Raw genomic sequence first — 72,089 nt, forward strand, 5'->3', positions numbered from 1 at the left:
AAATCTTTTGTCTTTATAATACATGTTGCCATATCTCTAATTCTAGTACACATTACTGCATTCTTTTGGTTTATTAGTTGCATCTGGACTATTTCCTCATCTTGGTTTTTTTGCAAGTCCTGTCACATTCAGGGATAAGTCTAACAAGGGGAGTTCTTTTCTCTATTCAAAGAGAAATATAATTTTATACAAAGATGCTGACTGTTCTTTGCTACAAAATGATTGCCTTAAAGTAGTATTATTAGGGGCTCAATAGTACATTGACTTTGCTCCAAGTTTAATCTATTATTTCCATATATATAATCACCATTAGGAATCTGGAACTGGAAGTCAAGCTCATTCTATGCGTATTTCCTAATAAAACAAAACCAAAGTGTGACAGCCGTAATTTATCTGTCTAATGAATGGATTAATGCAGGAAACTGATGATCAGAACTTGCTTTAACTAAGATAATATACAATTTTGTCGTTACTTGTGATGATGTGGCCGAGATTAGGTACTCTTTATTAACATCAAATAATTTTGGGTTGCGCTACTACTTGGCTATTTATGGGGTAGCTCAAATTATATAAATGTGTCTATCTGTAGGATTAGAATCAGTTACCTTTTTTTCCCCTGATTAGCAGAGTACGCTAGGCTATGTTCTTGATATCCTGGAGTTTATATTTATTCCTGTTACTAATCTCATAGGTTCTTGATGAGTTTAACGATGAAGTCCTTCCTTCTGTTGCACTATATTGTTCCTGATTACCACTTCCTTATGTGAACATTACTGTAGTGCTCGATCCGTGCCCATCTATTGATTTTGCACCTAAAGAATTTTTCTTGGTTATACAATTGTACACTCATCTGAGCAGAATTTTGGCTTCTGTACACATACACACAACATAAAAATGCTCCCTTTTTTATGTGTGTCATGCTACAACCCTCCTCTTGGAGCTGCCAATATAACTTGACCAACAAATTATACATCTTATGACATCGCATTGAGAGAATACAGCAGCACGCTTGAATCAACTTAAGGCTTCTATTTTTTCAGTTGTACATTTTTCAACTAGCTTTATTATATGGATGACTTACTCATTCACTGTAATGCATCTCCGAGTCATCATTATGTGCTGAGAAACTGATCCTATAGCTGGGTGTTGATCTGTTTTGATGTCATCAGCACATGGAGAATGCTTACCCGGGCTCCAATATTCTGGTGGTAACCTTGACAAATGGTGAGTCGAAACGAGTGGAATCTCAATCCGATCAAGAAACATTAAGAGAAGCAATGCAAGTGCTAAGAAACATGTTTGGGCCTGACATTCCCGATGCCACCGACATTTTAGTCCCACGTTGGTGGAATAATCGGTTTCAGCGTGGCAGCTACAGTAATTACCCCATATATGTAAATCATCAACTCGTCCATGATATTAAGGTTAGCGATCTTCTTCTTTTCTCAGTTTGCAACAGTAATTTACAGTGTCCAATCTAAATATATATACATAGTTGGAGTAAATGACATTTGTGTCATAGAGAAATTGTCTCATTGTGAGATTTTTGTTAAGATTACTTACAAAAGCACTGTCCTCACCAGTCTAGCCATTATTATTCAGAGACTACTACCACGTACAAAGACGACCAATTCTAATATGCAGAGAGTACTACGTAGAAAAGACAGCCAACTCGCCAGTGTTATGGGAAAAACTAAAGTTTGATAAACCACTTCTTTTATGCTGGTGTTTCAATGACATTCTTTCTGTTGTCAGGAACCAGTGGGGCGGATATTTTTCACAGGCGAGCACACAAGTGAAAAATTTAGTGGCTATGTTCATGGAGGTTACCTTTCAGGTTTAGTTCAACTCTAAAAAAATCATTTGGCAATGAACTATTGGACAAAAACATGGCTTCTTACCTATCTTGTCGTGACTAATTTGAGCAGGTATAGACACTACAAATGCATTACTTGAAGAAATGAGAAAGGATGATGGAAGGAAGAATGAGAGTCAAGCTTTTCTGTTAGAACCATTGCTAGCATTAACCGGATCTTTGACATTGACACAAGCTGAGACCGTCTCAAGCCTCCACAAATGTGATATTCCGCGACAACTCTTCCTTAGTAACAGCAAATTGGGACTTCCAGAGGCTATCTTATGACTAAATGAACCTCTGGATAAAACTTACTCTGACAGATCTTGCTATCCAAGCTCCGATAAACTCAGTTTGCTGGACTCGGGCAACAAAACAGTACATGGCCTTTCCATTAACAATGTGATGGAGAGAAAGCATTAAAGGAGCAAAGGAACTTGCCAAGTTTGCACATATGCAATTCCTCTCCTTAAAAAGGATATTAGATAGTCTCCAGGAAATTCATTGCAGATACATACATTTGTTATTAGAAGTAAAATCATAGAAAGGTATCATGGGTGACAAATGCAGTTCTAATGATATTCAATACAAAAGATAACTATGTTCAGTTGATTTTCAATCGCGTTTCTTCAGTTCATCGATTATTTCTTATTTGGAACTTAGTTTTATCAGTATATATATAACTTTTGATATTGTAGATTGAGATGCTGAAAGTTGTGATTTCATTCTTACTATAACATGATCCTGATTCACATAATTCTAGTTTCAACTTTCAGCTGCTCTTCTATATTTAGCACTTCAATTACTTACTCTGATCGCAACTTTTCTTCAAGAGTATAGTAACATGTTGCAGTTACTTCTTGTATATAGTAACATGTTGCAGTTACTTCAAGAGTTTCTGACTCCTACAATTGTATTTTTTCCTCTAAGAGAAATATTTTACTCAAATGGGGAAAATACAAATGTCATTTTCAATACAAGTCAATTTCCTCTCGAAGTATCTGAATTTATTTTTAAGGAGGCTTGCTTCAATTAACAGGCAAATAGTGTATTTATAACTTTTAGTGTCTCTTATGCCTCACCTTCTAGTATTACTATATATATGGCATATTTTATTGCTGATTTTTTAACAAGCAATATTTGAAAAAATATCTTACGTTATTGGGAGAACTGATTAGACAGAACATGGTATGTCTCTAGCTTACCGAGGATATGACCCTAAATAGGAAAATATGAAGGTCGAAGATTAGAGTAGAGGATTAGTAGGTCATCGAGTTTAGGACTCCGTATCTGCTACATTTATTTCGGTTATTTGTTTTTTGTTTTCCGTACCAATACTAGTATTATCGTTTCAGTATTTTCTTATTCTTGGTGTCCAGTAACATCTGTTGTTCCCCTTGATTGGTTTTATTAATACTTTGTTATTTTATTGTTAATGTTCTTATCTTTAGTATTTCCGATATGACCAGAAAATTATTTTTCTTGAGCAAAAGGTCTTTCGGAAACAGCCTCTTAGTCCATCCTGATCTCATAACGTGGGATTACACTGGTTATATTGTTGTTGTTATTTAATAACTCCATTGAAGGGTCATGTTGAGTCTTCCTACGCCTGTTAGATAAACTAGGATGGCCAATGGCTTCCACGATAGATCTATCAACTTTACAAATACTAAAGAAAGTGCTATCTTAGTATCTTTTCTTTAGATACAAGTGTAGGGGTCCAAAATTACCTTTGATATGATCAAACCATGTTAATATTAAAGAGGCATTCACGAACTGTCACGTGTCGTCTGTGCGACTTCGGTAAAGACCAAAGGACTGTCACGTGCCGATGAAGCTATTGAAGACCAAGGTCGAAGAGTCGGCAAGATCAAGATCGAAGATTAGGGTCGAGTTCGAACACTCACCGTAAATAGAGTGAATAATATCTAGTTTTAGGATAAGACATTAGAGAAGAATATTCTAGTGGATATTCTCTGTACCTGTACTATTAGGGTATTCTAGGTATATGTTTCCTATAAATAGAAAGAGACACAAGGGTACGAGTGAGAAAATATTCACTTGTAAGAAAACACATGGACTTTATAGAGAGAATCTGGCTTTATTGCAAGCACACGAGACATACCTTGTCACGACCCAAAATCCAATTAAAGGCCGTGATGGCGTCGGACACCACTGTCAGGCAAGCCAACCATAATCAATTAACTTAATTACCCATTTTAGTATTTTTGAAATAAAAATTTCTTCAATGAACTTGTAAAGATAAAACTCATAGAGTAAATGATAAATATTTTTAGCAATTAATTTCTAAACAATTCACAACCATTCCCAAAATCCGGTGTCACAAGTACATGAGCATTTACTAGGGAATTAAAAATAAAATACAACATCTCTCCAGAATACAAATTAGACAGAAAAATATAATAACTCTGAAGGAGACTCTGTTAGCTGCGGATTGTAATATATAATCCAACTCACCTATGTCCCCATAATTATTAACGACACCTCTGCGCCCACAAGGCCGCTATACATATATGTACCTGCACAATAAAACGTGCAGCAAGTGCAGTATGAGTACGAAAATAACGTGTACCCAGTAAGTATCAAACCTAATCTCGAAGTGGTAGAGACGAGATAGCCGACTTTGACACTCACTATGGGTCAATAATAATAATTGGAATAAATTGTAATTATTCAAATCAGCATGGTTCACAGAGTTAAAAATAATTTTATTCAATTAGCAGAAATAATAAAAATCCTTCAAATGCAACAATTTCCCAATTTATTTATTTAAATCATGCAATTTCAATAAAACTTCCAATTTATCAAATAGCTTTACAAGCTGCAATTTAATTTCAATAAAATTTTAATTTATCAATTAAATATCATTTACAGGAATAACAATTAATTCCTTAACAAGCAAGAATAATAATTCATTAAATTCTAGGGACTTTTCAATTTATCAATTAGCTTCGCAAGCTGAAATAAATTATTAAAGTATCATGTAATTATTAATATTAAGCATGATTTCTGCCGAGGACGTACGACCCGATCCAGAGTGTCGTGTACACTGCCGAGGGACGTGCGGCGCGATCCATAGATGCATCTATCCTGACGAGGCGTTCGGCCCGCTCCACAAGAAAGGAGGACATTTTCTTATGTACCTCCGGAAGGAGAGTATATTTATTATGAGATAAATTCGGGAGGAGAACAATTTTTTTAACAATTAATTGATTTCAACAAAAAATCAAGCTTATGAGATTTTCATCCTTTAATATCTTTATCTAACAATTCACAATATATTCATATATATCAATTAATATTAATTAATCAAGGAATACAATTTACACAAGTAATTCATGCTTTGAGTCCTAAACTACCGGGACTTTAGCATTAATACTAGCTATGCACAGACTCTCTTCACCTCGTGCGTACGTAGCCCCCGCAATTAGCAACAATTATTCAATTTAATCCCTATGGAGTAATTTTTCCCTCACAAGATTAGACAAGAGACTTACCTCGTCTCAAAGTCCACTTTTCAATTATTGCGTCACGTAAAATTCTCGATTCGATGCCGAAAAATCCGAAACTATCCAAAAGTTATATAAAATAATTAATATATGTTCAATAAATTCGAAATTCATCTATTAAATAAATTACCCTATCCAAAATGGTAAAATTTCTAAAATTCACCCCGGGCCCACGTACTCGGATTCTCAAAATTTTTGAATGAAAACGTTACCCATAATCTCAAGAACTTGAATATACAATTTCTACCCAATTCCATAACTATTTTCATGGTCAAAATCTCATTTTTATAAAAATCTAGGTTTTTCATCTAACTCTTTGATTTCTATGATTTACTAGTTATAATCTAATTATAATCTATGTATTTAACTCAAAGGGTGTAGAATTAACTTACCTCCAAGTTAATAGTTGAAACTCCTCACAAGGAGCTCTGAAATCGCCCAACAATGAATGAAAAATAGAAAGAAATGGACTGAGTTTTCGTCCGTTTTAAGGTTCTGCCAAGACAGATTTTTCGCACCTGCGGAAGGAGCACCGCACAGGCGGCTTTCGCACCTGTGGAAATTCCTCGCAGGTGCGCATTTTCCTTCTTTTCCTGGTTCCGCACCTGCGGAAGAAATGCTCACTTCTGCGCAAGCGCAGGTGCGCCCATCCCTTCGCACATTCACATTATTCCGCTTCTGCGCACAAGGCCATCGTACCTGCGCGTTCGCAGGTGCGCCAAATGCTTCGCATCTACGATGGCTGGGCAGGTTTCTCTCGTTCGCACCAGCGAGCTCGCACCTACGGTTGTCCAAGCGCATGTGCGATTATGACAGTAGCTGGGAGCTTCAGTCCTTGCTCAATTTTCCAAAATTGGTCCGAGCCTCGTCCGGTTAACACTCGGGACCCCATGGGGCCCCTCCCGAACATACCAACAGGTTTGAAATCATAAAACGGACTTGCTAGAACTCTCGGAACGCGTAAAACAACATCAAATCTAAGAATTATACCCTAAACCAAATTGATTTAAACTTAAGAATTTCAAGTTCTTCAATTTACTTTCAACGCGCCGAAATGTACTTAAACTACTCGGAATGACACGAGAATTTGCGTGCAAGTCTTAAATCAATATACGGAACTATTCCCAAACTCGGAATTCCAAACGGACTTCAATTACTCAAAATCCTACTCCAAACCAAATTTAAAGAATTATAAACCTTCAAATAGTTAATTTTCACTATTAAGCGCCAAAATGCTTCCGGGTTATCCAAAACCCGATTCAAACATACGCCCAAGTCCGAAATCATCATACGAACCTATTGGAACCGTCAAATCCCGATTCTGAGGTCGTTTTCTCAAAATGTTGACCGAAGTCAAACTTGTCCATTTAAAGTTAACTTAAGGAACCAAGTATTCCGATTTCAACCCAAACACTTTTAAATCCCAAACCAACCATCCCCGCGAGTCATAAATTAATAAAAGCATGTTCAGGGAGTTTTATTTTAGGGAACGGGTTTCTAAAAGTCGAAACGATCAGTTGTGTCATTACATTCTCTCCCACTTAAATATACGTTCGTCCTCGAACATGCTAAGGAGTGTTCGAGAGTTATCCAAAATTATTGTTTAACACCTCGCGCACCTACCCGTGCTACCACACCCAGTTGAGCATATTAACTCGAGCCAATCTGAAAATCCTCCCCTTTATTTAGTCAAATAAGCCTTAGAGCCCAATTCTAACATCCAGAATTCTCCACCATGCCTGTTTCCAACCTATGAATGTCGTATCAATCATTACACGATGCACCAATACAGGATTGCACACCTTTGTTGAATTTAGACCATGCATCGCATCATTCACATGACTATAATAACATTCTTCGATAACAATATCCAAAATTCCACGAATCTGATGTTCACAACACACCTCATGATATATATATGTCCTGTTCCAACTCTTGAACTGCTTCCACGATGGAAGAAATGTATAGAAATTCATAACCAACTGCTGAGTCAACAAATTATTGAGTTTCTCCTTCTGGCAAGAACCGTTGCCATATTATGGACCAAATAATGGTATTTGCTATTTATTATACTTCATATAATCCGATGATACTGATCCCGGATCCAATAACCTCGTCTTACTTAGTATAAGCTGCTCAGGCAATAAGTCACCTCAGACATGACAAAAAGTCTCATATGACGCCACAATGAGCTAATAAGCTACGGACTCGATTGCGATACATAAGGAAAACAGACTATGGAAAGGATTACTCAATCCACGTGACTAATTAAACAACTGAAAAGGTGTCATGAACCTTCCTCAGAAAAATGGGACACAAAAACACACAAAAAAGAATATAGGGAACTGTACTCAATATCACACTGTTGCAGCGTGCAACCCGATCCGCAAAAAAGAATCTATATAAAAAAAATACTTACCGAGCTAGGATGCTCATTACTTACAAAATATACGAACATCGGACACAAGCACGCTAAGTGCATAATACCATCTTTGGAAGGACCGACAACGCCATACGCTACAAAACTTAAGCACAACTAAGGTGCGATATATGATCTGAATCTCGAGAGCCATCCTGCTCACATAACACTATCGCTATGCGGAACCTCAACACATAAGAATTTTATCAAGTCGCTTCATAACTCACACGACACAATATAGTATTACATGAAATAACCAACGACGAAACGACATCCAACGTCCGAATACTCCTCCATAGGGAGCTTTTATGCTGAAATGAACACATCCGGCCTGATATAGAGCCCGTATTCATATTTAAATCTATCCACAGACCTCAAGTTGATTCTGATCGCACTGTACTAGGCTAATAACCTTTCAAGGATCCATAATAAACCTTTTTCCCATAACACACAAGAATAGCCATCATAATGGGAACAAACTTCCACAGTCCACAGCCAAATGAACCGAGCGCCCTCTATGCATAAATTCTCGAATCAGCGATATTACCACAATCTTCATACTTGGTTTCAATCTTTACTCAATCAAGTGACTACATATCACTCTTACACAATCTTTCCATGAAACACACTCCCACGACCTTCCGCACCAGGTAACAAGTCTGCACATCCATGCTACCAGTTACACTAATGATGTAAAGCATATCAAGAATCCACAAATTAATACACAAGGTCTCTTACGCCTGACATCGACTTTAGATGATGCCAAAAACAATACCATCTTACTTTAAACATCTAAATCCCTTTCCTGCTCATCCGAGCTCATGACATCCTTGTCAACATCGGACCGAAATCTTAAATCCTCAACTTTCGAATCCTATGCTACTTAGTACCCTTAACCACACCAATGCGCAGGAGTACAAGAATTTCATCATAACTCCCGAACCACTAATAGGGTAAACACTTCATCATATAGAAACCATCTTCTTAACTCATTTCAAGAGAATCATTGCAACACGTGACTGAATTCCCATATCCGTAGAAAATACCTGCCTCAAGTAGTGGTCTAAACCACTATAACTCTTCTGGGATCCCTCTACACATAACATGTCATAATACTTAAATTTCTCCAAATAAAATCAATTACGATGGCCGTCAAGCCTCGCACGTACCGTCAGAAATCACATGTATAGTTCAATGTGCTGAAGGAACTGATCATTGCCACCATCATGCCGATTCAACCATTGTTAGTCGACCCGTCTTTTCTCAATTTATTCTCAACTTGCCTTAGAAATAATAATAGCTCCATTCATTACATCATGAACTCAAATCCGTACTCATCCCGAGTGACCTTATTTCACGAGACCACGCTATTTCAAAACTCACTAATCATCTCATATCCCTCCTTGTGCGCACTTTCACATCTTCAATTGGTATACCCATTCTGATACTTATTTTATGAATCCGAAGTTATTTTCTTCCGTTTCTCTATTGCTACACCACAACCTGAAGATAACGCAGAGTACTCCAAGCCCCATTTCATAATTTGTTGCAAAAGCTCGATACTCAACCATACTATAGACTCGAGATCCTTAGACACCACACTTTAAATTTTTGAATCCACTAGGACCATTATTGAGAGTCACTTGCTCTGACTTGTTCCCAAACATGATCAATTCCAAGGCCCTGCTAGCTCATGGACACTTTATCAAGGAAATATCCGACTATTTCACTTTCCTGTGCATTATATATACACGAAGCATAAACTCTGAGTCTTCCAAAAAAAACTAAATATGAATTAATAAGGCCAAATATGGCACACATTCCCTAAATACTTTGCTCAAATTACCATTGATGTTTTCTTTCCTTTAGTTGCAATGACCCACCAATACACCGATAACCAGAAACAGCACAAGTTGACACTACGCAATCCAATCATAGACGGTGGGGCTCTCCCACTTAGCTTGAAGCTACAATTACAATTTTTTTTTTGGGAATCCATCGAGATTCTTTCTTTATTGTTAACATGATCCTGCACACGCAACTCGCCAAATTTTTCTCAAAATCCTTCTATTAACCTTTAATAAATACTCCGAACTACTAGCCACATTTACATATTAAATCTCTTACCGGGTAGCCAGTAGAATTCTTCACAGAAGCTTCGTCAACACCACACGACCGCTAACCTGCTCACAGGAGATAGCCCACTTGTGAAAATTACATGCTGATATATTCCAATGTCGATGCACTGAGTGCAATTACTACGAAATCAATAGATCATCCTGAGTCCGAGCTCATTCACTAGCTGCACCAGTCCGTTCACTCCTCATGGACGTCAACTAGAGGTGCGACAATACCTTCCAATCCAAAGTCATGTTGTATCCTTCTTCATATCAAGCAACTCCCTCCTGTTGTATCCAATCTTCCTCAATATAGCAGCTAATATTACAACTTAAGTCCGTAGACCTAGTCATTATCCATTCTACATCCCAAATCACTCCAAACGTTCCTCAAGACGTGTAATCATCCTACCACGTAACCCATGTGCTACCTTGGCACTCCCCCACTTTGGTCAACCATCTCCTTTAAGCAACTACTCTGCTTCTATTTTCTTACACTTGGCCTTTTCAGAACCTAACCACCCCAGGGCACCTACTATATGTCCTTCCTCATCCTTCGCTGCCCAGTTGTTGTTTTAACTCAAAATCCGTCTCTATAGCACTTGAACCAATAGCTCGTTACCAGCTTTAAACCTTTCTGACGATCATCCTTCTTGAGACATCAACACTAAAAACGCTGCTTCGATCCTGAATCACTGCACACCACGATCTCTAACGATTGTTTCCCCTATACAAATTCCTAACATCCCGTCGTGAAGGCGAGTTGAAGAAAACCATAACACCGGTGAACTTTAACGCATTTTACAAGGCGATGACACCATATCAAAATTGAGAATTCTACCACACTCGAAAATATCAAGCTTCGTTACTCCATCAACCTCAAACCCGAACATTCATAGTTCGGTTGCCTTTTCTCTGCTGGAATTAAAACATGGAACCTATGAATTATGCACTGAGAAAAACCATCTTTCAAGTCGTTTACTGCCCTGACACATAGATAGGCATTCTACCATTACATAAACACTATGCGATAACAACGCATGAATCGTCATAACAATCAATGCCAAATCTCAGAACCTTAGGTACTGTTGATACTGAACTGAAACGATAGAGCGGCCTTTCGCAAGGCGACGGCAATAGCCCAATTAATTACACAGGGAGAATCATCCTGTACTACATCTATAGTACCATTAAAAATTTCCTCGATCCCCCAATTTATAACAAGCACTTCACGTCGCATAAGATTGAATAGGAAGGAAATGTAGGCACAAGCCTCAAAGGAATCGAATCGCACGATGAGGAATCAAAAAGGAAAGTATTCCTAACAACCCTGTAGCCTCTCGAAGATAAGCACAGACGTCTCCATACCGATCCGCAAGACTCTACTAGACTCGCTCATGACTCGTGAGACCTACGTGAACCTAATGCTCTGATACCATGTTGTCACGACCCAAAATCTAATTAAAGGCCATGATGGCACCGGACACCACTGTCAGGCAAGCCAACCATAATCAATTAACTTAATTACCCATTTTAGTATTTTTGAAATAAAAGTTTCTTCAATGAACTTGTAAAGATAAAACTCATAGAGTAAATGATAAATATTTTTAGCAACTAATTTCTAAACAATTCACAACCATTCCCAAAACCCGGTATCACAAGTGCATGAGCATTTACTAGAAAATTAAAAATAAAATACAACATCTCTCCAGAATATAAATTAGACAGGAAAATATAATAACTCTGAAGGAGACTCTGTTAGCTGCGGATTGTAATATATAATCCAACTCACCTATGTCCCCATAATTATTAACCACACCTCTGCGCCCACAAGGCCGCTATACATATATGTACCTGCACAATAAAATATGCAGCAAGTACAGTATGAGTACGAAAATAACGTGTACCCAGTAAGTATCAAGCCTAATCTCGAAGTGGTAGAGACGAGATAGCCGACTTTGACACTCACTATGGGTCAATAATAATAATTAGAATAAATTATAATTATTCAAATCAGCATGCTCACAGAGTTAACAATAATTTTATTCAATTAGCAGAAATAATAAAAATCCTTTAAATGCAACAATTTTCCAATTTATTTATTTAAATCATGCAATTTCAATAAAACTTTCAATTTATCAAATAGCTTTACAAGCTGCAATTTAATTTCAATAACTTTTTAATTTATCAATTAAATCTCATTTACAGGAATAACAATTAATTCCTTAACAAGCAAGAATAATAATTCATTAAATTCCAAGGATTTTCCAATTTATCAATTAGCTTCGCAATCTGAAATAAATTATTAAAGTATCGTGTAATTATTATTATTAAGCACGATTTCTGCCGAGGACATACGACCCGATCCAGAGTGTCGTGTACACTGCCGAGGGACGTGCGACGCGATCCATAGATGCATCTATCCTGCCGAGGCGTTCGGCCCGCTCCACAAGAAAAGATGACATTTTCTTATGTACCTCCGGAAAGAGAGTATATTTATTATGAGATAAATTCGAGAGGAGAACAATTTCTTTTAACAATTAATTGATTTAAAATCAAGCATATGAGATTTCCATCCTTTAATATCTTTATCTAACAATTCACAATATATTCATATATATCAATTAATATTAATTAATCAAGGAATACAATTTACACAAGTAATTCATATTTTGAGTCCTAAACTACCCGGACTTTAGCATTAATAGTAGCTACGCACGGACTCTCGTCACCTCGTGCGTACGTAGCCCCCACAATTCGCAACAATTATTCAATTTAATCCCTATGAGGTAATTTTCCCCTCACAAGATTAGACAAGAGACTTACCTCGTCTCAAACTCCAATTTCCAATTATCGCGTCACGTAAAATTCTCGATTCGATGCCGAAAAATCCGAAACTATCCAAAAGTTATATATAATAATTAATATACGCTCAATAAATTCAAAATTCATCTATTAAATAAATTACCCTATCCAAAATGGTAAAATTCCTAAAATTCACCCCAGGCCACGTGCTCGGATTCTGAAAATTTTCGGATGAAAATGTTACTCATAATCTCAAGAACTTGAATATACAATTTCTACCTAATTCCATAACTATTTTCGTGGTCAAAATCTCATTTTTATAAAAATCTAGGTTTTTCATCTAACTCTTTGATTTCTAAGATTTACTAGTTATAATCTACTTATAATCTATGTATTTAACTCAAAGGGTGTAGAATTAACTTATCTCCAAGTTGATAGTTGAAACTCCTCACAAAGAGCTCTGAAATCACCCAACAATGGATGAAAAATAGAAAGAAATGGACTGAGTTTTCGTCCGTTTTAAGGTTCTGCCCATACAGGTTTTTCGCACCTGCGGAAGGAGTACTGCACATGCGGCTTTCGCACCTGCGGAAATTTCTCGCAGGTGCGCATTTTCCTTCTTTTCCTGGTTCCACACCTGCGGAAGAAATGCTCGCTTCTGCGCAAGCGCAGATGCGCCCATCCCTTCGCACCTGCACATTATTCCGCTTCTGCACACAAGGCCATCGCACCTGTGCGTTCGCAGGTGCGCCAAATGCTTCGCATCTGCGATGGCTGGGCAGGTTTCTCTTGTTCGCACCTGCGAGCTCGCACCTGCGGCTGTCCAAGCGCATGTGCGATTATGACAGTAGCTGGGAGCTTCAGTCCTTGCTCAATTTCCCAAAATTGGTCTGAGCCTCGTCCGGTTAACACTCAGGACCCCCGGGGCCCCGCCCGAACATACCAACAGGTTTGAAATCATAAAACGGACTCGTTAGAACTCTCGTAACACGTAAAACAATATCAAATCTAAGAATTATACCCTAAACCAAATTGATTCAAACTTAAGAATTTTAAGTTCTTCAATTTACTTCCAATGCACCGAAATATACTTAAACTATTCGAAATAACACGAGAATTTGCGTGCAAATCTTAAATCAATATACAGAACTATTCCCAAACTCGAAATTCCAAACGGATTTCAATTACTCAAAATTCTACTCCAAACCAAATTTAAAGAATTTTAAACCTTCAAATAGTTAATTTTCACTATTAAGCGCCAAAATGCTCTCGGGTTATCCAAAACCCGATTCGAACATACGCCCAAGTCCGAATTCATCATAAGAACCTATTGGAACCGTCAAATCCCGATTCCGATGTTGTTTTCTTAAAATGTTAACCGAAGTCAAACTTATCTATTTAAAGTTAACTTAAGGAACTAAGTATTCCGATTTCAACCCAAACACTTCCAAATCCCCAACCAACTATCCCCGCGAGTCATAAATTAATAAAAGCATGTTTGGGGAGTTTTATTTTAGGGAACAGGTTTCTAAAAGTCGAAATGACCGGTTGGGTCGTTACATACCTTTTTACTAAGATTCTTGCATAACTTTTCCACTTGATCCAAGAACTACTTGAATATTCGAAAGCTCATCAATCATTCATCACTGTCAGAAGGAATATCCACAAATCTCATCCCTTTTCAGGTGACTCGCATGTTCTTATTTACTTAAATATCATTCATTGCTGTTTATTATTATTTAATGTTATCTTTCACCTTTTGGGCCGTTGAATATTGTTAGAGTTGTCCACATTTATTGCTATTCGGTCAAATATACACATTATCTACTACAAAATCGGTTATCCTGTCTTTTGGATATTAATATTAGCTAAGATTGACTTTACTTTATTTAAACCTAATTGGTTGAACCCGAATCTAAATTTTGGATCAAACAACAAGCATATTAAGAAATAGCAAGATCATCCATTTAGTATAATGAATCACATAGTCACCTAAAATTCAAATAGAGGTTCTTTTCTTGAAAATTATTGTTTTATTTTTAAATTTCTTAAGTTAGAGACTCTATTTCCATCAAGCGATATCATGTATTAAATGAATCCTTCACAAAATTTTATAATCGCCATAACTACCTAGAACTCGCTTATCTCGTTACTTCAAAAGAAGTTGTCTTACAATTAGGTGATTTTCTCAATTACGCAGAGTAGGTGAGATTAATTTGTTTAGTATTTAAACAGCTTGGTCAATTTCTTCACCCAATCAAGACTGCTGAGACTGTTCAAATTATATATTCGACCTTGAATCACTTAGAATTTGTGGAAGGTTCATAATTTAAGTACTATGCTAAATTGTTATTTACCACTCCAACTAAAAACACCTATCTCATGTTTCATTTAAATTGTTCCTTAATTACATTCACTAACTTAAAAGGAAAATATTTTCTGCACCCTTCGATAGTTTGGTTTATTCTATTATAAAATGAGTATTTGGAGACCTACTTTTATACATAAACAAATTATCTCTACTTTTAATATCATTTTCATTTTATAATAAAATTTTAATTCTTATAGTATGTTGCAATATTGTATAAATTCGCCAATGATTGATACGAGCTAACAACAAGAAAACAAACCAAGGCTGTGAATCTCACGGGCCTTTTCAAGCGCGTGTAGCATTGAATTCTGAATATGAAATGTTAACAAACAAAACTGTCGGCGATTAAAGAGAGACTCAGTGTGTGTTTCTGTACGAATTCCCTGTTGACTGATTGAGTGAAGCTGTGATTCAAGTTCAAGAGCCCCTTCTACTGCCAAAGGTGAGACTCACAGTCTCAGATCAGAATATACTTTTTAATTTTATCCATATAAAGTATAGCATTTACATCAGTTCAAGTTGAAAGTAGTAATCTGTGTAAATCTTGTAAATTTTCTTCTTATTTGATTTGAAGAAGAGGGTGTTGCATCAATGAGTTTTAAAGCTAATACCCATTTCAGAAATTAGTTTAGATTTTGTAATATTGATTCAATTATGGTTAATCAAGATCATTCATCTCCTAAACCCTCAAAACCCCATTTCTTGAAACACAAAGCTGCACATTATTCTGAGACTAAAAATCTTGACTTTTCCACATGGGTATCTGAGAACTCTGTTAAACTCATTGTTATTTCACTATTGACTCTTAGTGTGGCAGCCCTTTTTTATTTTCGTACTTCCAGTGTACCCTCCTCACTCCTATGCTTCCAGAATTCTCACCAAAGCCAAATTAAAAAACCAGAGTTACCAAAACTTGATCTTGATTCAGTAAAGCCAATTTTAGATAAGTCCTCTCCGTTTTCGTCGTTTCGCTCAGAGCAATGGATTGTTGTAGCTGTATCAAATTACCCCTCCAGTTCACTCCAAAGTCTTGTTAGGTTAAAGGGTTGGCAAGTTCTTGCAATAGGCAATTCAAGAACCCCGAAAGATTGGAGCTTGAAAGGTGCAATTTTTCTTTCTCTGGAGCAACAAGCGAGTTTGGGGTTTAGAGTGGTGGATTTCCTTCCTTATGATTCGTATGTGAGAAAGAGCGTCGGGTATCTTTTTGCAATCCAACATGGTGCAAAGAGAATATTTGATGCTGATGATCGCGGGGAAGTGATTGGTGGGGATCTGGGGAAACATTTTGATTTGGAGTTGGATGACGCCACTGTTAAGAAGCAAACAATTTTGCAGTACAGTCTTGAGATTGAGAATAAGACTGTTGTCAATCCTTATATACATTTTGGGCAAAGGTCAGTTTGGCCTAGAGGATTGCCACTGGAAAGTGTTGGTTTTGTAAATCATGAAGAGTTCTATACTGAAGTGTCGGGAGGAAGGCAATTCATACAACAAGGAATATCAAATGGGCTACCTGATGTTGATTCAGTTTTTTATTCTACAAGAAAGACTGGGTCAGAAGCATTTGATATTATATTTGATGAACATGCCCCGAAAGTGGCATTGCCTCAAGGTCTAATGGTGCCAATCAATTCATTCAACACATTGTTTCACTATAATGCGTTTTGGTCGTTGATGCTCCCAGTGTCAGTCAGCACCATGGCTTCTGATGTCTTAAGAGGTTATTGGGCACAAAGGTTGTTATGGGAGATTGGCGGCTTTGTTGTGGTGTATCCTCCTACTCTACATAGGGATGACAATGTTGAAGCATATCCATTTTCAGACGAAAAAGATTTGCATGTAAATGTGGGTCGCTTAATCAGATTTTTAGTTTCTTGGAAATCTGAAAAACAAAGGTCGTTTGAGAAAATCTTAGAATTGAGCCATTCAATGGCATTAGAAGGGTTTTGGAGCGAGAATGATGTCAAATTTACAGCTGCATGGTTGCAAGACTTGGCCGCTGTTGGGTATCAGCAGCCAAGACTGATGGCAGTACAGTTAGATCTGCAAAAGGCAGCTGTCAAACGTGGAGATAAAAAGGAGTTTGTCCCCCGAAAACTACCTTCTGTACATCTTGGTGCTGAGGAATCAGGTACAGTAAATTACGAAATTGGGAACTTGATAAGGTGGAGGAAGAATTTTGGCAATGTTGTGCTAATTATGTTTGTTACTGGGCCCGTGCAACAAACCGCATTAGAATGGAGATTGTTATATGGCAGGATCTTCAAAACTGTGGTTATACTGTCAACACAAGCTGATGCAGATCTTGCTGTTGAGCAAGGACAATTGGATCAAGCATACAAGTAAGTTAACGACATCATTATTTTCTATTTACACATTCATAACACAAAGTATTTCTTCCCATCAGTTTGCGTCATATTTTGTATGTCCAGCTAATTCTTCGATACTTACATTTTGATATCACCGAAAACACACTCCCTTCCAGGAAAAAATGGCCTACTTTATCTTTTCCAAGTAAACTTGACATGTTTCCTTAATGAAATTGTTTTTCTCCCTCTAGCTTTCAAACTAATCAATCAACTATGTCTCAACCCATTAAGTTGGTCGGGTATACAAATCGTCTGTACACTTTTTTTCTCTATTTGCAACCATTTCATCCCTATACGAGGTAATCTTCTTAAGACATAGCAGGGGTTATCTAAAACCAGTGTTGTCAAAGGTGCGCTTATAACGTGCTTACGTCCTAAAGCGAGGCCCAAAACATGTTTAACGCTTCGCGTCGCTTAGTGGGCACTTTAGTGTCGTCATCAAGACTCTAAGGCATACTTTTCCTTGCCAATGAGTGTAATATTGAAGAGGAGACGCTAAACAATTGATATTTTACTTTATCCTGATTTTTTCCCAATTTCGCTGTCCATATATTTTTTATTCATGCTTATAATTATTAGTCTTGGACGACACATACATATTTGCATTTTTTCTCCCTTTGCGCCTTTTTTTCATTAAAAAAGCCTACGCTTTATTTGCGCTTTGCGCTTAAAGCCCCAACGGACCTTAGAGTTTTTTTGCATTTTTCGCCTTTGATAACACTGTCGGTATTCATGTGATCTTGCACATGTGATCCCTGCATTCATATATAGTCTTTCAGTCTAGAAAGAGCTTTTAGACTTCTGATAAATACCAGGCTTAACATAAGTATAACAACTAGAAGCTTTAATCCGTCCTAGTTGGTATCGCTTATATGGATCCTTTGCTTCCATTAGGTTTTTTCGTCCACTAGGTATGCATTGATTCCGAGATATTGTTGGTCTTTTGAGACAACCTTCCTCCATTGGCACCTTCAATCGTCATAATATGGTACCGTGTATTTGGAAATGTACGATATGGCCAAACAATCTTCGGTTTTCCTTATCATTTTATCCTTTAAGTGTGCTACTTGTATCATTTGTTTAGTGTGATCATTTCTAATCTTGTCCAATTTTGTATACCATACAACCAAAACCTAATATCTGTATTTTTACGACATTCATCTTGTGGAAATGGGCAGGCTGAATTTCCATGTAACATTATTGGTTGCCTCTGATCTGTAACTCTACGTAGATTGTTTTTATATTGAATCTCGAGTAGCAATGTGCTGAGGGTGGGAAACAGAGTTACAGAGGTTTGCGCATTTATTAAAACGGCTGGGATGGGAGCCCAGGGGTTGTATGAGCTGGCTAACAGTTATAGGTAGTATTCCTTGATGAAGCATATGTTAAAGTCCTATTTATGGTAATCTAGCGACACCTTTGTATGAAACTGGTCCTTCTGCAAAATATTCTAGTAAGTAGTATCAACACATTCCTTTTTTCGGGGGTAAATGGTTCATGTTGATTTGTGCATTTCATACTACTGTATGGCCATTTTCTGTAATTCATAATAAGACGTGTTTAATACAATTAGTACTTTGATTTTGTTTGTTACTTTTGTAAAGGTTGATTGGTTCCATGTGAAAGGAGCCGATTTGTACATTTTTTGCTGACACTCAAATCCATTCTCAGGTATCTTCCAAGGATATTCGAAAGATTTAATAGCACAGAAGGATTTCTCTTCCTACAGGACAATACAATTTTGAACTACTGGAACCTTTTGCAAGCCGACAAATCTAAGTTGTGGATCGCCAATAAGGTAACATATATGACCTTTGCATCATGAAAAATAATTGTCCTAAAAACAAATGTTCATCCCTCAATCAATTGAATCAGGTGCCTACATCTCGAAACATGATCAACGGAAAGGACTCCTCATGGTTTGTTAAGCAAGCAGAGATGGTGAAGAAAGTAGTAAGCACAATGCCAGTTCACCTACAAGTCAATTACAAGGAGAATGGCCCAACTGATCAGACCATCGCCTTGTGCGGCTCTGAGGTGTTCTATGTTCCTCAACGTTTCGTTCAGGACTTTGTTGATCTTGTAGACTTAGTTGGTGATCTTGATATACACTACAAAATTGCTGTACCCATGTTCTTCATGGCCATGGATTTACCTCAGAACTTTGACACCTTGCTGAATAAAATGGTTTATAAGACAGGAGCATCGTCAACCGATTTGTTAAAACTTTATTCAGCTCAAGTACCAGCTGTGCACCCATTGGTTGTTTCCACTGAATCTGATTTTATAAAGTTGATAAGACTCATGGCAGCTGGTGATCCTTTGCTGATGGAATTGGTTTAGGATCTCATGTTAGTGTGAAGATACTGATATTTTAGAAGACAACATCATGTAAAATGGAGTTAGTTTTCCAACTGCTCATTCCCAACTTGGAGGAAAAAGAAAAAGGTAGAGTTTATAGTGAAATCTTATAGTTCTTTTTTCTTCTTCAAAGATGGATCTCTATCAGTCTTTCAAGTGTGTATTCTTATAATCATTGGTCATTCCTCTGTTTGTTATCCACCTGTATACACATTGACAATTGAAATACGCCCTTATTTGATTGATTTTTTATTCTGGACTTTTTATCTTCTGTGGGTTGTGGGTATTAGCTGATATTGCTACTTCTGAGGAGCCTCGGCTAGGATTAAACGCCTTGGGTAAATTATCTCTAGTGGAGTTATAAAGTACTCACCAACTTCCTAATAGGGAAAGTTGTTCACATTTTGATTGAAACAGGAAGTACTCACCAATTTCCTACATCTGAACACTGCTAAAGAGGGGGGTGTCCCGTGAAAACTATAGCTCTCTTTGCAATATCAGTTGTTGATGGTAATAAGGTGTACAACAATTATACAAGTGACGGGGATTTCCATTTTTGTTCATGTTTGATTATGGAAATGGATAATCTCATCTCAACTGAAATACTTCTCAAATAGAGCAGTAGCAATAGCAAGGGCGTTTCCTTGAGCCTTCACAGGGTAAAGCTCTGTACTTTCTTGCCACTTATTTGAATATGCTATCCACTCTTTTCTCCATTCCTCCAACTTGAAGTCCATTTTTTCTTCCAAGCTTTTAGAAAGGAGCTTGAAATACATTGATGCTCGTGGAAGATAGTATGCTTCCAATAAGCCACTCCAAAACTTGTTTGCTGAGTGAAGACAAGTAAAATATCAAATTTCTTAACAATTTTTACGATATAAAGTAAATACAAAGAATAAGAATAATCTGATGGAGAAAAAACTTACCATAATCATGAAGTTGACTCTTATTGTACTTTGTGTTGTCGAACCACATAGTTACTTGTGTCCTTGCATTCCACTCGTACTAAAAATAAAAACTGAAGGATCAGTAGACAGTCATGAAGAATTAGATTACATACAAAGTCTACGACCAGCAAATGGAGGAGAAGCTACATTCACTTGTCTGGTTCTTTTCATCGTCTGTTTTTCTATTATTCTACAAAGGCAAGAGACATGCTAAGACACTACCAGCTAAGTTATTTCAACTTAACAAATTTCACTCTCATTCTTCTTTTCCTGTTAAATCAAGTTACTCAAGTTGATAGAAGATACAAGAATCTTCATTTAGCTCTTCATAAAAATAAAAAAAGAATCTTCATTTAGCTGTTCTGACCTGCTTCTTCTCATCAGAATTCATAGCCAAATTTTTGGCACTCTCCAGCCACGTTCCAAGTAGAAAATTGTCATCAGCTGCTAGAAGCTTGTCAATGTCCTTGATGAGTTGAAGGAATTTCTGACTATGCAGACTCAATGCTTTAGAATCCTCACGGCGGAAAGCAGATATTGCATCCAAGTAGACCTGGTTTGCAAGCTTGGAAAGTGACTGTCTGCTTAAATCCACCAAATCATATCTGTTGAAGCCAAATACATAAGTAGTATTCTCCCAATGCCTTTCTCTTTGTAAAGGAATTTTAAGTTTCTCTATGAGTTATAACAATTACTCTCTCTATTCCATTTTATATCACAATCTTTCTTTTTGTTAGTTCCAAGAAGATTAACAACTTTCTATATCTGGAAACTCCTTTTTTAAATTGATAATAGTGTCTGGGCCAGTTTGCACACAACTCAACTATTCCACTAGGTACCTACTATCTCCCCAACACAAGCACCAGATAACTCTACCCGCCAAGGATTAGGCAGATGAGAAGAAATTACCTAATGTTTTATGTCTCTTTGAGATTTGAACTTTGCTCTCCCATGATTTTCACCCACTTCATCGACTGTTATACAACACCTTTCGGTACTTATATGTGAGAACTCTTTATTATTAACATTCTCATTTTGTCTAAATAACATGCTCTCATGAAATTGACATGGTATATTGAAGACAACTAGAATATAAGGGTGCTTTTTTTACATAATATATATTTAGCTTGTATGTCAGCAATCTCTTATTTTCTCAAGCTCCATTTCCAATAAAAAATGTCATATAAATTGGAACATTGGCAGCAATTCCGACTAATCAGAAAGTGCATGCCCTATGATGTGAAAGACAGTGGGAAGCCCACAAATGTATCAAATGGTCTTGAAAAATAGGTTTTCGAATTTGACTTGTATTACCCACTGCTTGAAATAGCATATATACATATCCCTGACTTTCCGTTTTTCATTTCTTCACGGGTTGTAAGTTCAATGGAAACAGTACTTCACAGTTAATAATTACTTATTAAAATGTTCTACTCCTTCCTCCCAGCTTAGATGTCACATTTGTTTAGAGACGACTATTAAGGAGAAGTTAGTGTTTTATTATACTTGCGGAAAGTGGATTCTGTGGAAATGAAGTTGTCTTTACAAAAAAATTGCAATCAATTTTTTTTTGAAATTGAACTGTTTTCGATATAATTATGGAATGCATCTATAAAATATTGCTAACATACAGTATCATCTGGGATAGTGGCTCCTCAAAAATGTCACTTAACCAATAACTGGAATTTAGCTAAAATTGTTTTTGTGATTCTTAAAAAGAACGGAGAACAATGAAGATATTATCCAATCGCGGGTTTCACTCAGAAAATTCTGAGCATAAAAGGAAGCTGCTAAAATCAATTTGCAACTGTTAAAAGAAATCCACTAAACAGAACAGATGCTTTCTTTTAAAAATCACATAGACCTGTTATTCAGACTATTTGTTGAAGATTTGCTTCAGTTACTGTTGCAATTTTTTGGCATAATAAGTTAGCTTAGTTTTAGGATGAATCTAATGTTTTGAATTTAAATTTCTGTTAGATTTTTTAGGTTTGTTGAGATATTTCAGATTTTTTGAATTCTTGTTATGCAGATTTTTCTGCATATTATGCTCTCAAGTTGGCTATTTAAAGCCCTCTATGTTTGTTAAAAAAGAGAGACAATTTCAATCAATAATTTTAATAATCTTGCTGTCCCATCTTTTACAAAACCAACAGTGGTATCAAGAGCCTCATTGGTTTTACGGGATCTCTGAGTTCTTTCAAAGAACCATTTTCAAATCATTTTTAACCAATATCTATTTTTAAACCCATTTTCAAACATGGTAAGCAACAATCTCTCTTTGAATGCCCCCAAACTTTCACTGGTGAAAACTATCAGATTTGGTCAGTGAAAATGAAATTATATCTTGAAGCCTATGATCTATGGGAAGTTGTAATGGAAGATAGACCATTACAACTACTCCCTGCAAATCCTACCCTTATCAAAATTAAAAATCATTCCGAAAAGAAAATCAAAAAATACAAAGCCAAAACATACAGTATTAGCTTTGAAGGATGCGAATGGGAAGCTATGGCCCTATTCTTGAAGATAGACAGTAAGAAAAAGGAGATGAAAACAATGATGCGATCAAAAAACAAAAGCACAGTGGTTTCACCAAAATTAAAAGGAGTTTATGAGAGAAAGAATCTGAAGGTTGGAGTGAAGTACAAAGATGGAATCCCAAGGAACAAAGGGAGGCAACTACTTATTAAAAGCTGATGAAAATACACATAATTTCCTGGAATGTAAGGGGTCTTAATTGTGGGGGGGGGGGGGGGAAGGAATGGAGGGCAAACATTTACTGTCTGCAAGAAACGAAGATTGAGGGGGACTATGATGGTATTGCACAACAACTGGGTAGCAGTAGGTGGATTGATCATATAGAGCTAGAAGCAGAAGGGACAAGGGGAGGCATCTTAATTATGCTCCATGCAAGAGTGGAAAGAAAAGATCTTTGGTTAGAGTTGGGTGCTATGAAAGGATTATGTAATAGAAATTGGGTGGTATGTGGTGATTCCAACACCACTAGATTTGCAAATGAAAGGAAAAATAGGAACTCATACAGTAGAGCAATGGGAGATTTTTCAGAAACCGTGGAAGAACTGGAATTGATTGATCCTCCACTTCTGGGGGGGCCAATTCACCTGGAACCAAGGTGACAACTCTAAATGTGCTTCTAGAATAGACAGATTTCTCTTCTATATGGAGTGAGATGAGGAATTTAGTTTTATCAGACAGAGCCTTTTCCTAAAAGTAATATCTGATCCTAGACCAATCTCTTTGAAAGGTGGGGAATGAGAACTCAGCAAATCTTATTTTAAATTTGAAAATTGGTGATTAGATGTTGAAGAGTTTCCCTCAAAAGTGCAGACTTGGTGGAATTCATTTGTGATTGTTGGTAGGCCAGATTTTGTGCTAGCCACCAAATTAAAGCTCCTCAAAACCAAGCTAAAAGGGTGGAATAAGGAGGAGTATGGCAGTCTAGAGAAAAGGAAGAAGACAGTTCTCAGTAACATCTCAGTCTTTGATCAGATTCAAGAAAACAGAAGGCTCACAGAAGCAGAATTACTGGAAAAGGCCCTCATGTTAGAAATTCAGGAGTTAGCCAAGCATGAAGAGACAGCATGGAGGCAAAGGTCCAGATCCTTATGGCTAAAACAAGGGGACAAGAATACGAAGTTCTTCCACAAAATGGCTAATGCACATAGGAGATATAATCACATTAATAAGCTGGAGGTGCAAGGGCAAACGACCACAAACTCTGAAGAAATCAAGAAGGAAATCATAAACTTCTATCAGAAGTTGTACGCTGAACCTAAAATATGGAGGCCAAATTACAATCTTGATAGGGGGACCTTTCTAACAGAGGAGGAACGTTTATGGTTACAAAGAGAGTTTGAAGAACAAGAAGTGATGGAATGCCTCAAGTCCTGTGCTTCAGATAAAGCACCGGGACCTGATGGCTTCACCATGGGTTTTTTCCAGAAATGCGGGCCAACATTCAAGGAAGATGTCATGTTGACCCTGAAGAATTCACTCTAATGAATACTTTGAGAAGAGTTTAAATGCATCCTATGTGGCTCTTATCCCAAAGAAGAATGAGGCCAGAGAACTTAAAGATTTTAGGCCAATTAGCTTGATTGGAAGTGTTTACAAGATTATAGCCAAAGTCTTAACTGAGAGGCTGAAGACTGTAATTAACAAGCTCATTGGAGGTCATCAAATGACTTTCATAAAAGGAAGACAAATCATGGATGCTTCTCTTATTGCTAATGAGGTGGTTGACTCTAGACTCAAAAGCAAAATCCCAGGTGTTCTGTGCAAGCTAGATATAGAGAAGGCCTACGACCATGTCAACTGGAAGTTCCTCCTGAGATTAATGTTTGATATGGGCTTTGGAACTAAGTGGATTAACTGGATCCGTTTCTGTCTTAGCACTGTAAAATTCTCTATCTTGATTAATGGCTCACCCCAAGGTTTTTTCTCTTCAGAAAGGAGGTTAAGGCAAGGGGATCCTTTATCCCCCTATTTGTTTTTGATGGCAATGGAAGGGCTGAATGAGATGATCAACACTGCAAAGTCAAATGGCTGGATCAAGGGGTTCAAGGTGTCTAACATACAAAATTGCAGCCTAGACATTTCACATCTCCTGTATGCAGACGACTATCATTTTCATGGGAACTCAACCAGAAGATATGCTTCATCTCAGACTGATATTAACAACCTTTGAAGCTGTTGCAAGCTTACATGTTAACTGGGAAAAAAGTAAGCTATATCAGGTAAATGAAGTTCCAAACATACAGAATTTGGCTAATATCTTGGAATGTGGAATACAGAATCTACCTACTAAATATCTAGGCCTTCCTTTGGGATCCAAAAACAAGTCGCAAGAAATCTGGCAAGGGGTGATTGAAAGGAGTGAAAAAAGACTTTCAACATGGAAGAGTCAATACTTGTCACTCGGAGGCAGGGTAAATCTGGTGAATAGTGTCTTAGATGCACTGCCTTCCTATGTGATGTCCTTATTCTCAATACCAAGAGGAAAAAGATTGATTCCCTAAGAAGAAATTTTATCTGGCAAGGAAATAATGAGAAAATGGCTATTCACTTAGTCAAATGAGATACTCTTTTGTGTTCTAAGCAGGTAGGTGGTTTAGGTATCAGAAACCTAAAGGCACAGAACAACAGTCTCCTTGCAAAATGGTTATGGAGGTATAATTTGGAGGAAACAGCTTTATGGAGAAGGGTGATACAAGAGAAGTATGGTCATGGAGGACCTTGGCGCACCAAACCAGTATCATCCCCATATGGAGTCGGTGTATGGAAAACAATTAGGGGACAATGGAGGTTCATTGCTGATCATTCTAGTATCAAGGTTGGAAATGGGAGAAGTGTTCTCTTCTGGTGTAACACATGGTTTGGGTACACTCCTCTGAATGATCAGTTTCCAGACTTATATAACATTGCTGCGAACCCAAGAATTTCAGTAGCAGAAGCAAAATCCACATATGGGTGGAATATTGTTTTCAGAAGGAACTTAAATGACTGGGAGTTGCAAAGTGTGGCAGAATTCTGGGAGACCTTAGAAGCCTTCCAAGGTCTCACAGAAAGGGAAGATATTTTAATGTGGAAGGGTCACAAATCAGGAGCCTTTTCAGTGAAGTCTGCTTATCATTTCATCAACATTACTTCTAATCCTACTCAAGGATGGCCATGGAAACAAATTTGGAGGGTCAGGGCGCCCACAAAAGTCTTATGCTCCACATGGTTAGTAGCAAGGGGAGCTGTTCTAACTCAGGATAATCTTATTAGGAGAGGAATTCAGCTACAAGCTAGGTGTAGTCTTTGTGGCAAAGATGGGGAGTCAGTTTCCCATCTCTTTATACATTGTCCAGTAACTACTCAGCTTTGGCATTTCTATCTTAATTTGGCTGGAATCTCATGAACAATGCCCAATAACACTGCATCTCTTCTAAGTGGCTGGAACAATGGAGGTGCAAATATTAAACAGAAGAAATGGTGGAAGGTAGTTCCTGCTTGCATCTGGTGGGTCATATGGAAGAAAAGGAATGCCAGAATTTTTGAAGATAGGCGTAGCTCTTACCAGAAAATTAAGCTAAATTGTTTTTTGTTATTTCATTTTTGGTGCAAAGAGAGCTATAGGGAGGATGTACATTCTTTACTAGATTTGCTAGAAGAAATGTAATCGAACAGAATAGGCTACGCAGTCTCAGATCTTTTGGGGTCTGAATGTGGCTCACACAATCTCTTGTAAATATTTTACTCTTTTATAAAAATTGTTACCATTATCAAAAAAAAATTGTGTTCAAAATTCAGTTGCAGATTCAATTTTTTCTAAAATTATTGAATGTGAGACAACAAAAGAAGCTTGGGAAAAGCTAAAAAAAGGAGTGCCAAGGAAGTGATCGAGTTAGACAAATGCATAATTTGAATTTGAAAAAGGGATTTTGAATCTTTAGGATGCAAGAAGACGAGACTATCACTAAGTATTCTGATAGGATTTCTTCTATTGTTAATAGAATCCGATTGCTTGGCGAGGATTTTAAAGATGACAGAATAGTTGAAAAAATTCTTGTGACGGTTCCAAAGAGATTCGAGTCCAAAATTTTCTCTCTAGAAGAGTCTAAAGATCTCTCTACCATCTCTATTGCAGAATTAATAAGTGCTCTTCAAGCACAAGAACAAAGAAGAACATTTAGACAAGAAATAGTTACTGAAGGTGCTTTTTTATGCACAAAGCAAAAAAGAAAAGGTCAATTATCCTCTTTGCAAATACTGCAAAAAGAAAACACACCTAGAAAAATTTTGTTGGTGGAGACATGATGCAATATGTGGTATTTGTAAACAAACAGACCATGTTACAAAAGTGTGCAAGTTCAAAGACGCTCAACACAATCCTCAAGCACAAACAGCAGAAGCAGTAATTGAGGAGGAGCAATTATTTTAGAGCAACTGAAGCAAAGGAGGAGTGTTGAAGATTTGCTTCAGTTACTGTTGCAATTTTTTAGTATAATAAGTTAGCTTAGTTTTAGAATGAATCTACTTTTTTGAATTTAAATTTCTGTTAGATTTTTTAGGTTTGTTGAGAATTGAGATATTTCAGATTTTTTGAATTCTTGTTATACAGATTTTTCTGCATATTATGCTCTCAAGTTGGCTATTTAAAGCCCTCTATGTTTAATAAAAAAGAGAGACAATTTCAATCAATATTTTTAATATTCTTGCTGCCCCATCTTTTACAAAACCAACACTATTGGATCATTTTAAGTGTGCTGGAGGAGGACAGTACCAGAGTTGAAGCTCTGATTGGCAAAGGGTAAAGCCAGCAGATGCAGAACATCAGGCGGCTTGTTTCTGATAGTTTGTTGAAGCCATCAGTCACACGTTATGAATTCCGTACAAGAGGAGGGACGTCTAGAAAGATACTTCACCAAGACTTTGCAAAAGAGTAGTGGCTTCTTGCATAGAAGCTGCTACTCTTGCAAGAAGCCACTACTGACATTTGCAGTTTCCCTTGAACACCAATGTCACCATTGTACAACACTTAGCTTTTTAGGGTGCTTTAAAAACTATATAAGTGACTCTAATTTTGTTTCATTTCGATATCACTAAACTTGAGAATATCCTGGCGTAGATTGCGGGAACAAAAGAACCACTTATTTTTGGTAAGTTGCTTTTCTCTTTTGCTAAACTATCTAGGTGTTTGGATTGGCTTTTAAGCTGGTCAAATCAGCTTTTAAGCTCTTTTTAGCTTTTTTAAGTGTTTGACAAAGTTAAAAAATGCTTAAAATAAGTTAAAAACTGCTTAAAACAAGCCAAAAGCAAGAAGCTGGGCAATCCCAACTTATTGCTTTTTAGCTTAAAAGCTATTTTTGTTGAAAAAGCCACTTTTTTTAAGCTAATCCAAACGGGTTCTATATAACATGTCTAGTGTTTAGGATTATACCTATCCAATAGTAGTGTCTTCTTATGTGTAACAAAGCTTTCATGCAAATTTTTAAAGCTTCAACCAAATTGACAAATTTGGATCAACTTTAGTGATACAGATGCAGAGATTTTCTTATAAATATTAGTTTTCTTATCCCTCTTTTTAAGAATTAGAATGAATAGTTGGATATAAATACAGGGTGCCTGCAATAAAGGGACTAAAAGTCATTTTTCATCACTTGTGAAAGTCAGAATCAGCCTTTACCTATACGTGAGGCTTCCAGAAAGTTCTTTTCCTGCATCAATGAATAGCTTTAATGCCTTGATGACATCCTCTGTAGAATACCATAGGTGAGGCTTTGGTAGACTGGAGCTCTTTTCAAAGAAAAGGAACCGTCTGTTCAACTGGAACCCTGCAAGTTTTTGCATCCGATTCTGACTGGAACTATCAGTCCCCGAGATATCAGTTCCCGTCTTCCCTGAGGGGTCCCAGTCAGGGAATTCCACAATGTAGTCTTTGTTGTGATCCTACAACATTGCACAGGGTAAGGGGCCAGGGTGAGGAAAGAAACAAATGCCATTGACAAATCATGAAAGCTGGGATGTAAACATTTAGTGCTTCCAAAGAATTTTCTTTCAGATCATGGCTTTAATATATGATTTCTCTCTTTTCTCTTACGATTATGAAAGATATGCATTTTCTGTTGAAGACAGAAATTAAGTCTGGACGTTTGTATAATGTTCAGTAATAAGATGCTGAGAGATAAAATGAGCAGCTAATTGCATCATAGTTTTAGGTAGAAACATATTGCCTAGTTATCAGTTCAACCAAAACATACATATGATCTAAACTGATGACTCCATAACAGCAATAATCTTAGCATATATGGTATAATACCTTAGAAGCTCCAGAATATTATAAGTCCTGATATACAAAGACATGATTATACCATTCTCCTTAGCATCACAAGATGCAGAATTAAATGCTTAAGCACTGACAATTATGAAGAACTTACAGCTATTCCATCAGTGCAGTTGTAAATTGTATGATAAAGGATGTCCCAAGCAGCTTCAATTTGATCGTTCACTTTACCATAACGTCTGTGAGAATAGGATTTCAACCATCCCTATGCAGCAAAAGAAATAAATTCTGATGTGAGGACCGGCATTAAGAAATTTTCGCTTTAAATGTTCCAATAAAAAGCCAAAAATATGAAGCAGTAAAAAAGAGTTTTAGGAGATTAAACATAGGCGAGGCTAGTGAATATGAGTTTAAGTGACAAATCCACTGTTGCAGGCGTTTTTGAGAAGTTTTATTCAGACAATGTCCCTGTTTGCCTTTTTAATCACTAGTATAAAAGTTTTTTACTTTATCAAGGAGAAAAGAAGACAAGTAGGTCGCTCCAATGGTAAGAGCACACCACTTCCACCCAAGAGAGTTTGGGAGTTCGAGTCACCAAGGGAACAAAGTGAAAGGGCCACTGTTGACTCCTGGGCAGGGGGTTTAGGCCTTATGGGATAGGGTTTAAGTGACACAAACTTAATGCATGCTATTCAGGGCAGGGTTTACCATATTGAAATAAATTTAATGAGATAAGAAATGGCAAGACGCATTAAATACACACCGGTCAGCACAACTCAGGCTTCCTTTTGAAGTTGACACCAAAGATGATAAACAATGTCATAGGCACAGATATAACACTGTTCTAATGCTTTTTTTAAATATTTTGTAAGGGAACACTCATCCAATGTTTTATATGCTTTAATTTCAAATTTTAGGCAACATAATGATATGACATAATTAAATGGTATAGTAATAGTGTATTCAAAAATCAATCTTAAAACTGCACATCCTCATATGATAAAAAAGCATTAGGAGTTTTTTGGTTTCTCACAATATAAAACTAGCACAATCTTAGATGGATTGATATTGAGTGCAATAAGTATCAAGAAAACTGCATCAGGCATCAGCGTAAATCATCTTTCAGTAAAACAGAAAACAACTACTGAATTATATCACCCTTCAAGATGCACCTGGTAAGTGGTAACAGCTTGATATAGAGAAATAAATGAGATAGTATTTCCAGATAAAATATGTCTAAATGTCAGTAAAACTCATTAAAGATAATTAAGCTTAATTCCGATTTCTGCATTCATATAGGAAAAGGAATATAGAAACATGAGCTTTTTGACAAAAAATGGATATGAACACAACAGAGAGTCTAATCTGTTCAAACTTCATTCTCAAGACACAGCTACTGCTTTTATGTGTAGCAAATAGTTTGTTAATGTCGAAATATTTTTCCTAATATCAAAGTTAATCTCTACCATTAAGATTGAAAATCATCTTTGGTCGAAATCAACATATTTTCACAAGGTTCAAAATATTTTGTAGTTTCAAAAGATTGCAGGAGAAATTGACAAATAGCAAAGGAATATAGCAAAGAACAAGAAACAAAGAGTTCTTGGCTGAAAGATAATTCACTTCAATTTTTTTGGGAAGAAAGTCAATTCACTTCTACAGGTTTTACAGTTTTGTATTCTAAAGTAAAAGTTTATCCTTTTGTAACAAATTTGTTGTATAACGAGCTTAGTAGGGATACAGTTAAAATAAAGAGGATATTGAATTGAAAAGGCCCTTACAATAAAATGAAACAAAAAATTTCCTGTGGGGATAATTATCATAAATTCTCACGACATCTAATTCACAAAAGGTTGTTACCTGAAGTTGAAAATTATCCCCTCTAAATGCCATTTCGGACATCAGCTCATAGACGACTGGATTGTGTTCTATTCCTTCCATGCACATACCAACACCAACCTGCCGAAGAGCACCCAGCAAGAAAAAATAGTAACGGACATTTGACAAATTCAAGGTGTTAGTTTATAGATATGTATAGTGTAGTCTTGTCCCACAATGGAAGAGCAGTAATATCTCCTTGTAGTGTATAGCTATAAATAGGTACCTCTTGTATTGTATTTATCATCCAATATCAATAACATATTTTCTCTCGTGCTTTCTCACATGGTATCAGAGCATTAGTGAGAAAAGATCGTTGTGCGTCATTCCAGCGTTAACCGGGAAGAAAGAACTTAGTCATCGTGTAATTTTTCCGGTGACCTAAGGCTTGTCTAAGTGAAAGTCACTTTCTGTCGGTGTTGTGCTAAAATCAACACCACTACGAGGTAGATCACCCTCCGACTACCAACCCCTGAAATTTTATCCGGCAGAAAAGCCGCCACGCTCCTCCACGCGCCGGCAACAACTTTTCCGGCGAGGGTTCCGGCCATTTTTTCGCGAAGCTTCTTCAGGACAGTGTGCTCTCCTCAAAATTCCGAGCCTACCCATCTAATTCAAATCAAATTCCGGCCACTTTTATATTTTTCTGGCGTCAACAGTGACCTTTCTGGCCATTTTTTAAAAATATTTCTTCAGGACAGCTTGCTCGCAAAGGAATTCCGAGTCTATCCATCCTTGTTACAACAAATTCCGACAACTTTGGAATTTTCCGGCGAGCTACAGTGTTTCCGGCGAGAACAGTGTTTCTGGCGCAGAACAATGTTCTGTTTTCCTGCTGTAAACAGCGTTTTTCAAGCTATTTCTTCAGTTTTCTCACAGGAGTTACTTATTTCCACTATTTCAAGTTAACCATACTACTACAAATTGTAGCGACATGGGAACCGATGCTTTGAATAGTCGGATGGTTTCTTTAGCAAAGTATATTGAGTTCCTTCAGTATAAAGCATGTAAGCAGACATCTTCTGAGATAGCTTCTGTTGTTCAAACAGGTAATAGCGTGACTTGTTTCTCCCAATCTTCATCCTCTGAGTCTTGGATCATTGATTCAGGTGTATCAGATCATATTTCTGGTAACAAATCTCTTTTCACTACTATTTTGTATTCTCAATCTCTTCCAAAAGTCACAACGGCCAACGGGTCTCAAACCATGGCAACTGCAATAGGTCAAGCAAGCCCACTTCCTTCCTTACCTTTAGATTCAGTCCTTTATGTTCCCAATAGTCCTTTTAATCTCATAGTTGTTAGTCGCTTAGCCAAATCACTTAAATGCGCTGTTTTATTTCTTGATGACCATGTTTTTATACAGGAACGCAGTACGGGGCGGATCATTGGTACCGGGCGTGAATCAAACGGACTTTATTACCTTATCCTTGCTAAATCACATGGACTCACATCTTGTCTTCCTTCTACAACTTGTCCTGTTACTGATTCACCAGATTCATTACATAAATGGTTGGGATATCCCAGTTTGTCAGAACTTCAGAAAATGGTATCTGGTTTATCTCACTTGTCAGCTCTAGAGTGTGAGTCATGTCAGCTCGGTAAGCATACCCGCTCCCATTTCCCTCGGCGTCTTGATAATCGAGCAGAGTCACCTTTTACTTTAGTCCATTCAGATGTTTGGGGTCCTAGTCGGGTCAGTTCCACCTTAGGATTCCGTTACTTTGTCAGTTTCATTGATGATTATTCCAGGTGCACTTGGATATTTTTGATAAAAAATCGATTTGAGCTTTTTTCTATTTTCCAGACCTTCCACGCTGAAATTCAAAATCAATTTGGGGTTTCTATTCGCACATTTCGTAGTGATAATGCCCGAGAGTATTTGTCTTCCCCATTTCAGCAGTTTATGAAATCTCATGGGATTATTCATCAAACATCTTGTCCGTACACATCTCAACAAAATGGGGTAGCTGAAAGAAAGAATAGACATCTTATTGAAACTGCTCGTACCCTACTCATACAATCTCATGCTCCGTTGCGTTTTTGGGGGATGCCGTTCTTACATCTTGCTATCTTATTAATCGTATGCCATCTTCAGCTATCCAGAACCAAGTTTCATTCTCTGTCATGTTTTCCCATTTACCTTTGTTCTCTCTTCCACCCCGTATCTTTGGAAGCACTTATTTTGTCCATAACCTTACTCCAGGAACAGATAAGTTAGCTCCTCGTGCTCTTAAGTGCGTATTTCTGGGTTTCTCGAGAACACAAAAGGGGTATCGATGCTACTCTCCTGACCTCCAGCGGTACCTTATGTCCGCTGATGTTACCTTCTTTGAAACCCAATCATACTTCACAGGTTCGGGTCATCACTTAGATATTTCTGAGGTACTACCAGTTTCATCTTTTGGAGATTCAGTCACTCCAGCTCCACCACCTATAGCTCCAGTTGTAGCTCCACCACCTATAGCTCCAGTTGTAGCTCTACCACCTATAGCTCCAGTTCCACCACCTACAGCTCCGGTTGTAGCTCCACCACCTATAGCTCCAGTTCCTCCACATAATCCAGTTCAACCTTCTGCAGCTCCACCACTCTTGACTTATCATCGTCGTCCACATCCAGCATCAGGCCCAGGTGATTCATGCCCCGCATCAGATTCTGCACCTACTGTGGACTTGTCTCCTCTTAGTCAACCAATTGCACTCCGCAAAGGTGTACGATCCACACTTAATCCTAATCCCAACTATGTCGGTTTAAGTTATCATCGTCTGTCGTCACCACATTATGCTTTTATATCTTCTTTGTCCACTGTTTCTATCCCTAAGTCTACAGGTGAGGCACTATCTCATCCAGGATGGCGACATGCTATGATTGACGAGATGCCTGCTTTACATGCGAGTGACACTTGGGAGCTTGTTCCTCTTCCTGCAGGTAAGTCTACTGTTGGTTGTCGTTGGGTTTATGCAGTCAAAGTCGGCCCGGATGGCCAGGTTGATCGGCTTAAGGCTCGTCTTGTTGCAAAAGGATATACTCAGATTTTTGGGCTTGATTATAGTGATACTTTCTCTCCCGTGGCTAAAGTAGCATCTGTTCGTCTCTTTTTGTCCATGGCTGCTGTACGTCATTGGCCTCTTTATCAGTTAGACATTAAGAATGCTTTTCTCCACGGTGATCTTGAGGAAGAAGTTTATATGGAGCAACCACCTGGTTTTGTTGCTCAGGGGGAGTTTAATGGTTGTGTGTGCACATTGCGCAAGTCACTATATGGTTTGAAACAGTCCCCTCGAGCTTGGTTTGGTAAGTTCAGCACAATTATTCAGGAGTTCGGCATGACTCGTAGTGAGGCTGATCACTCTGTGTTTTATCGGTATTCTGCTCTTAATCTGTGTATTTATCTAGTGGTTTATGTTGATGATATTGTTATTACTGGTAATGATCGGGATGGTATTACTAATCTGAAGCAACATCTTTTTTAGCACTTCCAGACTAAGGATCTGGGCAGATTGAAGTATTTTCTAGATATTGAGGTCGCTCAATCTAGCTCAGGTATTGTTATTTCACAGCGGAAGTATGCCTTCGACATTCTTGAGGAGACTGGAATGATGGGTTGCAGACCTATTGACTCTCCTATGGATCCGACTGCTAAGCTTCTGCCTGGACAGGGGGAGCCTCTTAGAAACCCTACGAGATATAGGAGGTTGGTTGGCAAATTGAATTACCTCACAGTGACTAGACCTGGCATTTCTTTTCCGGTGAGTGTTGTAAGTCAGTCTATGGATTCTCCCTGTGATAGTCACTGGGATGCAGTTGTTCGCATTCTTCGGTATATAAAATCAGCTCCAGGCAAAGGATTACTATTCGAGGATCGAGGCCACGAGCAGATTGTTGGGTACACAGATGCTGATTGGGCAGGATCACCTTTTGATAGACGTTCTACTTCTGGATATTGTGTTCTAGTAGGAGGTAATTTGGTCTCGTGGAAGAGCAAGAAACAGAATGTAGTTACTCGATCTAGCGCCGAAGCCGAATATCGGACCATGGCTATGGCGACGTGTGAGTTAGTTTGGGTCAAGCAGTTGCTCAAGGAGTTAAAGTTCGGAGAAATCAGCAAGATGGAACTAGTGTGTGATAACCAAGCTGCTCTTCATATTGCGTCAAATCCGGTGTTCCATGAGAGGACTAAACACATTGAGATCGATTGTCACTTTGTCAGAGAAAAAATACTTTCAGGAGATATTGTTACAAAGTTTGTAAAGTCGAATGATCAACTAGCAGATATTTTCACTAAGTCTCTTACTGGTTCTCGTATTAGTTACATGTGTAACAAGCTCAGTACATATGATGTGTATGCACCGGCTTGAGGGGGAGTGTTAGTTTATAGATATGTATAGTGTAGTCTTGTCCCACATTGGAAGAGAAGTAATATCTCCTTGTAGTGTATAGCTATAAATAGGGACCTCTTGTATTGTATTTATCATCCAATATCAATAACATATTTTCTCCCGTGCCTTCTCACACAAGGAAATGGATTAAAAAAACTCAATTACATCATAATAGTGTAAGAGGGATTTAGAATCATAAATAGTTTAAACTTCCGAATAATAACTTCAGAAAGAAAAAAGAAGAAGAAAAAATAGGTTTTATGAAATGATAGAAATTTTACCATTGTTGAGTTCTCACTAGTGCGGGCATCGATAGGACCAGAAGCCACTGCATCTAACACACCATACATTTCGATGTTGCCTCCAAAGTTGTGCAGCATACACCTTTTATATTTTGTAACATTGGGAAAAAAATTGTTGATATTCAAGCTTCAATAATAAGTGAAAATAACATTTCCAGAAACCAAACTATATACAGCTGCTTCTACAAAGAACCCTCTGATTACCAGATATAAGGAGTGCCATAGAATTGAGAGGATGATTTCCATATTGGTTTGACATCAGCAAAGAGATCAAGAACTATCATCTTGCCACGTGGAACAGAATGTAGAAGTGCCTGTTTAGAAGCAGAAAGTTAAAATTATGTAAGAACAATCGATGTTAATTATAAAATCTGATGGGAAAAATAGGGGTGCGATGTTTCGTTCTGTCCTTTTTGTTGATAAAAGAGTGACTTTACCAATATGGCACGAATGAGGAGATCATTTTGTCCTCTAAATTGAGTGTTTTGTAGCATCAGAAAAATCAGTGTTTTCCATTCACGTAGGTAACATGGGCAATATTCTTCTGAATAGGTAAGTAGTCACCACGTAAATGAGAAAACCTGTCAATCCCTTAGATGTTTAGAAAGTGTTATTTAGTACTATCCAAGTACACTGCATTACTGAACAAAGAAAGCTCCCCAAGGTATCCATTTTTTTAATGACCGACATCAAGAGCACGATACCATCACATACCTTTTCTTTGATAAGTGATACTATCACATAACTAAAAAGGAGATAAAGAAATGTAAGAATCTCGCACTCGCATATACTTCAAATCATGGACAATTCTATTTCTAATTTTCTCCTGATACATCTCACTCAGTGTTTCAGCGGATATATGCATATAAGCAGTAGCAGAATCAGAAGCGCAGATGGAATTGCGTGTGGGCCAGTGACATAGCATGAAACATTTAGTAACACCTTTCTGAGCTGTAAGTTGTGAAAAAAATAAGATCATAACTTGACGAAAACAAGACACCTATATATATAGGTGTCAAACACTGTCCTATGCGGGACGATATGCAACCTAAAATAATCTGACATTCTAACACTAACACTTCAATTCTAACAAGCACCCTCAAACTGAAATGCGGGGAATCAACTTGACTTCACTTATTTTGTTTAACATAGAAAATTAAATAACCACATAATAGTATTGCCAGGACAACTATCAGAAAATTTTGCCAGAAAGTCGTCGCAAAAGTTATGGTCGAAGGAATCTCGATGGAAAAGTTTTGATTGCCACAGACTCGACGAAAAAGTACATAGCAAAGTGACTGTAGTAGTAGGCGCAAAAGGCGACCTCACCTCAACGGCAACCAAAGAAAAGAGCCATTGGTGCAACCAGGATGGTTACCTAAAATATGCAGTCATCAGAAAATGGTGCAGTGGCACTGGAACAATCATCAGAAATCCACAAAACAATAACCAGAGAAGAGGCACAGTGCCACTAAAGCAGTCACAGTAAATAGGTCTGGTGACCCCAAAATGATCACCCGAAATAGGAAAGGTGTGCCAGAGTAATCACCAGATATAAGGAGCGGTACCTCTGGAACAATTGCCAGAAACAAATAAGAATAGGTGAACTATGAAAAGAGTGTTATAAAATTAAGCAAAGAATGAAAAACTTTGCTCGTGCAGACAACATAAGATTGCCATCCAGTAAGACAAGAGCAGAAGCTACTTGGTTCTCAATCAAAACCGCAGAAACTGATACCATGTGAGAAAATAAGAGAAGAGAGAAATGTATTGATGACTGGACAATTTGAATACAAGACAAACCTATTACTCCCTCCCTTCCAGTATATGTGAACTTATTTCCTTTTTGGTCCGTTCCAAAAAGAATGACTTTTTTCTAAATTTGGAAGCAATTTAGCTTAAATGTCCAATTCTACCCTTAATGAAAAGCTTTTATAACCACACAAATTCCAAAAGTCTTCATTTTTTTCTTAAACTCCGTGCCCAGTCAAATATGTTCACATAAATTGGAACGGAGGGAGTAATAAGTATCAAATCAAATACATATGATATTATCAAATGTCAGACAATATATAACTAAAGAATTTACAATAAAAAAATAACTTAAGAATTTAATATTCTAACATTCTAACAATAACACTTAACATTGTAACACAACTGATAAAAAATTATGAAGCAATAAATGGATTTACTAACTGAAAGTACAAAATGACATGGCGGTCTGACCATATCATATAAGGAAATAAGATTACTTTTCTACAGAATTGTACCTCCATCTGCGGTGGCTTCCAGTATTTGGAGTCAGAATAAAATAGCCAACCCTGCATATCGCCAATCAAATAGAAGTTCGTTCATGACTTCATGCAGCAATCCCGAATCACAAAGCTAGCTTTTAATGTAGACTAGAGCAAAGAGGCCAATCACAAGAAAAGTTTGTCTCAAGGCAAATTTTTATACAAAAATCAATACCAGGTAAATAGATTCATTGACAAATGAACTCTCATTCACCACAAGATTCAGACTTAATGACATAATAATCCATCTGTAGTTTGCTAAAAACTAATGAAAGAAAATCTCTTGTTATTGATTCAACTTTTACTCTAAGCACCTAGGATCCAAGATTCACATGCATAATGATATTTTGTAGAAGTAATAACACTGTTAGTTTACAGATATGTATAATGTAGTCTTGTCCCACATTGGAAGAGGAGTAATATCTCCTTGTAGTGTATAGCTATAAATAGGGACCTCTTTTTTTTTGATAAGATAAAATTGTATTAATCAAAAGGGAGAGAACTCCCGTGTACACAAAGTATACCAAAGACATAGAGAATTTACATCAGAACATGATTCTCTACAAAAGACGCCCAATCTTCTATACAAGTAGGGGCTAAGTGAGTGCACCAAAAAGCGATCAAAGATAAAAGGCTATTCTTAAGATGTGAAAAAGGAGACTCAATCTCCTCAAAAGCTCTCCTATTTCTCTCCCCCCATACTACCCACATGAGAGCTAACGGAGCGAATTTCCACGCCTTTTGCTTTCTTCTTCTACGGAAACCGCCCCAGCTATATAACATTTCCTTTACAGTGCTTGGCATCACCCATTGAACACCAAAGAGATTCAGGATTGCCCTCCACAAAGCTGAGGACACAGGGCAATGCAACATAAGGTGATCAACTTCTTCTCCTGAGCTTTTACACATGTAGCACCAACTAACAAGTGTAATTCCCCTCTTTCGGAGATTTTCAGCAGTCAAAATCACTCCCCTTGCAGCTAGCCATGCAAAAAAGCACACCTTCGTGGGCGCCCTAGGAATCCAGATCGAGGAGTATGGAAAAGTGATCTCCTCTCTCACCAACATACTCTGGTAAAATGACTTTACGGTGAACAAACCATCGCCACGCAAGCCCTATCTCCAAGAGTCGCAGGATGGCTAGAGCATGTCTTGCCCGTATAGCAGTGCCAACAAAACTTGAAGCTCCGCAATCTCCCAATCTTGCATGTTCCTCCTGAATGAGAGGTCCCATACTACCCCTCCTTCATGCTCCTTGCGAATCTGTTGGACCATCAGTTCCTTCTGGTTTGAAACTCTGAAGACGTGGGGGAAGGAGACCCTCAAAGGATCCTCTCCACACCACCTATGATTCCAAAAGCTGATTCTCCTTCCATCCCCCACCCTGTAAGTGATGTTGCCATTGAATGCTTCCCAATTCTTCATGATACTCCTCCACATGCCACACCCGAAAGGTGTTGTGATCGCCTTGGTCCTCCAACCCCCTCCCGTTGAATCATACTTTTCTACTAAGACCTCTCTCCATAGAGCATGCTCTTCTACCCCGAATCTCCACAGCCATTTTCCCATTAAAGCTCTGTTAAATACCCTTAGATCTTTCACTCCAAGTCCACCCCACTTCTTTGGGGAAGTGACTGTTTGCCAATTCACTAGATGAAACTTTCGAGTTCCATCCGCCGCATCCCATAGAAAGTTCCTTTGGAGTCGCTCCAGTTTTTCTGTAATGCTCACCGGTGCTTGCAACAGGGATAAGTAATAGGTTGGCATACTCGATAAAGTGCTTTTGATAAGCACTTCCTTACCTCCTTTTGACAAATACCGTTTCTGCCACCCTGCTAATCTTTTTTCAACCCGCTCGATCACTGGATTCCAAACCGTAGTATCCTTATATGAAGCGCCCAAAGGGAGGCCCAGGTAAGTAGTGGGAAGGGAGCCCACCTTGCATCTGAGAACACCAGACAAGGCATCAAAATTAGTAACCTCACCTACCGGAGAAAATCTCACACTTGCCGATGTTGATTTTGAGTCCTGATACTAACTGGAACCACTGCAGGACCTGCTTCAGGTAGGTCAACTGATCCATATCGGCATCACAGAAAACCAGTGTGTCATCCGCAAAAAGCAAATGTGAGACTCTTCGGGCACTGAGCACCCCAATCGGAGCTGAGAATCCTCTCAAGAAGCCTCCGCCAGCCGCACGATCCATCATTTTGCTCAGAGCATCCATCACTAGAATGAATAACATGGGGGATAAGGGGTCACCTTGCCTGAGACCCCTGGAGCTGCCAAAGAAACCACACGGGCTACCATTAACCAGGACAGAGAATCTGACTGAGGAAATGCAAAACTTTATCCATCCTCTCCATCTTCCCCCAAACCCCATCCGCATCATAATGAAGTCCAGGAACTCCCAATTGACATGGTCGAAAGCCTTCTCAAGATCTAACTTGCATAGTAAGCCGGGTTCTCTATTTTTCCTTCTGGAGTCTACAAGTTCATTTGCCACCAAGGCAGCATCCAGGATCTGCCTACCTTCCACAAACGCATTCTGGGAGGACGAAACAGTCATGTCAAGAACCTTCTTAAGTCTGTTGGAAAGCACTTTAGAAATAATCTTGTAAATGCTCCCCACGAGACTAATAGGCCTGTAGTCTCTGATACAAGATGCACCTTCTTTCTTAGGCACAATAGTAATAAAGGAAGCATTGATACTTCTCTCGAAAACACCATTCGCATGGAAGTATTCAATGGCTTCTATCAACTCTCCCTTGATGGTGTCCCAAAAGAGCTGAAAGAAAGCCAATGAGAAACCATCAGGCCCGGGGGCCTTATCACCAGCACAAGACGACACAGCCTCGTGCACCTCCTACTCCTCGAAAACCCTTTCTAGCCACCCGTTGTCTCCCTCCCCTATATGGTTGAACTCTATTCCCCCCAAAGTCGGCCTCCAACTAACTTCTTCTTTATATAAGTTCTCATAAAACCCCACTATCGCCCCTTTTACTTCCTCCTCTCCCTCAATCCTCACCCCATCCACAACTAAGGACTCTATGAAGTTTCTCCTTCGATTTGCGACCGCCACCCTATGAAAAAACTTGGTATTCGAATCCCCCTCCTTTAGTCAGAGCGCCCTCGATTTTTGCCGCCAACTAGTCTCCTGAGCTATTGCTAACTCGACTATTTCCCTCTTAACCTCCCCCAATCTCTCTTTCTCAGATTCGTCTAACTCTCCTGCCCCTTCCCCTCTTTCTAAATCCCCCAATTCATGCATAAGCTCCCTCATTTTAACCTCTACCCTCCCAAAAACCTCCTTATTCCACCTAATAATATCTCCCTTGAGCAATTTGAGTTTCTTCGAAAGCTGGTATAAAGGTGTCCCTGATACCCCATAGCTTGTCCACCATTCTTTCACCTTGTCACCGAATCCTGGCACCTTCAACCACATGTTTTCAAATCGGAAGGGAGCACGCACCCCCCTCCCTCTGCATCCATCTAGCAAAATAGGCAAATGATCTGAAGTCAACCTAGGTAAAGGAATCTGTAGCGCATTCGGTACCAGCTCATCCCATGAGGGAGATGTCAGGAATCTATCAATTCTAGACTTTGAGTTGGACTCCTCCGCCCTGGCCCAAGTAAACCTTTCCCCTAACAGAGGAAGGTCAATGAGAAGGTGATCATTGATAAAGTCAGAAAACTCCTCCATGGCCCTCGAAAACACACTACACCCTAATCTCTCCTCCGGGAATCTAATAGTGTTAAAGTCTCCCCCTAGAACCCATGGAATGTCCCATTCCCCCATAATATTGGCCAGTTCCTCCCAAAAAGACACCTTGGACCCTTCCCCTACCGGCCCATACACTCCCCCAAATCCCCACTCCACCCCACTCACTCTATCTTTGACGAGGGCTGCCAAAGAGAAAACTCCCTTCCTAATCTCCTTTACCTCCAAGCTTCTATCATCCCACATAAGTAGGATGCCCCCCGCACTTCCCGCTGCTGGGACCCAGTCATATTTCACCCAACTACCTCCCCAGACACTTCTCACGATCGCATCCGACAAAACTTCCATTTTGGTCTCCTGAAAACAAACTAGGTTGGCACCCCACTCCCTAACTCCCACTTTGATGATGGCCCTTTTGTTTGGGTCATTCATCCCCTCACATTCCATGAAAGGATCTTAACTTCCATAAGCGACAATAGCCCCCATTTCCCCACCTCCCCTAGCCGAGGTCCCTTTCTCTTTGTCACACACTCGCCCCCTTCTCTGATACACCACTACATCCCCTAAGTTATTTTGCTTAACACCTTTACCCAACTCCCTCCCTGCACCATCGTGAAGAGATTGTTGCTCAATCTCCCTCAACAGTTCTAACACCCTATCTTCCTTCCCTGCAACAGATACACCTCTTGTATTGTATTTATGATCTAATATCATATAACCTATTTTCTCCCGTGCTTTCTCACATGGTATCAAAGCATTAGTGAGAAACCCGTCGATGTGCATCATTCCAGCGACTTCCGGGAAGAAAGACCTCTTCGCCGTGCAATTTTCCGGCGACTTAGAAGGCTGTCCGTAAGCAAATCACTTTCTGTTGGTGTTGTGCAAAAACCAACAACACCACAAGACTCCTCAGGCTCCGGCGACCAAACCCCAGTCAACCCCACCGGAAACACACGTCCACGCGCCCTCACGCGCCTGGAAAAGAATTTTTTTCCGGCGAGATCTGACCCACGCGCCGGAGCTTGAGCACTGTTCCGGCCAGATTTTGAAAAAATTTCAGTTGAACAGTAGGATCGCCTAGTAATTCCGATCCTACCTTCATTGATTTTGTTTCATTCCGACCATTTTGAGTTTTCCGTCAGCTACAGTAGATTCCGGCAAGCTACAGTGTTTCCAACGAGAACATTGTTTCTGGCGCAGAACAGTGTTCTGTTTTCCTGCTGTAAACAGCGTTTTTCAAGCTATTTCTTCAGTTTTCTCACAGGAGTTACTTATTTCCACTATTTCAAGTTAACCCTACTACTACAAATTGTAGCAACATGGGAACCAATGCTTTGAATAGTCGGATGGTTTCTTTAACAGATTATATTGAGTTCCTTCGGTACAAATCATGTAAGCAGAGATCTTCTGAGATAGCTTCTGTTGTTCAAACAGGTAATAGAGTGACTTGTTTCTCCCACTCTTCATCCTCTAAGTCTTGGGTCATTGATTCAGGTGCATCAGATCATATTTCTGGTAACAAATCTCTTTTCACTACTATTTCGTATTCTCAATCTCTTCCAAAAGTCACAATGGCCAATGGGTCTCAAACCATGGCAACTGCAATAGGTCAAGCAAGCCCACTTCCTTCCTTACCTTTAGATTTAGTCCTTTTATATTCTCAATAGTCCTTTTAATCTCATAGCTGTTAGTCGCTTAGCCAAATCACTTAAATACGCTGTTTTATTTCTTGATGACCATGTTTTTATACAGGAATGCAGTACGGGGCGGATCATTGGTACCTGGCGTGAATCAAACGGACTTTATTACCTTATCCTTGCTAAATCACATGGACTCACATCTTGTCTTCCTTCTACAACTTGTCCTGTTACTGATTCACCAGATTCATTACATAAACGGTTGGGATATCCCAGTTTGTCAAAACTTCAGAAAATGGTATTTGGTTTATCTCACTTGTCAGCTCTAGAGTGTGAGTCATGTCAGCTCGGTAAGCATACTCGCTCCCATTTCCCTCGGCGTCTTGATAATCGAGCAGAGTCACCTTTTACTTTAGTCCATTAAGATGTTTGGGGTCCTAGACGAGTCAGTTCCACCTTGGGATTCCGCTACTTTGTCAATTTCATTGATGATTATTCAAGGTGCACTTGGATATTTTTGATAAAAAATCGATCCTGAGCTGTTTTCTATTTTTCAGACCTTCCACACTGAAATTCAAAATCAATTTGGGGTTTCTATTCGCACATTTCGTAGTGATAATGCCCGAGAGTATTTGTCTTCCCCATTTCAGCAGTTTATGAAATCTCATGGGATTATTCATCAAACATCTTGTCCGTACACATCTCAACAAAATGGGGTAGCTGAAAGAAAGAATAGACATCTTATTGAAACTGCTCGTACCCTACTCATACAATCTCATGCTCCGTTGCGTTTTTGGGGATGCCGTTCTTACATCTTGCTATCTTATTAATCGTATGCCATCTTCAGCTATCCAGAACCAAGTTTCATTCTCTGTCATGTTTCCCCATTTACCTTTGTTCTCTCTTCCACCCCGTATCTTTGGAAGCACTTGTTTTGTCCATAACCTTACTCCAGGAACAGATAAGTTAGCTCCTCGTGCTCTTAAGTGCGTATTTCTGGGTTTCTCGAGAACACAAAAGGGGTATCGATGCTACTCTCCTGACCTCCAGCGGTACCTTATGTCCGCTGATGTTACCTTTTTTGAAACCCAATCATACTTCACAGGTTCGGGTCATCACTTAGATATTTCTGAGGTACTACCAGTTTCATCTTTTGGAGATTCAGTCACTCCAGCTCCACCACCTATAGCTCCAGTTGTAGCTCCACCACCTATAGCTCCAGTTCCACCACCTGCAGCTCCAATTGTAGCTCCGCCACCTATAGCCCCAGTTCCTCCACATAATCCAGTTCAACCTTCTACAGCTCCAACACTCTTGACTTATCATCGTCGTCCACATCCAGCATCAGGCCCAGGTGATTCACGCCCCGCATCAGATTCTGCACCTACTGCGGACTTGTCTCCTCTTAGTCTCCGCAAAGGTGTACGATCCACACTTGATCCTAATCCCCACTATGTCGGTTTAAGTTATCATCGTCTGTCGTCACCTCATTATGTTTTTATATCTTCCTTGTCCACTGTTTCTATCCCTAAGTCTACAGGTGAGGCAATATCTCATCCAGGATGGCGACATGCTATGATTGACGAGATGTCTGCTTTACATGCGAGTGGCACTTGGGAGCTTGTTCCTCTTCCTGCAGGTAAGTCTACTGTTGGTTGTCGTTGGGTTTATGCAGTTAAAGTCCGCCCGGATGGCCAGGTTGATCGGCTTAAGGCTCGTTTTGTTGCAAAAGGATATACTCAGATTTTTGGGCTTGATTATAGTGATACTTTCCGCCCGGATGGCCAGGTTGATCGGCTTAAGGCTCGTTTTGTTGCAAAAGGATATACTCAGATTTTTGGGCTTGATTATAGTGATACTTTCTCTCCCGTGGCTAAAGTAGCATCTGTTCGTCTCTTTTTGTCCATGGCTATTGTACGTCATTGGCCTCTTTATCAGTTAGACATTAAGAATGTTTTTCTCCACGGTGATCTTGAGGAAGAAATTTATATGGAGCAACCACCTGGTTTTGTTGCTCGGGGGGAGTTTAATGGTTGTGTGTGCAGATTGCGCAGGTCACTATAATATATGGTTTGAAACAGTCCCCTCGAGCTTGGTTTGGTAAGTTCAGCACAATTATTCAGAAGTTCGGCATGACTCGTAGTGAGGCTGATCACTTTGTGTTTTATCGGCATTCTGCTCCTAATCTGTGTATTTATCTAGTGGTTTATGTTGATGATATTGTTATTACTGGCAATGATCAGGATGATATTACTAATCTGAAGCAACATCTCTTTCAGCACTTCCAGACTAAGGATCTGGACAGATTGAAGTATTTTCTAGGTATTGAGGTCGCTCAATCTAGCTCAGGTATTGTTATTTCACAGCGGAAATATGCCTTAGACATTCTTGAGGAGACTGGAATGATGGGTTGCAGACCTATTGACTCTCCTATGGATCTGAATGCTAAGCTTCTGCCTGGACAGGGGGAGCCTCTTAGAAACCCTACGAGATATAGGAGGTTGGTTGGCAAATTGAATTACCTCATAGTGACTAGACCTGACATTTCTTTTCCGGTTTCTCCCTGTGATAGTCACTGGGATGCAGTTGTTCGCATTCTTCGGTATATAAAGTCAGCTCCAGGCAAAGGATTACTATTTGAGAATCGAGGCCACGAGCAGATTGTTGGGTACACAGATGCTTATTGGGCATGATCACCTTTTGATAGACGTTCTACGTCTGGATATTGTGTTCTAGTAGGAGGTAACTTGGTCTCGTAGAAGAGCAAGAAACAGAATGTAGTTGCTCGATCTAGCGCCGAAGCCGAATATCGGGCCATGGCTATGGCGACGTGTGAGTTAGTTTGGGTCAAGCAGTTGCTCAAGGAGTTAAAGTTCGGAGAAATCAGCAAGATGGAACTAGTGTGTGATAACCAAGCTGCTCTTCATATTGCGTCAAATCCGGTGTTCCATGAGAGGACTAAACACATTGAGATCGACTGTCACTTTGACGGAGAAAAAATACTTTCAGGAGATACTGTTACAAAGTTTGTAAAGTCGAATAATCAACTAGCAGATATTTTCACTAAGTCTCTTACTGGTTCTCGTATTAGCTACATGTGTAACAAGCTCGGTACATATGATGTGTATGCACCGGCTTGAGGGGAGTGTTAGTTTACAGATATGTATAGTGTAGTCTTGTCCCATATTGGAAGAGGAGTAATATCTCCTTGTAGTGTATAGCTATAAATAGGGACCTCTTGTATTGTATTTATGATCTAATATCATATAACCTATTTTCTCCCGTGCTTTCTCACAAACACAATGAACCAGTAACCACCTCAGATCAACCTTAAACTCGGGACAATTTGAGCTAAAATCTTAAAAGTATGAGAAACCAACTAGCATCAAAGACTTCCAACAAAACAATTTTTTTCCGTATCTAAGCACTACCCTGATCGATAACACGGTCCCAGCAGTCAATGGCATTATTTTCCTTGATAAGGTAAATACGATCAATGGCACTTAAATCCAGGATATTCCTTGAGAAAATTCATGAAATAAACCATGATAAGAAGTTACTGTCTCGAATTGGTTAAAATAGCAAATAGCCAGGATCCATACCTTGTAAATATTGAAAGTATCTCGATCCCTATAATTAGAAGATTCTTAGGGGTGTAATTAGGTGTTTTTCCTTTCTAGAATACGTGTAAATACTAATTAAATCCCAACGGTGAGCTCACATTTCTTATGTTTTTAACTTCCAAAACATTTTTCCATACTACGAGTTTTAAGATGCCAAAATTAACAACAGATCATAATAGAGCTCAAATAATGCTAGATATCATTACCTTATCAAAAAAAATAACAATAATGCTAGATATCATTAAACAAATAAGTAGCCAAGTAAGTGTAAAAGTGGTAAGAATAAGAAGTATACTTGCATCAACCACACCGCATTGTTATCTGCTTTTGACATTGCTTTGTACACAGCAGACCCGAGAGATGAAATATATGTCGGATCATCAGTAGGTGGAGTGTTCTCATTGAAAGTATCACTGTATAAACATGCCAGTTTTCAGATTTTGAATAATAAACCAAAAATTGAAGAGAAATTTGTATTTGCCTGTTCTAGGCACTAAGAATAAGCCTTGAGTGGAAGTTAAAAGAATTCTAAATTTGATGCCCTAAAACAGCCCGATGAGATCCCTAAGCTGGGCATTTAATGTCAAGATCAAGAAGTTTTTGACTTATTTTGCAAGACCCTGGTACAAGTTCCACCGTTATATGTTCGGATCAAAAGAGTTGTGACTATCCCCTTTTTTTTTTTGAGAAGGTAACAGATTCCAATATATTGATAAAAGTAGTCCGTAGCACAAAGATTGTGCTAAGGAGTAACAAGTTACAAGACCCAAAAATTGACAAAAACTAGTCTTGTAACTGAGATCTACTAGAGACTCTACATCTTGTACAAGAGCTTCTTTACACCAATAATAAAACAAAAACATACAGTTCATCTTATATGAATCATCTAGGAGGAGAGATTAAGCTTGAAGGGGAAAAAAAATAGTATTACTAGTACTTACAGGCTGCAAAAAGGTGATCTTACATTTAAGGGTATAAAAAACAAGTAGGACCATTGTCTTTAAGTTATAAATCTTTATAGCCCCATATCTTTCCTAATCAAATTAACTGAATTTTCCAGTTCAATCAATAGAGTCACTGACAGGCAGGGCAGAGAATATATAAAAGATACGAGCAATAAAATCAACTTTTTCAGGCTTTAAAAAGTGAAAAACTTGAAACTGCTTGTGAATTTTTTGTACTTAATTTGGCCAGATGAAGTAGTTTAGTGGAATGATGGACTACCAGTTGTAAATATTGGTGATGTCTCCATATTCTGCAGTGAACATACAAAACATGAATCACAAAAGAGTCAGCTGAGATCAAATGACAGGAAATACACAATTATAGGCTGCAAAACATTTAACTCTTTTTTCTCAAAGGAAAACCCAGGAAGTAGACCCTGCATCGACTTGCCAAACAAACAATATAAATAATGATTCATGAACTATAACCAACAATATGACTGAATCAGTGAAATTGGGAATTTGCATCACCCAATCCTGCCTAAATATGAACATCACAATAAAACTAGATATACTACACCATATGTGCTTTGGCTTCTTCCTCGGCAGGAATTGAGGTCGACAAGGTATTTTGATCCATTAAAGCACCTTATACTGCAGTTGGACTAAAATATTCTCACTTGGGGGGGGGAGGGGGGGGAGAGAGAGAAGAGGAGAACTAGATGTTGAAAGTCATTATACCAGATCGCAAAAACTAGCAACCTCTAGCACATACTATCAACAAAAACAGCAATATTCAAGTATTTTAAGCTTAATTGAAGTCATCAATGATCATAAAAATTCTAATGGTATATCGATTACCACCACCCTCATCGGCTTTCTAATACTTAACCCAAGATACTTTTTCTCCTTCAACAGGTGTCTGTCAGAATAGAAAATGCATCAAGCACTTTATACGCTTTCTCCCTCCCTACCATGTTATCTATATTTAACTTAAGTGCAATTAATATCAAAACCATACAATCATATTAGCTTTTTTGCTTCGAATATGGTTATGGGTGTCAAGGATAGAAAGGAAACAATTACACTTGAAGATGAAAATAGAAAAAGAGGACAGAAGCCACATCTCATATAAGCTTTCATTAGGGCATGACTGATAAAATACAAGTGCTAAGTGTTAAATAACTCATGATTTTAAAGGCACAAATACAAAGCATGCCATAGTCTAATTTGGAGTGAGAAAAAAATGGGGAAATGCTGAAAACTGGACTCATGTTATATGACTAGTAGAATCTAGCAGAACGGTAAATACCAAATTCAAAAATCCTCACCAGGAACAAACCCATGCTCCCATAAAAAATAATAACAGACTGACAGAATACAACTCCAGAAGTAACATAGCATGGCTAAATACAAATTTTAGGGTCCTAATTCCCTGAGGACCTCCCAACAGATATGTAGTCAGGGTTAAATAAGTTCATCTTGCTGGAAAAATACTGATTCAAGTGCTTTCCATTTATCTCTTTTCTAAAACGTGCTCAGGCATGTGCTTGTCATGTATGTGATTTTTGCCTTTCTCTAAGCCTCATCGTATTTCTGTTTTCTAGATGTACCAGGTAGGCAAGAGTATGTGAATGACTATGGTTCAAATCCCATTTCATTCCTTGCATCTCTTAACTTAATTTAACTATCGCTATCGTATTTTGCAGATTTGCCAGGATATTGTAAATCTGCTGTCTAGGAGTGGTTTCGCCTTTCAGAAATTTATATGTTTAGAAAAAAGACAGAACTTCTAATTTTTATTTGTATTTGCATAATATTGGCACGAGATGGTTGCACATCTGGGCCGGTAGTCGTGGGAGAAGAAGACAAAAGGCATGGAAGGTTGCTCCATTAGCCCTTATGTGGATCGTATGGAGAGATAGAGAAACAGGAGAGCTTTTGAGGGGATTGAGAATGTTTTTGCACACTTGAGAACTAGTCTCGTGTCTTTGATAGCTTTTTGGTGAACCCATGAGATCCCAACTTGTATAGATGACTGGGTGTCTTCTGTAGAGAATCATGTTTTGTTGTAGATCCTCTACCTTTTTGTATACCCCTTGTATAAGGGAGTTTTCCCTTTGTGAATAATACCATTTACCTTATCAAAAACATAATATTGACACGAGATGAGTTTAAATGGGGTAACGTGGTCACTGAGGATTCATATAGCTGACCCCAACTTGTTTGAGACTGAGACATAGTTGTTGTACTAGGATATTCTAAGTTGGAAAAATTGTTTGTGACAATGTGGACACCTGAGTTCCCCAAAATCTGGTGCAGTGTCATCTCTTCATACTGTCTACTGGTCAAGATTTTAGAGTTATAGAGCTGTTGGGAACTCATTGGTTTCCCCAGTGAAGCGTAGTGGTCATGCAATTTCTTGTTTATTCTATTTCTTTCCATTAGTTCATTTAACATAGCAAGTGGAAACAGATAAGGGTAATATGTTAAAAAGCTTTGGACCCTCAATGTTCTATGTTCAAAATGGAAAAAGATAAAGCAATAGAACAAGAATAAAAGAGGTCAAGAAGCTTCACAAAAGTCTAGAATCCTTTTACATTTTTCAAGACCAAAAACTTTTATCTGTATTCTGTTTATTAAAGACGAATCCTTTTCAACTGAAGGACAGAAGTATTACTCACCCTCAATCTGTTTCCGGATAAATGCCTCTCCAATTTCAATAAATAAAGGATCGGAAGGGGCAAGGAGAAAAGTACAACACCATCGAGGGTCACCATTAACAGTGTTCCTAAGAAAAGTATAAACTCCATCAGGTTCAAAACAAGCAAATCTTCTAGTATCTGACAATAAAATTTTCAGCCAAGTTAGATGTACTTTCTTAGGGAGCACTTCAGAAACATGAAAATTTTAAAATTACCAGGGATAGAATTTTTACTTTCGGAAACAGAAAGCTAAGTGAGTCCTTAATACTTCTAGCTCTTCAACATAAGAAAGGTTAGTCGGAATTCGTACATTGCTCTATACGAATATAAAATTGGAAAACTATCGTTCTTTTTTAGATTATAGAAGAGAAGTTGGTCAAAAACTAGGAGGGTAGAGGAAAAAAACTAAAGGACGCATCTCACTAGCTGTCATAAGCTTATCATCTAACGAACATCACAGAAATCGAACTTAATTTAGAAACATGTTGAAGAAAAGTTCTAAAACTTGGCATGGAGAGTGAAGCGAAGGGAAAGAAAGAGATTGTGAAATATTTGCATATCCTCAAAATAAAAGTAATAGAAAACAATGTTATGAAAAGGACCAGCAAGACGGAAATTTACTAATAGAGACAACAAACTTCAAAAATTGACATACCAGTCCCCAAGTCTTGTAATATTTGCAGACGGGAATATCTTTTTTAAAGCAGCTGGAACATTTCCAGAGAATGATGGAAGCACTAGCAGCCATTGGAGAAAAATGAAGACAAGAAAATTAGTTTGAGCAATCACATTGTGAATTGAAGAAGTAAATAACAGAAACACCTTCAACTTAATTAAAACACCGGGCTACGAGAAGCCATGGTCTGCTAATCAGAATTCGAACATAAAGAAGAAAGACAAAATTGGTGAAAGATTCCTTTGGAACCAAAAACAATGGCATACCTGGGGTCATGCCCACCTCTTGCATCCGAGATAATATCTGTTTCTGCAATGCTAACTGAATATTTAACCAGTTTTGAGATAAAGGTCCACCCCATCTGCAGTGCAATATAGATTTGGAGTGTAAATATCCAAAAATGAAACACAATAAGATACAGAGAGCAATCCGCAGCAAACTTTGAAGCATAGATACCATGAGGAATGTAATACAAATAGGGATGAATTTAGTCGCATCTGCTGTATGAACACTTTAAAAGTGTAGATAAGGACCCAAGGGTGTGGCCTAGTGGTCAATGAAGTGGGTTGAGAATCTGAGATCTTAGGTTCAAATCTCAGAGGAGACAAAAACACTAGGTGATTTCTTCCCCTCTGTCCAAGCCTTGGTGGATAGAGTTACTAGATACCTGATGGGAGGTAGCAGGTAGCCCGTGGAATTAGTCGAGGTGCGTGCAAGTTGGCCCCGACACCACGATTATAAAAAAAAGTATCGCTAAAGATGCATGCTTTCATCTTCATCCTCAAAAAATACAAACTTTAACGAGGAAAATGTCGGATTGTGCTAAGACAACTAAATCCCCGTGAGGGTAAAAAATGACACCTGGTCTTTCTTACCTCAACAACGAAATGGTAAGACACAAATAGCAAAGGATAATAGGCAGCTAGGGAAAAAACATGGAGACGAATCAGCTTAGCTTTGCAAAAAATTGAGGCACAAATGATTCTTCAAGCTCTTATAACATTGGTAACAAATAGACCTTACATATGACTCCCATCTCAAAAAGAATCTATTAAGAACAAGAGGCCACAATAGGATGGAAAATTTTATAAGTAGACCTAGCCTATCACCTGTTGGCCTTCCAATCATATGAGAAGGATTGCATGCATCAATCAGATGACAAGTAAATTTAGAATTCATTATAGATCTTATAGGCGAGCTAAACTCACTTAGATGTAGCTGAACAGCCTAAGATAGGCGGAGCTAAACTCACTTAGATGTAGCTGAACAGCCTAAGATAGGCCTGCTTTAACACATCTGAAATATCCTCCTTTCCTAGGTACTGAACCCTTTAACTTTGAGCACCATCTACAGAAGTTCAAAGTCAATTTACCGCATGACATTTAATTCACAAAATATTTACAAATATATGCCTTGGTCTCACAAGATACCTGAATCAGATAACATTTGTTACAACATATGGTTTACCAGCATTTGTTGTGGCTGGAAATGCCCTTGATTGAAAAGACAAGTTAGAAACAAGGGACGGGTTATGGTACTCACGCGTGTAGGTTTCCCATGCGAGCCCAAGCCAGGAAGGCAGGTCCACCAAAGAAATCATTTAGATCTTGGCTAGTAATATTATAATCCTGGGCATAAACAAACATGAACCAGAAAGTGCTTATAAGCGTCTAATAAAGCCTCTTATAAAACCATAACAAGCTGTATCATGAGCGACAACTAATCAAGCACTATGGTAGTTGTCTCCTACACACTATCAGTAATAAGAACACCAAGGTAAACATCAAGCAGATATAATCTCTGTAGCAACATAAGATATGGACATAATGACCATAAAAGAACTAGGAAAGTAACATTAAGCAGATATTGGGACATTGCTTTTCAGCACCAAATAAAATAGCCAAGAATTAATAGCATGAAGGGATGTATATTCAGTAAATTTCAGAGAAAAATGCTGCATTCTCAGAGAACAAGATTTTACCTGATGGCATATGAAACCTTAACTACTCGGCACAAAGAATAAACATTTTAATCAACAAACTTTATCTGAAATAAGGCCCAAGTTCTGGCCTACTTCATAGAGGTAGATCCAAGACAGAAGTGCTAAGTTTAGCAATAGAGAAACAACGCATATGTTAGCAGAAAGATAGGTTTATAGCATTTGTACTATCACAACTGATTCCGTTAACATACACAAAACTCGTGCTCTTGCTCAAAGGTATCAAGTAATCAAACAGCTTGTATGACTTTCCCCATTTGAATATCAGGCAGAAATTGCCATGGAAACAGCCATTTGGCTCTAAATTAAGCTAGGGGAACCCACAAAATCCAAAGCTATAACAATACCAAGAAAACTTTTTGCCAGATAGCTTCTTGCCCCGTAAACGCTAAAGGTAAGTTGATTCCTTGAAGTGCCATCCAATCTATTTCTTTCTCCCACCTTTGCCAATCCCACCAAACAAATGAATCTGCACGGGAAAGTAGGAATATGCTAAGCTGTTACACTAGCAGCATCTCAAAAAACTAATAAAAAGTAGAAATACACGAAATAGTTCAGAAAAATGGCTGAAATCAAGAGGTATCTACATCTCTATTACTTATTATCAAGTAAAAGGGTTTTCAATCAGTCTCAACTTAAATCTGAACAGCTTAAATCTACTGGAATAGTTCAGAAAAATGGCTGAAATCAAGAGGTATCTACAGCTCTATCACTTATTATAAATGCTTTGATATATGAACTTAACATTCTTGATAGACATGACTTCAATGTCAAACTCCTGATAAATTGTCCATGACCAGAGTAAGACTGATTACAGCCTTGGAAAAGATAAGGATGACAAACCGTCAACTGATCTGATTTTCTTCTGTATTTTGCTCTTTGGACATCATCTTCTAATAAGTATGGGTACAAGAGAGAATTTACAGAGAGAACCTTGGTATTGCATAAGATATCCAAATGAAAGCCCTCAAACACCACATGAATAACATACAAATAATATGTGGCTTTAGCAATGCACAAATATGTAGGGGAGGATTGAGGAACATCGTGAATTGTGGTTTCATCGTCCTACTATCAGATGAGAAAAGGACCGAGTTCTAAAGACGACAAGGAATAATCACTAGAAAAGAATAGCAAAAGAAGGCATCAATATTACTAGCACAAACACAGAGAAATTACAGTGGTATAAGGCTTTCAAACAGGATATCAGAAGATAGATGCTCACACTGTAAATATCAACTAAATACCGTATTATGTTCTCCATTATTTATGTATTGAGGGCAGACCTACTACCAGTATTTCGGTGATGGTGCATTTTTCACTGCACTTTAATATGAGACAACAGTTTATGCATAAAAGGTTGGGTTTTTTTTTTTTTTTTGGGGGGGGGGAGAGAAAGAGTTGTATTCTTACAGCTGGATGTGACGACATTTTGATAGTAGTTCCATGGTACCGGCCGTTGGATCGTCACTCCATCTGCTTCTACAAGAGGCAGTGATCCTGGCTTGGGAACTGAAGCTAACTGAACACCGCCTGTCTTGTCCCATGAAATATGAGCACCACACCTATACTTTAAATACCAGTGTAACCCCGATGTGATTTCAACGGCTGTAGTTCCTTGAATCCTAAGAGAAATCAAATCAAAGATAGACTCATCACCTAATTTAAGCCTCTTTTAGGTTGAAGCAGAAGCAGAGGTGCAGTAACAACATGTTCAACTGTATCTGCTCACTGGATAACTAAGTTTTAACTATTTTAATTTTGTCTTCTAATTTGACAAGAAAATCTGGACTACAGATGCCAAAAGAGGCTACGACAGTCAACTGTCAACCCTTAAGACATACATGTATCATGTTCAAAAGCTCGTAGTAATTATGAAGAGTGCCAATTGACATTAACAAACTAATCTGTTAAAGAACTTCGCCGAGAAACTTGCCCGAAACAAGTCAGACTTTGCAGAAAATCAGCGGCCACCTAGCATGGCGGCAAAGTTGGCAATAGTATGAACCAAGGATTTAACCCAAACAATAATCAATAAAACAATGTGCAGCTGGAAGAAGTAAATTTAGGAGTATCAACAGTCATTGCCTGCTTAAAGGAAAACACAAATTTTCTACAGTAAAAAGAACATAAAACTTTTCGCAATCAGAGAGCAATAGACATCAAAAAGTGTAACATAGCGAGATCCTTGAAACCATTTGTTACCATACAATATCTCAGGTGAATTTCTGCTTGAACTCTTGTAATTGGTTATACGAAAGCAGCTTCTTCCACCACAAAGATCCTACATTTACATACAAAATGTCATGTATAATTGCAAATTGTCAACTACCAAGTCAATTTGGCGAGAATGAAATGCAGCTATAGTAAAAAATATAGGAAATAAATGATCCTAACTTACACCGGCCTAAGATGATACTTGAAACATCATTAGATTAGAGAAAAGAAAAATTAAGAAAAGCCACTTAAATACAATTTCTTACCTTATACTTATTCAAGCAAAGATATTGTATACTATATACACAGTGATCATATAAGTAAGGATCATTTACCAATTCCAATTCTGATGGTACTAACAAGTGTAATAATAGAATAATTATTTTATCACAAAATATTTGTGCCGGTGGTTTTGAACTTATTTGTGAACCAATTAATAGTTCACACAAAGGACATATACTGATGCCATGTGTGGTTACAACTAAAACAGTCAAGTGATTCTTCAAAAAATGATATTTTTTCAACAATCTTGAGCATTTATGGATTAAACCAAGAAAAGCAGTAAACTTCAAGTTACAGACATAATGAATTACCAATTCCTAAACAAAAAGGGAATAAATGGGAGAGACCAATAATTTGAAAATCCAAGGAGACAATTGTTCAGTACCTTGGAAACAATCTTGAATTCAAAGCTGTGCAAATGGGCAGGAAGTAGCCTCTGCAAAACACCCTTAGCTGCAGATTCTTGCACTATTGGTGGTGCCTGTTTGCTGTGCAAACGCCTTAGCACAGATTCTATAGCATCTAATTCCACTGTTGCTGATGATGCTGTACATAGAAACACATAAAGAATTGCAAGTAGAAACCAAGACTTCAAATTGACCATACTTTTCTTGGAATTTGGAGCTTCAGAAACGAGTCTAATTATTGTTGATCATATAATGTTTATTTTGAATAACAAATGGTGGAGTGTATAAGTTGTCTTTTTGTTTGGTAGGTTTTTGGCTAAGAACATTTGGATTTTTCAACTTAAGGTTTATTAACATGGGAATCTGAACATTATAGAATTAGACCCCATTTTAGAATAAACTTACTTTAATGTTCTTATTGTCTGGTTCCTCAATTTATATGATAATGGAGAAGCTTCTTGCTTTTCTTTTTTACTCCACCTTTATGTGGATTTAGATAGAGGACCTAATAAGAACGGATGACGTTGACTATTCTTGACATAGATCAAATCAAATATGGAAACTCGAAAAATTGGTCATATAATCAAATTGCCTACTAATAGATGTGAGTATGAGAAGTTTAAAAGTTATAAAAAGAAATTGCAGAAGTTATTCCTAGATTTTTAAGTGGAGGAAAGTTAATCTTTTGCACATGACTTTCCCTTTTCTTAATCAGTTTGGCCTCTTATAAATCTTTTTTATTAGTAATAAAAATTTATTTGTATGTTTATAAATTCAAGACATGCATGTCTTTTATACACAAATTTATCATTAATCATATATATTCTTACTTTAATTTTAATTGTTAATGTTAAAGTTCTTGATTAGATGAAAATACCATACACTAAGTAAGTATTTACCTTTACTAGTTAATTTGGTATTTAGATTGTGAAAATAATTCCATTTCCTATTGAAAGCAACACCGAATCCTTTTATTTTATGCTTTATTGTTGGTGATTTTACCGATTAATTTGATATTTAGGTTGTGATAACAATCCATTTCCTAGTTAAAGAAATATCAAATCCTATTTGTTTTTATGCCCGTATTATTGGTACATATTAATTTTGTATCCGAACACACCCTAAATATAAAATCGTTATGAAAATTGATTTGGATAAGACTACTCGGCATAATCTTTTCATATAACATGATATAGCTTCCAAAAATAACATTATTGACCTAAATGAGGATGATTAACGACAATGACAATGACACATAGAGCCATAAAATATGGTACGTAAGGGAGTAATACGATAATTGGTAAGGTATCAAAATGTAATTTGCAATTAGGATTATTTAAAAGATCGTGTTAACACGACCTGGCATATGAGATATTCAAAGCCAAAATGCATGAAATCTTTACTTGAGGCATTATCGTAAATTTCATGATTATTGGTCTCTTTCTTAAATGCGAACATATTCTATAAATAACATATAAAAACTATGATGAAAACATTAGAGCACTTTTATAAACTTATCTTATACAACTGACAATCAAGTTTGACTCTTATAAGGAACATAATGATTCTAGTGTCACCCTAGCATAATTAGATTAGCTTAGGAGTGTGTTGGCCAACTTATTCCAATAAGGGTTGTGGTTAAGTAGTAAGTATCCCTTCATCCTTAACCAGAGGTCTCAAGTTCGAGTCCTTGGGTATAGAGTCGTCTTTGTTAGGGAGCGTTTTACCCCCTAATGTGGTACTTTCCGGCGTGAATCCGGATTTAGTCGGGCCCCAATGTGGGTACCGAACATCGGATGAAAAATCAAAAAAAAAAAAAAAGTCCAGGCCTTTCCTACAATTTGGGAGCACAAGAAGGACAGTGGCAACACAATTTTTAATTTTTTTTTTTTTTTTTTTTTGGCTGATGTTGCTTTTCAAGTGGAGCACAAGAGTTTTTTTTTTTGTGACAAAAAGAATTTGAGCTTTAAGCCTGATAAGATCAGAAGGAGGGGGAAAAATGGACGGAACCCAACTAAATTCTAGAAGAGAAAGCTATCTGACTTCAAGAAAATTAAGGACGAGAGTAAGATGAACAGCTAAAACTCCTAAGTATTGGTCACGTAGCTAAGTGAATGTGGCGATCCAAAAAAGAGCGTTTAATATTACTGGTGTCATGTTATATATGTTTTTAGAATTATCTTTTATGTGGTATCAATTTGGTTAGCTTCCGTGAGGTATTTGTTATCGCTTACTAGCATACGTAAAAAATTTAAAATTGTTTTATTGACTATATCTTATCATGTATAGACTATAGACTAAAAGCCACATATTATATGACCAGTAACTAATAAATGGTAGTGGAACACCGTTGGGTCCAAGTTGATAGTAGGTAGGTGTATGGAATAATTTTGAAGTAAAAGAGCCCGCACCCTTAGGTCTCCACTAATATCCTTGTTTTGGATATAGATCAACCGATTGAAGCATCGAAAGCAGAATAAATGGTCCACACTACCAATTGATTCTTCAAATGAATGCAAATAGAGCCGAGCAAAGGAGCCTCACCAAGCATATGGTAAAGAAAATCAATAAATTATTATAATAATTACGATCGCGGGACTTTGTATATTGTAGGCATATCAAAGTCGAGGAGGTTGAAAGGGTAATGCGTAAAATGAGCAGGGGAAGAGCGACTGACGGGCGAAAACACAACACAAAATTATTGCTCGCTAGTCAAAGATAGTATAGTTTAATTATCGTCTCCACAAGGATTGGATTTAAACAGTGTTCGAATAATCTTCAATTGATTACTATCCAGAAAAATTAATACTTGCTTTGATGACTATTACTACGATTAACTACTAAAAATTAAGCAATTAATAATTGATCACAAAAGACAGCAGATGAGCAACGAAGAAATATCAATAGGAGAAATAAGGGTAATTGACTAGATATATCCAAGGGGTGGTGCCTTGATGCATGCTATTTGCAGATGATATAATATTAGTTGACGAGACGAGGAGCAGCGTTAACACTAGGTTGGAGGTTTGGAAACAGACCCTGGAGTCTAAGAGTTTCACAGCTAAGCAGGACTAAGACAGAGTACCTGGAGTGCAGGATCAGTGGTGTAACTAACGAAGCAGACGTAGAAGTGCGGCTTGATACATAAGTAATTTCAAAAAGAGAGAGTTTCAAGTATCTTGCGTCTATAATCCAAGGCAATGGGGAATTAACGAGGATGTGACTCATTGTATTGGGGCCGGATGGATGAAATAGAGGCTCGCTTCCGGTGTTCTATGTGATAAAAACATGCCACTTAGACTTAAAGGTAAGTTATATAGAGTGGTTGTTAGGCCGACTATGACGTATGGAGTGAAGTGTTGGCCAATCAAAAGGTCTCATGTCCAAAAGTTACAAGTATCGGAGATGGGGATGGTGAGATGGATGTGTGGGCATACTAAGAAAGATCATATCAGACATGAAAATATTTGGGACAAGATGGGAGTGGCCCCCATGGTAGACAAGTTGTATGGAAGCGAGGTTGAGATGATTTGGACATGTAAAAAGGAGATGCCCAGATGCCTCAGTGAGGAGGTGTGAGAGGTTAGTCATGGTGAGTCTGAGGAGGGGCATATGTAGGCCTAAAAAGTATTGGGAAGAGGTCATAAGGCAAGATATGGCACATCTTCAGCTTATCGAGGACATGACTCTTAATAAAAAGGTGTGGAGATCGAGAATTGGGGTAGAAGACTAGTACGTAGTCGCGAGCGTATCCTTCTCTTACTTGTAGGATTAATAGTGTAACATCCCGTACATTGGCATTAGGATGCATCGTAGTAAATCCATATGATCTTGAAGGGATTAAGGTCATTCATGAGGTTATAGAGGATTTGTGACAGTACTATTGTAAGACACTGTAAGTTTGACAACCTTGATATCGTTGGATACATTTTGATATGGTATTTCTTTTAACTGAAACATTTTTGTAAAAAGTTTGATAAATATGATTTTATATAGTTATCAATATTACTACTTCCGGATATACTTTAAGTTATACACATGATATAAATGAGATTTTCTTTATTGTAAAGATAGAAATTAGTTTCTCACAAGAAAAAAAAGGTTATGTTTTTACCGTTTCGAGAATAAAGTGTACGAAAATTTGTACTCTTTATATGAAATTAGAAAAAATTAGAAGTTGATAAAATATATATATATTTACATGGATATTTTAATGAAATGTTAGTGTTTGTATTAATTTTATATAGTACCATAATTTATTAATATTTTAATAGAAGTACTTTAGGATAAGGAGAAGATTTCTAATTTTTCTTCACATTATCTATGCTAGCTCACGTGATAATGTCTATTCAATTAGACATCTATATATTCTTACATTAATAAAAATTATTAGATGAGTCAATCAGCCTTGTGGATAGGATCAAAGTCTCTTTTCTTTAATTGAATTAATAACCCACCGTTATATGCTTATAACCCATGTGACTCATCATTTTGTTTGTTGATATGTCTTCTTGAGAGTTAATAGCTAAGGCTTTTGGAAAGGAAGAGTTGTTGAATTATACAAGACCCGTATGCAGTAACATTATCGTCTTCATCTCTATATCAACGTACATCAATTTAGTTCACGTTCTCCTCCTCCCTCTAAGATCAAAGATTGTTATCTTCCTCCATCGATTTCATGGTTATAACATCGGTTTCCTCCCAATCTTAGCAAGCCGAAGATTACCTTGTAATGAAGTAAGGTGTCGGAAAGCTTTAAAGAAGGTGATCCAAGTCTGATCCATCGTCTACGATCTTCTACGAGCGATTAAGATATGTATTTGTTAAGAACTCACGGGATAGTGATCGAAAATCGTGAGTTCAAGTTATAATAGTTGTTTATAAGGAGGTTACTGTTGTATTCTTGTGGTATGGAGATGGTAGGGGTTTGTAACTTGTATAGAGCTTGTTAGTTATTAAAAGGAGGTCGGGTTGGAGTGCACCATTGTATATATAGAGCATCGGGAGCTCGTCGCTCTTTGATTGCTTGACTATTTGGTGGTATAGTTGTAATATTTGGTTGGGCTATAGTTATGTTGATATTAGCCCGTTTTAACATGTTTATTGTATATTGGAAAAATTGACTCGTTACGGTCATTTGGAGATTAAATCAAGGTATGTAGAGCTATTCTTTGACTCGTCGCTATGGCACGACGTGTGTTGTTTGTTTCTTATATAGACAATGAGTGTCTAGAGCTGATGAATGTGTTGCCTTCATATTGTAAGTCTTGTGAGCCTATTAAGAAATGGTATATGTCCAGAATCGGCGCACTCATGTGTTTACTCATAGAGTCGAATTCCAAGTTGTTATGATGGAATCAATGTTTCCCTTTAAGTATGAGGATGTGGATGGTATACGAAGTATAATGAAAGAGGTCATAGAGCATTGTCAAATATGAAAGACGCTTAAGATAAATGATAGTATGTGATCGAGATCTAAGAGGTTGTCATAGGACAGAGAGTGATGTTTACCCGAAAAACAGATAGAGTTGAATTTATACGTAATTCCAAGGATACGTGGTGTAGCTTGATACAAATCGGAAAAGTATGTAGAAAAGTATCGAATATTGACTGTAAAAAAGGAATGAAATACAAACCAAACTGAGTAAAAAATGATCTATGAACAAGCAAGATAAATCAATGTCCAAGGTTCACAAAAGGATAATCTCTATATGAATCTCAATAATCTTTTCAATATGGGAGTGTGTAGATGCCTGTTTTCAATATCCTTTTACAGAAATGACCGTCATTCTTCTTATAGTGGAGAAAATCCTACTTTAGATATAAAAAAAATACATAGTGGGGATCCCAAGATAGATTAGTTAATTGACTTTTCCTTAATTCCCGACGAGATTCTCTCCCTTAGTGCGGCTATAACGGCTCTTGTCTCTTAGCTCGATCTTGATCGGACTTGGTATTGATCGATCTTCAAATTTAGAGATCGATATTGACTCGGGGCCCGGTATTGACTCGGTCTCAGTGTTGGTTGATCTCGTTATTGGTCGGTCTCTGGCTCTTGAACTTGATAACACTATTTCACATCATAGTTCGATTTGGATCTGAGCTCGATAGTGACTTCTAGCTCGGTATTCGATCGGTCCCTGAAACTTGAGCTCGGTATCCTGACTTCAGATCTCTTCTCGATATCATGAAGACGACCTTCGATCCATTATGTTCCAATTTTGACTAATCATACGAAGGTCGAAAACGATTTTGACCGTATACATATAGTCCCCTCGTTTCTCGGGAAGGATGTGATGAGAAACGACATGATTTTTCAATGGCACGACTAGATGTACACTGACGTTTGCATCGAGCCCGACCATGACGTACGTGATAGATGTCCCGTCAGTTTAGTTACCAAGGCATTAAATGCATGTCAGATGATGGTCGGCCACTGCTGATATTGAACCGTCATTGCCAACTCTATAAATAGTTCTTCTCTTTACCATTTTTTACTTTTAGATCTCCAATCTCCAAATCTTCTAAGTCCCTTTTCGCATCTTCTGAGTTCTTCATCTGTGAATCTGTGATTTTCACTACAAAATCTCTCTTTAGAGCACCAAATCTTGTCATCTCCCTCTATTTTTAATCTTCAAATCCAAATGGCGAAAACATAAAAAACTGTTCCTCGAAAAGAAGACGATTCTTCTTCACGGCCCGCCGGCGACAAAACACCGGTGGAGCCACGACTTGAGGAATGTATTCCCGGGGGGTGCGTCCTCACTTCCGATTTTAAGACCGACAAAGCCTCGCCGATCCCCGGTCGATGCGAGCCGGTATTGAGGTATATGTGCTCGATAACGGAGGGATACCTTAAACATGTAAGGATAGATTGCTACTGAAAAAATAAAGAAGTGATAATCCCGGGTCTCGAAGAAGATATTACTACTTATGTGAAAGGGTTTTTAAGTGTTTACACTTACCCTTTCACGTTGGGCCCCTTCGACCCCGTTGTCATCGATTTTTGCCGCAAATACCAAATAACCTTAGGCCAAATCCATCCTTATTTTTGGCAAATCATTATTCTGATTCGCTTCTTCATGAACAAAGTCGAGGGGATGCCTTTCACCCTCGACCACCTTATCAGGTTGTACAGCCCCCGCCTCTATCGAGGTGGGTTAATAAAGCTCCAGTGCCGGGCTACCAAAGTGTTACTCTCGAGCATAAATGAGGACAAAGACTGAGACTGGATGGATCGGTTCGTTCGGGTGAAGACTTCCGACCTAATCCCAGTCGAGAAGATGCCATTTCCCGAGCAATGGAACATGAAGTGTAAGTACAATCCCCCAGTTAGTTCCTATTAATTGTTTTGCTCCTTTGCTTTTTCTCATCGATATCCTTTTTTTCGTGATGTAGTGATTGCTTGGATGCCCGGTGCAATTCCTAACCTCAAGAGCTGGGTTCGGGACCTAGCTTCGACCTCTACGTACGCCGAGCGCTCATGGCGCGATCTATCAAAGGCCCGATGGGAGGCCAAAACTCATGGTGAGGCCCTTTTTTTGCGTCTTTGATGATTTTGTTTGAAGCATTTCTTACTTAATTTCCTTTCATACAGGCCTTGGCAAAGATGCTGTCATGAGGCCCTTATCTGGTTAGGGGGAGGCTTCGATCTCGGCACCAAAATCGGTGAAGGACAGAAAGAGGAAAACAATCTCGACCTCAAAGGATTCCGAACCCAAGAAGAGGACAGCTCGTAAGCCGAGGAAGAACATCATTCTCCTGACCGAAGACTCCGTTCGGCATCTAAGGGATGAAGAGGAAGGAGAGGAAGAAGACAATTTTGAGATGGTAGCCCGAGTGAGGATGAGCACCGAGGCCCCAACGGCCACTGAATCGGTGAAGGCTGCAGAGATTCCATCTCGTGATGAGGGAGTCTCAGGAAGAGAAATGGTCGAAGTCCCCGAGTCATCGAGGATCGAGGCTATCCCCCACCATAATGAGCCAAAGGTGGGTACGACTGCAGGGGCTGATCCCGAGGCTTCCCTAGATGGAGAGAACACCCCAAGTGATTCACTTAGGGCAATAGAAATTGGAGACTCCCCGCTGCTCCCCTCGTTTTTCGAGGAGATGATTCGAGAGGCTCGGGCCTTGAAGACCCTTTCCATCGAAGGAGGCCACGGAAGGGAGGATCCCTTCCGTGATTACTTTACTGGGGTCAAAGATGCTACCGTCCTGAGCGACTTGGAGGTTCTGAGGAAAGACTCGGGTGAGGTATCGAGCCTTTTCAACGAAGTGCAGCAAGCTCTGAATCGGGTAAGCCTTAATTCCCCTTATTGGTATTGCCCTTATGTTTATTTTTCTTTTCTAACTTCTTTTCTTTTTTTCTTTTTTTTTTGCGGAGGCCTCAGTGTTTAATCGGGAAGCATTTTCTCGGTCTCGAGCTGAGTTGAGTCGATATGAGGTTGACCTTCGAGGGCTCACAGAGGTGTCACGACCCAAAATCCAACTAGAATTATTAAAGCAGTTTAAGTAAAGAAAAATCTCAATCTTATACATTCCCCAAGAACTGGTAGTACAAATCATGAGCTTCTAAGAATAGAGTATACAAATCTGGTATGCAATAAAGACATCATCTCTTTGAAAAGTACATAAATAGAGTTTTATGAATCTAAGGCCACCATGAACAAGAGGCAGCTACAATAGGAACGCAGGTACATCTTCAAATCCGGCAACTATCGAGTACAGCAACAACAACAGCCAACATCTGCACGCAATGTGCAGAAGTGTAGTATCAGTACAACCGACCCCATGTACTGAGTAAGTAACAAACCTAACCTTAGGTTGAAAGCAGTGATGAGCTTTTACCAAGGTCGGGTCCAAAACCAATAGTCCACCACAGTCCATAACAACGTAAAGCAAATAATACAAGAAGTACTTCAGAGGTAAAATGCTCAGCTAAATCATGATTTCCAAAAATAGTTCTTCCTTTCAAGTACATCAGTGAAACCCAAAATCGTTTACCGAAGTTACCAAAAATATGAATAAGTTTGATAACAATTATTTTCCCAAAATCCATTCAATAATAAATGAGATGTTTCATTTTCTTTCCAGATAACCCGTTTAAAACATATGCATAATTATGCCCATCTGTCAATATATGTGAGAAAATCATGAATGATGTGATACTGTACAACATGAGAAAAAATACATCTATATGCATGAATGTCATGTGTGCATGTCAATGCGATGCAACTCAGTGATAAAATCATATGCATACTCTGAGAGTATCATTTCACTCAGTCCTCCCAGTCACTCAGTCCTCACAGTCACTCAGTCCTCCCAATCACTCAGCACTCGCACTCGGCACTCGCACTCAGTAGGTACTTGCGCTCACTGGGGGTGTTCAGACTCCGGAGGGGCTCCTTGAGCCCGAGCGCTATAATCTGCGCGGACAACTTACGTGCTATAATAATATCTGAATCCACACGGACAACTCACGTGCTATAATAATATTTGGATCCGCACGGACAACTCACGTGCTGCACGGACAACTCACGTGCTATAATAATATCTGGATCCGCACGGACAACTCACGTGCTATAATAAAGCCTATAAGGCCTTCTGCAGGCGGGCAACCTCGATCCACATAATAATCCTCACAATCAGATCCTCGACCTCAATCAGTCATCAATCTCTCCAGTCTCTCTCTCATGGGCTCACAATATCATGAAAATAGCCCAAAAATGATAATATGATGTATCAATAAATAATAACAGAGACTGAGATATGATATGTAATGACATGAATATAACTGAGTATAAATTTTCAATTTAAAACAAATAATTCACAGCAATATAACCTCTGTGGGTCCCAATAGTACTGGCACATAGCCTCAACATGATTTTTAATATGATTCTCAGCTCAAATTCCTTTACCATATGACAATACGAGGAAAATTCCAAGATTAGTTTACTATAAAATTCCACGGAAACAATTATGTCATAATTTTCATAGTGCACGCCCACACGTCCGTCACCTAGCATGTGCGTCACCTCCCAACAATTCACATAATACATGTATTCAGGGTTCATACCCTCAGCTCCAAGATTAGAAGAGTTACTTACCTCGAACAAGCCAATACCAATCCTGAGCAAGCCAAGTGATGCTCCAAAGATGCCATCCCGCGCGTTCCGACCTCTGAACGGCTCAAAACTAACCAAAAATAACTCAAATCTGTCTCCAAATGTCCCGAATCTAGCCACAAGCAGTTCAATACAATCAATATAGGCTAAAGAAATTAATTCCACAAGAAAAATACGAAATTATAGCCAAAATTCGAAACGGCCCAAACCTGACCCCCGGGCCCACGTCTCAAAATCCGATAAAAGTCATAAAATCCTAAAGTTCATTCACTTACAAGTCCAACCATACCAAATTCATCAAAATCCGACACCAATTGGTCATTCAAATCCTCAAAACCAACTCTCCAAATCCTTAGCCTCAAATCCCCAATTTACACCTCAAAAACTGAAATCAGTGGGAAAATATAATTATTGAAGAAAAATGAAGACAAGGAACTTACCTCAAGAATCCCACTTGAAAAGCTCTCTCCAAATCTCTAAAATCCGAGCTCAAAATGATGAAATGAAGCCAAAAATCTCGGACCCCGCTGATATAGGTTCTGCCCAGACACTTCTGCACCTGCGGAGCCTGGGCTCGCACCTGCCCGCCCGCTGGTGCGAAAACTCTGGGAGCACCTGCGAAAATGATTAACTCCGTCTGCCTCCGCTCCTGCGACCCATGGTCCGCATCTGCGCTATCGCAGGTGCAGAGAAACCATTGCACCTGCGACCCCTGCTGGTCTCTACCCTTTCCGCACCTACGCTCAACCTGCGGCACCTGCAGCATCGCATCTTCGGTCCCCTCTCCGCAGGTGCGGTGACACCAGCAGCTCTCAGACTTCAGCAAGTTCTCAAATCATATTCCAAGTCCGTTAACCACCCAAAATCAACCCGAGGCCCCGGGACCTCAACCAAATATACCAACAAGTCTTATAATATCATACGAACTTAACTGAATCTTTAAATCACCTCCAACAACATCAAAAACACAAACTACACGAATTCCAACCTAAGAAACTTCAAATTTTCCAAATTCTACAAACGACGCCAAAATCTATCAAATCACGTCCCATTGACCTCAAATTTTGCACACAAGTCACATTCGACTTTACGGACCTGCTCCAACTTCCGGAATCAGAATCCGACCCCGATATCAAAAAGTCAACTCCCCGTCAAACTTCCCAAAAATTCAACTTTTACCATTTCAAACCTAATTCCACTACGGACCTCCAAAAAATATTTCGGACACGCTCCTAAGTCCAAAATTACCATACGGAGCTATTGGAATCATCAGAATTTAATTCCGAGGTTGTTTACATATAAGTGAATATCCGGTCAACTTTTCCAACTTAAGTTTCAACAATAAAATTCTTTCTTCCAATTTGATTCCGAATAACCTGAAAGTCAAACCCGATGATTCACACAAGTCAAAATACATCATACGGAGCTACTCATGCCCTCAAACAAATGTGCGAAGTGTAAATTCTCAAAATGACCGGTCGGGTCGTTACATCCTCCCCCACTTAAATATACGTTCGTCCTCGAATGTGCCAAGGGTTGTTCCAAAAGCCATCAAATCGCCGTGTAACCTTACCATGCATATACCCGGGGGTGATCTCACGTCACCCTATCCCATATAGGCCCGACAATACAGCATAACTATAGTTTCTTAATTCAACCTAGCCCATAAACCTTAGAATCTAATTTCCAACATCCGAAATTTCTATAAGATCAGAATCTCGCATCTACACACTGTATAAGTCTGAACAAGCTGTAACAAGCCTTTACCATAACCCAAGATGTAATCACATGATGTACCACATAACTCAAATACTCATAGCGATAATTTCAAATTACAGTAGCTGCTCAAAACAATCCAATACCAGTAATAAACCTCATATCAAACAAAACCTCATTCTAAAACCTTCGTACACTGCCGATGATGAAAGAAACATACAGAACTCATAACCATTCATCAGATCGACCAGTCATGGGATTCCCTCTCATTCGACAAGAACTATAGCAAATTCTAAGCCGACTTTCTATATTATCCCTCCAAACATGCTATAATCAATTCCGATAGTATCCATTATAGGTCCAATGATCTCATCTCATCCAACACGACCACTCTAGCGACATGCCACATCAATATAATTTGACGCCATAACTCGTGCAATCCGTGCACCAATAAGCAACCTTCCAAATATACTCAAGTCATAGAAAACTGATTCAGATGGGAGAACTGTCCCGCAAACTCAACAAGTACCACCACAACGCAAAAGCTAAGAATCTATCACACACCGTAGAACCAAAACACATGAATCTAACACAAGGGATCATATCTCAACATAACTCCGCTGCAATACGTGACCCCGTCCAAACACTGGTCCATATGAAATACCTCAGCCACCATGCTCAAAATCAATAACCACGCAAAATTCGACATCAAGTACCCAAGGTGCATTACCGTAACCCCGGAGAGCAAATAGTACAATACCACAATCCGGAAAAAACATAGCCAACGCGCAAATAATCGCGCAATACTCAAATACACATCTCGCTCAAATCCCGCTATAAAGCCCAAATAGGACCACACCGTGTGTGCATATAACCTACAAATCGCAACCCCTCGTAGCATAGAAGAGTAATTCACAGATCATTTCAGAACATGAATAAGCTCAACAACAACCGAATGGCACATCCCTCAATAATAGCAGTACAGAGCCAACCAATCCGACTCGACGTAGAATACCCATCCTAGTCGGTCCTACCAATGCCCCCCCCCCCCAAATCGACTATGGGCACCCACGCATGGATAAATAACCCTCTGAATGCCCACAATGACTGAATCATAACACATACAATCATCTAGCAAGCTTCGGCCATGACTTCACAGTCCACAACCATGAAAACAACCTGCTCTTGAGAACTCCTAGTCGCCAAATCCATAGAACACACGAATCCCATATCTGATCCCAACTCCACCGCCAGAATGTCTAACACATCTCTCATACACGATCATCCCACGAGAAATACTTCTAAAATTCTTCCGTGCCACATGGCAAAATTTGAATATCAGCAATCGATCAACCAGGAGAGTGTCGTAATACCAACGAAGTGCCCATAAATCAAAACACATTACCCTTTCTGAAATGTATACTCTCATCAGGCCATACTGATTAGTAATATCATTTGCCTAGTCATCTGAAACCGCCCATGCTGTCTACGAATTTATATCCTTCCCTTAAAACTGAACTGTGACCTTGCACAAGCAAATCTCAATCCCACACAATACACCACGTCTACCATGCCATCCTGTGAAGAGTACAAAAATCTTATAATCAACTTTGAGTCACAAGCAGAATACATACCCGATCAGTCAGAAACCTTCCATTTGATCTCATCCCGGAGAAAATTCTAATACGCAACATATTCCTCACGTCGATAGGAAATATACTCCTCGAACCGTTGTAAAAACAATTGAGAACTTTTTGAAACCCATTTGCACATAACCAAGCTATCAGAACCGAATCTCTATAACTCAACCCAGCCACGTTGGTCGCCAAAATCCAAGAGCATTGCCATAAAGCACCTGTAGAAAACCCCCACATCATAAGCACCCAGAGAATCGATCATATCCATTACCATACTGATCCAACCTACTACCCGTTTGTTGTATTTTCTCCGAGTTTCTTCCGAATCTGTCTTCAGATTGATACTTCTCCTTACTAAAACGTCACGATCTTTAGCCACATCTCACCCCACAAACCTAGCATAGAACCACAACGCTCTACGACCCATAAGCAACTGTATTCTTCTTAAGTACCTTCAAAAATACCACAACTGTAACACTCACTCTGAGAATACCTTATGTAAATTTGAAATCGTTCTTCTTACCTTCCTTATACTAAAATGTAGAATCCATAGTCATACAGAATTTTCGCAAGTCCAGGCACCACCAAACGCAAATATCAGATTTTATCCACACACAAGTCTGGAGAATTTCTCAATTTCTATATATAAACCTCGAACCTATTGGAACTTTCTCGAGAGTCACCCACTTTGTTCAAATCCAAATTACACCGCCCAAATGGGCCAAAAGACATGTGCCCCATTAGCACAACAACACTCAAAAAAGTAACTCTACTTTAACACCACCTATCAAATTCATACTCCGTGCACACTGCATTATTCACCAATAATCACTCAATCATTTCATGATTCCCATATACCCATATAGTGTAATACAACCCATATCCAGAAATCCCCTTACTCGAGTCATCCTCAATCTCAACCCATGCAGTCATACTGATTCACCAGTATACCTCAAACCGAAATCAATACAACACATAATCGTGCAATCAACTCGTCGATAGTAGACTCCCCTACTTGGCTCAAAGCCATAGATTCAAACACTCCATAATTCACAATACCCATACTCTATTACTGCCAGAATCCCGCACTGAAATTTATCTAAATCCTTCGTAAGCTCATGTAACACAAACCATATAATACCTCAAATCATCTGCAAATCTCGCATTCATCCTCGTGATAGTCAGGTCAACTGTTACAACCGATCCAAACTCAAATCGCACAATTATCATTCACTAGTAAATGAGAACTCTCTACAAAACATCATAGGGATCACACAACCTCAGGATACCCCGCAGGAGATAACCCACCGGCTTGCCTCAAGCTGACATTTCTCTATACTCTCCCACAGTCACGACTACTACGCAATCACTTAATCTTCTCGATTCTGAACTCATCAACAAAACATGAGAATCTACTTCACTCCACAACTAAACAACATGAGAGATCCCTCAACACACCCATAACTCGAGACCATATGCCAAATCAAGACAGAAATCAGACATAGTCCTTGCTACATCTCAAGTAAACTTTTGTCGTCATATTCGAACAATCTGAACACATCTCGCAGTTACATCATACTCACCACATAGTCATCCAATCACAAATTCCACCAATAGGGACACCAATGGACCTATAAGTCCTAAAAGCATGTGCTCATACAATCAAAATCTCCGTGCTCAAGCTACCGTCAAAACCCGACCTCAAGTCCTCCAAACTGGCCCATCATCAGCACGCCAAAATCACATCTCGCACCTCAACCATGGAATCATAAGCCGCCGGCACACAGCCGATACCGAGCGCTCATGTGCGCATATGAATGCGTGGAAGGAATTCAAAGAGTTATGCTTCGAGCTGAATCAATGCCGCACGATAAGGAAAGAAAGATGGAAAGTATATCCTAAATGTCTTGTAGCCTCTCAAAGATAGGTATGGACTTCATCATACCGATCCGCAAAACTCTACTAGACACTTGCTCATGACT

The 72,089-nt window shown here is 38.5% G+C and overlaps 3 protein-coding genes across 4 annotated transcripts in view; 2 read left to right on the forward strand and 1 right to left on the reverse strand.

Annotated features, from left to right (window-relative positions):
* LOC104104873 (polyamine oxidase 1) overlaps nt 1-2,474 on the forward strand; it is a 6,721-nt gene extending 4,247 nt beyond the window's left edge. For both annotated transcript variants that reach the window (XM_009613060.4, XM_009613061.4), the window contains 3 exons: nt 1,170-1,424; nt 1,756-1,837; nt 1,929-2,474. In XM_009613060.4, coding sequence (XP_009611355.1) covers nt 1,170-1,424; nt 1,756-1,837; nt 1,929-2,143 — 552 coding nt within the window. In that variant the 3' untranslated portion in view covers nt 2,144-2,474. The remainder of the gene's footprint in view (nt 1-1,169; nt 1,425-1,755; nt 1,838-1,928) is intronic.
* Nucleotides 2,475-15,356: 12,882 nt separating this feature from the next.
* LOC104104872 (probable glycosyltransferase STELLO1) lies at nt 15,357-20,086 on the forward strand. Its single transcript, XM_009613058.4, has 3 exons — nt 15,357-17,439; nt 19,138-19,264; nt 19,342-20,086. The coding sequence occupies exons 1-3, from the start codon at nt 15,752-15,754 to the stop codon at nt 19,807-19,809; spliced, it is 2,283 nt and encodes a 760-aa protein (XP_009611353.1). The 5' UTR covers nt 15,357-15,751; the 3' UTR covers nt 19,810-20,086.
* Nucleotides 20,087-20,193: 107 nt separating this feature from the next.
* LOC104104875 (alpha-N-acetylglucosaminidase) lies at nt 20,194-57,085 on the reverse strand. Its single transcript, XM_070186902.1, has 19 exons — nt 56,609-57,085; nt 55,935-56,008; nt 55,138-55,349; nt 54,072-54,193; nt 53,268-53,353; nt 51,992-52,086; nt 51,705-51,786; nt 51,029-51,135; nt 48,625-48,655; nt 47,696-47,813; nt 38,396-38,446; nt 36,330-36,439; nt 36,105-36,207; nt 31,426-31,524; nt 29,720-29,830; nt 28,969-29,231; nt 21,142-21,379; nt 20,754-20,832; nt 20,194-20,656 (listed from the first exon to the last, which is right to left on the reverse strand). Exons 1-19 carry the CDS (start codon nt 56,825-56,827, stop codon nt 20,421-20,423), a joined length of 2,436 nt encoding a protein of 811 aa, XP_070043003.1. The 5' UTR covers nt 56,828-57,085; the 3' UTR covers nt 20,194-20,420.
* Between the last annotated feature and the right edge of the window lie 15,004 nt (nt 57,086-72,089).

Source organism: Nicotiana tomentosiformis, chromosome 1 (assembly GCF_000390325.3).
Source record: "Nicotiana tomentosiformis chromosome 1, ASM39032v3, whole genome shotgun sequence".
NCBI lineage: Eukaryota > Viridiplantae > Streptophyta > Magnoliopsida > Solanales > Solanaceae > Nicotiana > Nicotiana tomentosiformis.

What these genes read in the sequence shown, in the direction of transcription:
- LOC104104872 (XM_009613058.4), top strand. Translation starts at nt 15,752, where the DNA reads ATGGTTAATCAAGATCATTCATCTCCTAAACCCTCAAAACCCCATTTC. An exon ending in CAATTGGATCAAGCATACAA is followed by an intron (nt 17,440 to 19,137) that starts GTAAGTTAACGA and finishes ATCCATTCTCAG; the next exon opens with GTATCTTCCAAGGATATTCG. An exon ending in AGTTGTGGATCGCCAATAAG is followed by an intron (nt 19,265 to 19,341) that starts GTAACATATATG and finishes CAATTGAATCAG; the next exon opens with GTGCCTACATCTCGAAACAT.
- LOC104104875 (XM_070186902.1), bottom strand. Translation starts at nt 56,827, where the DNA reads ATGGTCAATTTGAAGTCTTGGTTTCTACTTGCAATTCTTTATGTGTTT. An exon ending in GGAAGCCACCGCAGATGGAG is followed by an intron (nt 36,440 to 38,395) that starts GTACAATTCTGT and finishes GCTTCTAAACAG; the next exon opens with GCACTTCTACATTCTGTTCC. An exon ending in TCTGGAAGCCTCACGTATAG is followed by an intron (nt 21,380 to 28,968) that starts GTAAAGGCTGAT and finishes TGGCTTCAACAG; the next exon opens with ATATGATTTGGTGGATTTAA.